This window comes from Mauremys mutica, chromosome 12, assembly GCF_020497125.1.
Source record: "Mauremys mutica isolate MM-2020 ecotype Southern chromosome 12, ASM2049712v1, whole genome shotgun sequence".
In the NCBI taxonomy this organism is placed as follows: Eukaryota; Metazoa; Chordata; order Testudines; family Geoemydidae; genus Mauremys; species Mauremys mutica.
The window spans coordinates 17,980,168-18,051,352 of NC_059083.1; the positions used below are offsets into that span (position 1 = coordinate 17,980,168).

Genomic DNA, 71,185 nt, shown 5'->3' on the forward strand with positions numbered 1-71,185 from the left:
AAATAAAAATAGGAGAAACGGTTTGATCTCCACTGCAAGTGTAAACGGGGATTGCTGTGGTGAATGAGGAGGTCACATTTCGGGGGAGGGAGTCCAGGGCTGGAGTGGCTGGGGGTGCAGGGGGGAGGGCACTGGTGTGGGGAGGAGAGCCCAGGGCTGGGGTGGGGGGCAGCCAAAACTTTTTTTGCTTGGGACGGCAAAAAACTTAGAGCCGGCCCTGCTCCTCGACCCCGCCCCTCGCAGGCTGTGTGTGATGCAGACCCGGAGGTGGGCGCGTCCCGACAGGGAGCGCTAGAGCCCACTCTGCTCCCTCGCCGGGCCAGGGGGGTCCCAGCTCACGCCCATTCCCCAGCCAGAGTCACCACTCGCCCGCCCCAGCACGGACCCCTCAGTGCCCCCTGCACCGGGCTGCGCAGCACAGGGGTGGGCACCCTGGGGAGACCGGGCCGTTGGGGTGTGTTTACATTGGGCATTATTTGCCTCAAGGGTTGGCAGTTGCCAGTGGTGATTTCTCAGCCCCAGAGAAGTTCTTAGCTTCCCTGCACAATGTCAGGTGCTTTTGTTGCTGAGCGTCAGCTGAACCCCAGCAACCGGAGCAGTTACTTCCCCCCAGAGCTGTCTTAGCAGTAACAGGAGAGGGCTGAAGTTTGCACTGCCGGGGCTTTGGCTCAGCTCCAGGGGGGAACTGCCCAGGGCGCAGGCAGCTCAAGAAATGGAGGGTTTTATACCAATTCCAGCTGCCTTCGTTTGCTCTTCCAAGACTCCCCCCTCGCCTGGCAAAGAGCTCAGGCGTTCAGTGTGGGCAACTTTTGTGTGAGATGAAAAACCAGAGCTCAGCTCCTGGGAGCAGCAGGTGTCCCTGCTCTGTCTCAGCAGCAGCTCGCAGCAGGCCGGGGCGCCCTCAGCTAGGGCCAGATTTTAGAGGTGGATGCAGCACCCACCACTGGGACCAGGTTTCTCAAAGGGCTCTGTTTTCACTTAGGCCCCTACACAGGGGGTCAGCTTTTCAAAAGGGATGAAGGGAAAGGCAGGTGAGGGGGGGGGAGGGGATTCACCATTGTCTTCAAGGGGAGCTGAGCGCTTGGTTGTGGGCGCTGGGCCCTTCAGGAAATTCCAACCTTAGTGCCGCATGGAGAAAACAGCCCTCGAGTTATGGAGCTACGTGTAGTTATGAAGTCACACCGCTCTCCCCTCTGATCTCCCCAGTTTAAGTTTCTGTACATTTCACACGTTCCCGTAGAAAGTCGGTAGGTTGCAGGTCTGGAAGGCAGCTCTGCTTTCTGTTACAGGGGGACAGGGTGTGTGAGATATTTTGAAACTACATGTGTTCCTTTCAAACTGAGTCTAACCACAGTAGATTCTGTTCTTGTAAACTCCTCAGTGTGCTTAGCACAGCCCATAAGAGGGTTTCAGCCCAGCTCAGGTGCTGAACTTGGCTGTGCTCATATTTTCCAAGTGATGAAAAAAGGGGGTGTGATTTCTCCCTGTCTCTGCACTGACCATGTTGCTTTGGGGACTTTTTACATTGGGGATCAGGGGAGACTCAGCCCAGCAGAGCAGGAGAGCAAGAAGGGCTGTGGGAGGGGAAATGGGGGTCTGGGGGAGATGAGAGACCTGCCCCCATCAACACTCAGGGAGACAAAGGTCAGGAGAGGTGAGTTGGGGGTGAAGGAGTTAAAAGGAGGACTCAGACCTATAGACACCCACAGGGCAGGAGATTTGGGGTACAGAGAGAGGAGGGGCTGAGAGGAGAGATTTAGCCCCTATAGATACCCAGGGAGAGGGACCCCCACAAGAGTTGCCTGGTCCTGGAGGGGCTTGAAGGTTTCCAGGAGCTGATGGGCTCCCTTTTCCTGGGGAGCTTAGGGGTCTGGACTGCCGTGGGCTGGGCTGGGGGACTTTCATGTTCCTTCCCAGCTACAGTGTGTTGCAAGAATCCCCTCCCTGCCACACTCAGTGGAGGAGCTTTCCTCCCTCCTCACTTCCAGATAGCTCCCTACACCCCAAGCACAAGAACCTCCCACCCAGCTTAGGTTCCCTTCTCACGCCACAGGAACAGAGAAGCAATAATAAGCCAGTGGTAAATGAGCCGCACGGGGGGTGACAACAGAGCGAGCGGCATAGGAAGGACCCACTCCCAGCAAGGCCAGGCTTGGTTCATAGCTGCTCTGCTTTGGCTTCCTGGGGTGGAGGGAAAATATTCCACCCTGTGACTCAAGCAATATGATTGGCCAAGTGCCCAGAGCAGCCGAAAAGGAGCCTCACTGCAGTCACTGAGGCTCACAGTCACTGGCGCAGAGCTGTGGAGCAGAGATCAGGTCCCGTTCCTCCTGTGGCATTGAGGACTACGCCTTTAAGGGCTGAGCTTCCCAGACAGAGTCTAGGCAGGATGCTGGGCAGCTCTTGTGGCTCCGCATGGCCAGGTCTCAGACCCAGAAGAAAGCTTTGCTTTTGCAAGTCCCTTAAGCCCCGAGGCCCAGATCCCCAAAGGTATTTAGGTGCCTCACTTCCAAAATGGGGGTGTTAGGTGCCTAGATACCTGTGGGGACCTGGGCCAGTGTGATCACTGACCACCACAGCTCCCCTCTCCCCCAGAGAGCAAACCCTGCCCCGCCTTTCAGGCACTCAACACCTGTCAGTGGCCAGCCCAGCCCAGAGCCATTCACTTGGGGCTCCATACTGGGGTTGGGGGGAGAGGGAGGATGAAGTTGGGGAGGCCCCCAAAGCAGAGTGTGTAGGATGCTTGGATCCCCCTTGAACACCCCCATCCGGATCCCCTGAACCCTCTGATGGAGGAGCTTCTCCCCTGCCTAGGTTCTCCCTGGTCCCCCAATGCAGGAGCCTACCCAGAAGAGAGAGTGAGACCCCCTGGGGGCCTGGCCACTGACAGGGTTTGTGCAAGAGACTGTTCAAAAGCTGGGGCATAGCCCAGGCCCTGTGAATTCATGACAGGGGGGGCTGAGTGAGAGATTTGGAGGAGGCAGATGGAGAAAGTGACAAGCCCTGGAGCCACCCAGGGAGGCAGAGGTGTGATGGGGGGGAACTGGAGAGAGAGGGGAGAGATTCAGGCCTCTGTGACCCACATTTGACGTGTCCAGCTTGGCCTGCCCTGGTTCCGACAGCTGCCTTTCAGCACCAGACGCGTAACGCTGACCCCAATGGAAGTGTCAGTGGGGCCCCATTGAAGCGAAAGGCCCTGTTTGTTCCTGATGCTCCATGGGCCTGATTCTCCCCCGCTGCCCTGCACCTTGTGTCGTCCCTCACACATGTACATAGCAGCAGGACAACTACCATGGCACACAGGGAGCGGGAAATCAGGCCTAGTTCTTCCAAGGTAAGAGAAATGCAAATCCAGCTCTGCCTTCAATTTGCTGTCCCTTAGCAGCGCTCCCCTGTGTTGCAAAGTCCAGGCAGTTGGGGTGGAAAATAACCACGACCCGCCCACTTCTGCTAAACCAGCAGCTCAGGAGCTGCTCAGGGCTTTGTTGTCTGATCCCAGCTGTCAGGCTCCTCCTGTTTATTACTTTAGTACAAGGCACAGTACAAAGCAGCTCTCTTCATACAACAGTTCACTCAGACTAAAGAGAACTGCCCATTACTCTGCACTCGTAGAGTTCCCAACTTTGTATTTAAAAAATAAGGTGTTTTTTTCTTAGCACCCTCACTGCACCCCTCATGCAGATATTATTAATAATAATAAGCAAAAGTCTACAAAAACTATGGTAAAGATATGGGGGTGGGGGTCAAAGTGTCCACAAAATGCCAAGTTTACAGAGCTGCTCTGCTCCCTTGTCTTCTACACTCATTAGAGACCTGCCCCCTCTATCATCATCATAGCCAAAAGCTTAACTGCCTGTGACACCACCACCTGTGCAGCAGAATGGGAACCAAATGCTCTGACAAAATCACCACCAATGAAGTACTACGGCTGGCAGCCATGCCAAGCGTGGAAGCCATGCCAGCGTGGAGGCAACTGATCTAACATAAGAACGGCCATCCTGGGTCAGACCAAAGGTCCATCTATCCCAGTATCCTGTCTTCCAACAGTGGCCAATGCCAGGTGCCCCAGAGGCCATGAACAGAACAGGGAATCATCAAGTGATCCATCCCCTGTTGCCCATTCCCAGCTTCTGGTAAACAGAGGCTAGGGGCACCATCCCTGCCCATCCTGGCTAATAGCCATTGATGGACCTACCCTCCATGAACTTATCTAGTTCTTTTTAGAACCCTGTTAAAGTCTTGGCCTTAACAACATCCTCTGGCAAGGAGTTCCACCTAGGTCGGCCACGTCATATGTATGGAAAACAATTGACTGCCTGAGAGAGTTCTGTATGGCGAATTTGAAAAAGGCAGTAGGAAGGTTGGCTGTCCCAAACTCCACTACAAGGATTCCATCAAGCGGCACATACAAGCTGCCGGGCTGGACGTAATGATCTGTGAGGATACGGCCCATGACAGGCAAGCTTGACACTCAGCTTCAAAGAATGCAGAATGAGCAACACAATATCATCGTGTCACCTTGGCTGACAATAGGAGGGAACGTAGCAATTGCTCAGGCTTCTTACACCCAGCGCTGGCTCTGCTCCCCCAGTTCCTGCACCCCCACTACCACTTCCTCAGGGCTTGTCCGCACACAAAAATCAAACGCTTTAGCTACCCGGGTATAGCTAAACCCATACAACCCCCCTAGTCTGGATGCAGTTACACCACCAGGGGCGGCTCTAGACCCCAGCGCGCCAAGCAGGCGCGTGGGGCGGCCCTTTCCGGGGGGGGCGGCATTTGGCTCCGGTGGACCTGCCGCAGGCATGCCTGCGGGAGGTCCACCGGAGCCCGGGACGAGCGGACCTGCCGCAGGCATGACTGCGGCGGGTCCCCTCTTCCCGCGGCTCCGGTTGAGCTCCCGCAGGCATGACTGCGGCAGGTCAACCTGAGCCGCGGGACCACGACACCCGCCGCAGTCATGCCTGCGGCAGGTCTGCTCGTCCCGGGCTCCAGTTGACCTGCCGCAGTCATGCCTGCGGGAGCTCAACCGGAGCCGCGGGAAGAGGGGACCCGCCGCGGGACCGGGGAAGGGCGGCACAGCACACCGCGCTGCTTGGGGCAGCCTGATTTCTAGAGCCGCCCCTGTACACCACTATAAAAGGGCCTTGTACTGGTGTAGCTAGTGCCACCGGGGGAGAGCTGTACAGTTACTGACACAAACTAAAACCTATAAGCCAGATCTAAACTGAAGGAAGAGCATCCACCACAAAGCCGCAGGAACTAAGTCAGTGTGATATGACTGGTAAAACACTGTTCAGGGGCGGCTCTAGTAATTTCGCTACCCCAAGCACGGCGGCATGCTGCGGGGGTCGCTCTGGTGGTCGCCGGTCCCGCGGCTCCGGTGGACCTCCTGCAGAGGGTCCGCTGGTCCTGCGGCTCCAGTGGAACATCTGCAGGCATGCCTGCGGGAGGTCCACTGGAGCCGCGGGACCAGTGGACCCTCCGCAGGCATGCCTGTGGGAGGTCCACCAAAGCTGCCTGCCACCCTCCCGGCGACAGACAGAGCGCCCCCCGCGGCATGCCGCCCCAAGCATGCGCTTGGCGCGCTGGGGTCTGGAGCCGGCCCTGACTGTGTTGGCCAGGCCTGGGTAAGTTTGAACAGCCTTCGAAGGGGAGTGATGGGGGCAAAAGACATATCTGGCTTTAAGACTAAGCTTGATAAGTTTATGGAGGGGATGGTATGATGGGATAGCCTAATTTTGGCAATTAATTTGGCAATTGATCTTGATTATCAGCAGGTAAGTATGCCCAGTGGTCTGTGATGGGATGTTAGATGGGTTGGGATCTGAGTTACTACAGAGAATTCTTTCCTGGGTGCTGGCTGGTGAGTCTTGCCCACATGCTCAGGGTTTAGCTGATCGCCATATTTGGGGTCGGGAAGGAATTTTCCTCAAGGGCAGATTGGCAGAGGCCCTGGAGGTTTTTCGCCTTCCGCATGGGGCACGGGTCACTTGCTGGAGGATTCTCTGCACCTTGAGGTCTTCAAACCACAATTTGAGGACTTCAATAGCTCAGACAGAGGTTAGGGGTTTGTTACAGGAGTGGGTGGATGAGATTCTGTGGCCTGCGTTGTGCAGGAGGTCAGACTAGATGATCATTCATAATGGTCCCTTCTGATAGACTGATAGACTTTAAGGTCAGAAGGGACCATTATGAATGAGCATCTAGTCTGACCTCCTGCACAACGCAGGTCACAGAATCTCATCCACCCACTCCTGTAACAAACCCCTAACCTATGTCTGAGCTATTGAAGTCCTCAAATTGTGGTTTGAAGACCTCAAGGTGCAGAGAATCCTCCAGCAAGTGACCCGTGCCCCATGCTGCTGACCTTAAAGTCTGAGTCTAAGTTGCAGGTGGAAGTTGTAGCACAGGAAACAGAGAGCAGCTGTGGGCAGATCACGGACCACAGGCAGTTTCAGATTCTTTAGAAAGAACTTGTCACTCGCAAACAAGCAGGCTGGGGCTGGCCCCATTGCTAGAAGCACTTGGTTCCCCACTCCCACAGTTACACAAGACTTGTGCTGTGATAATGCAACCTGGGCTGCGGGCGGGGCCTGGCTCCCGCCCCCCGTTTCTATTCTCCAACCCAGGCCAGGCTGCCCGGTGTCCCCGGGACCCCACCCTGCGCTGAGCAGCCCGGCGCTGAGGGGTCCGGGCTGGGGCGGCCGAGGGGCGACTCTGGGGAACAGGCGAGAGGCGAGAGGCCCCCCCGCCTCTGGGTCTGCCTCACACAGCGCGTGAGCGCAGTTGCCGCCTGTCCGGCCACGCCCCGCGCCTGGCCTGTCACCCAATCCCAGGCTGCGACTGAATATAATTTGCATATTGCGTTCACGGCCCCGCCTCCCCCTACCGAGCTCGGAGCGAGTCGCCATTTGGTTTTGCTCCCGAGCCCGCGAGGTTCTGTGTGTCCTGCTCTGCCTCCCCGGTGAGTGTCTGTTCCCCGGGCCGGGGCCGGGGCTAGAGAGGCCCAGCCCGGGGTAGGGCGTGTGTTGGGGGGTAGGAAATGAGGGGAGAAGGGAGGGAGCGGGACCCCGTCCAATAGACACCTGGGGGCGGGGGATGCTGGGGGAGGGGCAGGCAGAGACCCTGCCCGGGGTGCGGGGGAAATGGGGGTGTGGGGGGAGGGGGAGCTGGGGGAGAGAAGAGACACTTGGGGGCGGGGAATGACGTCTGAAAGCAGCTGGCTGTTTTGGCGCCACCGCGGCCTCTGGTGGGCAAAAGGCGGAGCTGCAGCACTTCGGGGCAGAAGGTATTTTCGGGGTGGGGGGGATCTGTGCCTGAGCAGTGGTGCAGAATTCCCCCACAGCAGGAGTTCATCACAGCATCCTGCCCACGGAGCCAGGGTGGGGCACAGGGGCTGCTGGGGGGTCGCAGACTGGGGTTCAGAATGGCTAGTAGCGTGGGGACAGACTGGGGCATGGGCTCAGGAGCTAATGAGGAGACAGTGTTGGGACGGGGAATGGGAGCTAGAGACACCTGTGGGGATGGGGGCTGTGGGGAGAGGGGAAGATTTGCCTGACTGAATAGGAGATGCTTGGGGTCAGCTGGGGTCTGCCTGGGGGAAGGCTCCCTAACAACCCACGCCCCTCCTGGCCCCCGAAACCCTGTTCCATACGTCTCCCACCCACACCCTCCAGGTTCACTCCAGGCTCCTTCCCTCTGCTCCTCCGTTACCCCTGACTCCCCCAAGCCTTTGCACTGCTTCTGATGGGTACAAGAAATGTAATTCTGTATTGGGAGGGATCGCTCAGTGGTTTGAGCATTGGCCTGTTAAACCCAGGGTTGTGAGATCAATCCTTGGGGGGGGGGCACTTAGGGATCTAGGACAAAAATCAGTACTTGGTCCTGCTAGTGAAGGCAGGGGGCTGGACTCGATGACCTTTCAAGGTCCCTTCCAGTTCTAGGAGATTGGTATATCTCCAATTATTATTATTATTATTTTAATTTAAATGAATTACTCAAAGTTCTGTATTAATATGCCTAGTAAGAAATCTATTTATTTGTCAAAAAAATTACCAGAATCTTCTTTTTTTTGGGGGGCGGGGTGTCTATTTTGTTACAGACATACTTGCTGGCAGATATTTTGAAATAAATTACCAAAATAATTGAAAATGGTGTGATTACATTGTGTTATTTTGACAAAATGTACAGAATTTTAAAATATTGTGAGCAGAATTTTTAATGTTTTGGCACAGTCCACTGGGCATCATTATCATAGTGCTACATGTTCACATTTAATTATGTGAAAGGTCAGCTGGTTCATTTGGAATTTATTTAATCAGATTAAATAAAGATTAATGCAGCACTGTACAGAAAGGGTACATTATGAGTGTGATCACTGGAGAAATGCATCCAACGAAGTGGGTATTCACCCACAAAAGCTCATGCTCCAAAATGTCTGTTAGTCTATAAGGTGCCACAGAATTCTTTGCTGCTTTTACTGGAGAAATGAGAGCAGCTAGATCCACTTCTGACTTAACTTCCCAGTACTCTTTTCTTATATTGAGCTTGGGTCAAAGAAATTCCTTTTTCTGTGATTGATTTAACTGGGAGTTCTGTTTTAGAAGTTTTAAAATAAGACAAAATATTGTGCTACATTATAAATCCATGGTGCACCCACGTGCTGAATACTATGTCTAGTTCTGGTCACTGTAAAAGGTTCAGAGAAGGGCAATGGAGATGATCAAGAGTATGGAAATGCTTTCATATGAGGAGAGACAAAAACTATTACAGCTGTTCAGCTTAGAAAAGAGATGACATGAGGAGGGGCTAGAATGTGGGGTAATGCTGACACCCTGGGGGGACTTGCTGTGGTTCACCAAAGTGATGCACAGCAGTGGTGATCTGGATACTTGTGGCTGCATTGCACTATTTGGTTGCACCTGAAAGAAAGCAAGGTAGGGAGTAAGCTGCTTGACTCCTGTGTGGATAGTGTAACTCTCCTGTGCACATCATGACCATAGGAGGGTGAGGAGACAGTTTCACAAGGGCTGCTGTGGTGTGTGTTTGTGTTTGTAAACAGCCCAGTAACGTTCTAGAGCCTCCAACAAGAAGGTGGAATATTTTTTAGATCAGATGCGCAGCTTGATAGGTGTCGATACAGCTGGGAATCAGTGGGTGGAAGGCAAGGGAAGTGCAACATCTAAGCAATCCCCATTAGGTCCAGTAAATCATAGTCACTTAGCATCTTTTTTGCATTTGTGCTGTGACACTGTAGTACGTCACTCTGAACATTTTGTCCCGCAGCAGCTAAAACTTCTCTCTTGTGGTTGAAAGGCCCTTCCAACTGACGTGTCTCTGGGGCATCTGTTTAAAATTGAGGCCATCGATCCAAACGGGCTGTCACCACAGAAGCTACCCTAGCGTTCTGAGAATCCACAATTCTCAAGTTATTCATGCTGCTGGCAGGGCACATCTGCCGTGACCCTTTTAGTCACAGGTAGTTTGGTACCAGAAGTTAGAAGTGTGGTGCTGTTCCTTAGAATGACAGCTCCTTGGGGCAGGGGCCACTTTTCGTTCTGTGTTTGTACAGTATGCGTCTCAGTGGGGTCCTGGTCCTTGACTAGGGCTCCTGGGGGCTACCCCAAAGGAAATAGTAGTAATAAAGAAGGATTTGTTAATCTGCATCTCCTCTGTCTTCTGTTCTCTTCCCAGGCCTGTGAAGTTAGTGTTGATGTTACCAAGTCAGTCTTTCAGGTGACTCGTTTTGGAATTCCCAGCGTTCATTTAGGACCCTCGGTGTCCTCACTGTGACATCTGCCTTGGCACCAGGACATGCTCCTGTCATCTTTATCCAGGCTGCAAATGGATGAGACACTTCTCTCTCTGCAAACTGAAAGCAAGCCCAGGGCATTACAGCTGACCTGCCAATGGAGGCTACCTCTGGGGATACACAGTCATCAACTGGGCATCTTCCCTGGCCACTACGGACCACGTTTGGACTGCACTGACCAGGTGCAAGTCCCCTGGAAGAGAAACTTGCTTGGATATTTTGCCTTGATGCAGACTTCCCATCACTAATATAGCACAGGGCTGAATATGGCCTGTAAAGTTCTCCCCCACACTTAATCCAAAGGAGTACAGCTGAGTCCAGGGGCCACACGTGGGGGTCTTTTCTGGAAACCAAGGACAGGTCTTTTCAGAGACTGAGGTGACACAAGGAGAGGTGCGGAAGCAAACTGCTCATCGGAATAACAAGGCACCAGGCCCAGATGGTCCATCCAAGAGTTGTGAAGGAGCTCAGGTATGAAGTAGCTGAACAGCTAACAAAACTTTTTAATCTTTCATTAAAACCAGCCATTGTTCCAGAGGAATGGAAGGTACCAAATGTTCTAGCTATATTTAAAAAACACTCTAGGGGTGATGCAAGGAACTGAAGAGCTGTGAACTTTACAGCTGTGCCTGGCAAACTGGTTGTATTAATAATTATGAATAAAATGACAACACATCTGGAAGATCATGATCTGATAGGGTCTAACCAGCAGAGATTTTTGCAAAGGAAACTCGTATTTCACTAATCTTCAGAATTCTTAGAACGTGTCAATAAAGTAGTGCATAAAGGAGAACCAGCTTGATGTAATTTATTTAGATTTCCAAAAGGCCTTTGGCAAGGTCCCTCACAAGAGACTACTAAAGAAGCTAAGTGGTCACAGGGTGAGGGGCAAAGTATTGTCATGGATCAAAATCTGGCCTGAAAGCAAAGAGTAGGGTTAAATGGTCAACTTTTATCATGGCAAAGGGTGAATGGTGGAGCCATCAAGGTTCCGTAGTGGGTCTTTTGTTGTCTTATATATTTATTGATCTGCAAAAGAGGTGAGGTAGCAACATTTGCAGATGACACAAAGTTATTTCAGTTAGTCAGGACCATAGAGGACTGTGAGGCACTTCAGAGAGACTTCTACAAGCTGGGTGAATGGGCAACACAATGGCAGATAAAATTCAATGTTGCTAGATGTAAAGTTACAGACATTGGAGGGAAACAGTAAAACTACTCCCACCTTACAGGATTCAAACTACAGCGTAGCAGATTTAGATTAAATCTCAAGGAAAAACTTCCTAACTGTAAGAACAGTAGGACAATGGAACAGACGCCCAGGGAGGTTGTGGAAGCTCCTTCACTAGAGGTTGTCAAAAGGAGGCTGGGTAGCCACCTGTCTTGGATGGTTTAGACACAACAAATTCTGCACCTTGGCGGGGGCTAGACTGGATGATCTTTATGGTCCCTTCTAACCCTATGGTTCTGTGATTATGGACAGCTGATTAAGCTCAGTGAGTGGCTGCGGTCATAAAAACAAAGATGATGTTGGGAAGCGTAAGGAATGGGATGGAGAAGAACACTGAAAATAGAATGTTCTATAAATCCATGGTGCAGCCTCACCTGGAGTGTCCAACTCTGGTCACCCCATCTCCAAAGGATGTTGCAGTACTCGAGGGGGGTTCAGAGAAGGGTGATAGGAATGTTCAAGGGCCTGGGAAGATTCTCCTCTGGAGAGAGATTGAAAAGTTGGGCATTGTTAGTTTAGGGCATGTCTGTCTTATGGGTGCAACATGGACAAAGCTATGGGGCCTTCCCTATGCTGCTGTAGTGCCAGTCTAGACGCTTCCTACAGCGATGGAAGGGCTTTTCCATTGATGTAGTTAATGCATCTTGCTGAGAGGTGGCAGGTAGGTGGGTGGAAGAATTCTGGGGATCAGGTTGGCATTGCTACGATGCCCAGGAGCGTGACTAGTTCACGTCCTAACAACATAGCTTTGTCGATTTCAATTTAAAGTGTAGACCAGGCCTTAGAGAGGAGATAGTTAAAAAAGGACGTGCTAAAAGTCTCTAAAATAATGATTGGCTTAGAGAAGGTGGATGGGTAGCGTGCTATCTCTGAGGCATAACGCAGGGACATTCAATGAAGTTAAAAGGCGGCAAATTCCAAACTGATGACAGGAAATACATTTTCATGTAAGGTGTAATCAGACTTTGGAGCACTTTGCCACAGGAAGTCATTAATGCCAAGAACTTAACGAGATTCCAGAAGGGATTGGATGTTTCTATGGACACCAAGAATACCCAGGCTTGCTATCATTAATGACCATAGTTTTTTTGGCAGGGATATTAAACCTCCTGCTTGAGGGATCAGATCGATCTCTAACTAGTAGAGCCCAGGATTAAACCTAAAGTGGGGGCAGATCATCCCACATCTGTTGAGGGGGTCTGACACTTTCCTCTGAAGTACCTGGTCCTGGAGACTCGGAGGCAGGAGACTGGACGGTGAGCCCTTGGGCGTGATCCAGTCTGGCAGTCCCTATGTTCCTTGCAGTGGGGCCCAAAGCCGTGTATTTTAAGTTACTGTTACTTAACGATGCAAAGGAAAAAATATAATTAATGCCTATTACCCTCCTATAACTCTTAATTGTGTCCTGTATCCACTGCTCCATTATTTTGCCTGGGAGCGATGTCAGGTTGACAGGTCTGTAATTACCTGGGTTGTCCCGTTTATGCCGCTCCACCACAATGTAAATAAAAAGCTGTACTTAAGGCATGTAACATGTTCCTCAGTGGAAGCCAGGTGGCACCATGGAACCCATAAGGACTTGCCCAGCAACACGCTACAGGATCTCAGCCAGGTAATTGCCCCTTCCCACCAAGCAGTAGTTCCACTTTTTCTTCCAAAGTCTTAAGGTGACTTTTACCTTCCAAAACTGAACTAAGCCCCCAAAGAGGCGCCAGATGCCAGGCAGGGTGTTATGGGACAGACATAGGAGGAGCTGGTGAATGAAGGCAACTGCAGCACAGACCTGAGCCGAAGACCAAGTCCCAGGCTGTGATGTTTGATCAGCACAACTAATGGTTGTGAAAGGACTGAGGTGATGGTTCTATTTTAATTCAGCCCAGGCTCTGGTTACTTGTCACATTCTTTGAAAAGATACAAATAAAGCAAATCTAAATCTCACTGGATTACAATACTAACGCTCAGCCCCCTCCTCTAGCTCTCAGCCCCAGGGGTTCATCTTATCCAAGCAAAGGGCAGCTGCAACAAGACAGCTAAAATACCCTAAGGGTACGTCTACACTATGGGATTATTCCGATTTTACAGAAACCGATTTTTGGAAACAGATTGTATAAAGTTGAGTGCACGCGGCCACACTAAGCACATTAATTCGGTGGTGTCCGTCCATGTACCGAGGCTAGCATCGATTTCCAGAGCGTTGCACTGTGGGTAGCTATCCCATAGTTCCCGCAGTCTCCCCCGCTCATTGGAATTCTGGGTTGAGATCCCAGTGCTTGATGGCTGGGATCATTGTCGCTGGTAGTTCTGGGTACAGCCTCTCCCCTCCCTCCATGAAAGCAGCGGCAGACAACCATTTCGCGCCTTTTTTCCTGGATGAACTGTGCAGACGCCATACCACGGCAAGCATGGACCCTGCTCAGCTCAAGACAGCAGTCATGAACATTGTAAACACCTCGCGCGTTCTCGTGCAGTCTATGCTGAACCAGGACCTGCAAAGCCAGGTGAGGAGGCAGCAGCTACGGCGACGAGAGTGATGAGGACATGGACACAGAATTCTCTCAAACTGCGGGCCCCTGCGCTTTGGAGGCCATGCTGGTAATGGGGCAGGTTCTAGCCATTGAACGCCAATTTTGGGCCCGGGAAACAAGCACAGACTGGTGGGATCGCATTGTGTTGCAGGTGTGGGAAGATTCCCAGTGGCTGCGAAACTTACACATGCATAAGGGCACTTTCATGGAACTTTGTGACTTGCTTTCCCCTGCCCTGAAGCGCCAGAATACCAAGATGAGAGCAGCCCTCACAGTTGAGAAGTGAGTGGCGATAGCCCTCTGGAAGCTTGCAACGCCAGACAGCTACCGGTCAGTCGGGAATCAATTTGGAGTGGGAAAATCTACTGTGGGGGCTGCTGTGATGCAAGTAGCCAAAGCAATCACTAAGCTGCTGCTACGAAAGGTTGTGACTCTGGGAAATGTGCAGGTCATAGTGGATGGCTTTGCTGCAATGGGATTCCCTAACTGTGGTGGGGCGATAGATGGAACCCATATCCGTATCTTGGCACTGGAGCACCAGGGCACCCAGTACATAAACCGCAAGGGGTACTTTTCCATGGTGCTGCAAGCACTGGTGGTGAAACATCCCTTGTGATCCAACATCCACGTGGGATGGCCGGGAAGGGTTCATGATGCTCACGTCTTCAAGAACACTACTCTGTTTAAACAGCTGCGCTCTGGGCTGGGTGAAAGGGGCCAGGCGCTCAGTTCTCCAGGCACGTCGGGAATGTATTTGGGGAAATTAGGGGACCAGGCTTAGAGCAGGTGGATATTTTGTGGGGGCTGTAACCAGGCTGGGTGGGTTTGTTTTCAGGAGGCGAATGGGGGGAGCAGGTCCGATCTTTTGGGGTGATGGGGGGCACAGCGAGCTATGTAGAAACGGAGCATGCACAGTGTGGCTCGTGTTGATTTCCCACGCCAAGCCAGTAGGTCAGGGGCTCTCAAACTGTGGGTCGGGACCCCTCAAGCGGTCGTGAGGTTATTATATGGGGGGGTCATGAGCTGTCAGCCCCCACCGCAAAGCCTGCTTTGCCTCCAGCATTTAGAATGGGGTTAAATATATAAAAGTGTTTTTAATTGATGATAAACCTCAGAGCATGAGCCCCCTTATGTGAAAGGGAGTCACCAGTACAAAAGTGTAAGAGCCGCTGCAGTAGGTGGTGCCTTGGTTCTTTGCTAGCCCTGCCCTGTGGCTGTGGCCTGGCGGGAGTGAAGGCGAGACCCCTCCCCCAGGCCCTGCTGAGCTGGGTGGGAAATGACAGGGCTCCGCACGTTCTGATCGCTACAGTTTTCATCCCCTCTTGTGTTTAAAGAACAGGAGAACTTGTTGCACCTTAGAGACTAACAAATTTATTTGAGCATAAGCTTTCATGGGCTACAGCTCACTTCATCGGATGCATGGAGTGGAAAAAACAGTAGGAAGAGATATATACAGAGAACATGAAACAATGGGTGTTACCATACACACTCTAAGGAGAACAGGAGAACTTGTGGCACCTTAGAGACTAACACATTTATTTGAGCCAGGGGGAGCTATTATCAGCAGGAGAGAAAAAGAACAGTTTATAGTAGTAATAAAAATGGCCCATTCCCAGCAATTGGTAAGGAACTCTGTGTGTGTGTGTGTGGGGGGGGGGGGGCAAGTAAGCATGGGGAGATAGTTTTACTTTGTGTAATGGCCTATCCACTCCCAGTCTTTATTCAAGCCTAGTTTGATGGTGTCCAATTTCCAAATTAATTCCAATTCAGCCGTCTCTTGTTGGAGTCTGCTTTTTGAAGGGTTTTTTTGGTTGTAATATTGCGATTTTTAGGTCTGTAATGGAGTGGCCAGGGAGATTGAAGTGTTCTACTGGTTTTTTGATGTTATAATTCTTGATGTCTGATTTGTGTCCAGGCCAGTCCTTGCTTACAGACAACCCCCAAACCTGCATCAAATACTCACCAGCAACCACACAACAAAAACACTAACCCAGGAACCAATCCCTGCAACAAACCCTGTTGCCAACTCTGTCCACATATCTATTCAGGGGATACTATCATAGGGCCTAATCACATCAGCCACACTATCAGAGGCTTGTTCACCTGCACATCTACCAATGTGATTTATGCCATCACTGCCCCTCTGCCGTGTACATTGGCCAAACCAGACAGTCTCTAATGTAAAAGAATAACTGGACACTAAGTTAGTATTAATAAGAGCAATGGAAAGGTTCAGCCTACCAATCTGTGCTTCTCCAAACTATTAGTAATTTGGGGGATAAAATTACTTCATGATCAACACCTTAAAACAGCCCTTTCATTGCATCTAAAAACACCACAGAACTCCTTCCAATGGATTATTTAATTTGATCTTCAGGACATGGGTCTATCACAGGAGTGGGTGGGTGAAGTTCTGTGGCCTGCAATGGGCAGGAGGTCAGACTAGATGATCATGATGGTCCCTACTGGCCTTAAAGTCTGAGCTTTGCTTAATAACTTTCTGTTACTTCCTTTGCAGGAACGTTCCTGGGGCCTATGGACAGAGTCTCACTGAGCACTGACTGATCAGATAAGTATTGTCCAGTCGCTCACCTCTGCTCAAACTCTGTTCCCAGTCTTGGTTCTCTGTAGGTACCATCGATTCTTTAGAGGATCTTTCTGCTCTCTCCCCTCAGGTTCAGCTCAGAGACCAGCTCATCATTCGTCCCAGGAAATGACAGTCAGTTTCACTACTGGGGAGGATTAGGCTGCCCATCGTCTGCTGGGACATCTGATAGCTTAGGAAGGGGTCAGGAATCACAGAAAAAGACGGGAATCAGGTGAGTGGCTTCCCTTCTGACTAACCCCAGGGATTCAGGCCTGGCTGCTCTGGTGAAGGTTACAAACCAGTTCACTCTGTAGCTCCCCTGTTCTCCCGAGTTTGTTGATTTCCCAGAGCTGGGAGGGAGCAAGGCCTAGGTCTTCAACGGTATTTAGGCATTTAACCCAAAACCTGGAGGGCTGTTTCAGTTTGAGCCCAGCAGTGGGTCTGTCTAGTAGATGGAGAGGGGCCCCCCAGCTGGAAGGAGGTTCTCTGGCTGTGGGCTCCTCTCTCCATGAGTAGCTGTGAGCACGATGTGAAGCTACAGCTGGTCATAGGGTTCAGGTGTTCTCAGCCTAGGAGGGTTGTGAACGGCTGTCAAACAGCTGCATTGGTACCTCCCTACTTGAGAGTGGGGTCCCAGTTAGACAGCAGATCTCAAGGGTTGGGGTCCCTGGTATGGAAAAAGGTTATAAACCTGTCATGGTTATAACCCTGCATCTGTCCAAGTAATGAGAGAGCAGGAGCAAGTCTGTTTGTGAGTGGGATTGATCAGGGCCACATTATCGACTCAGACTAGGGCCCTGGCTCCTGGAGTCATGTGATTACCTCAGACTGTTGTTGTTTTTTTCATCTCAAAGGGGTGTTAACCCGAAAACCTGCTGTTGGGGAGCCCCCCACATCAAGACCACACCAGTAAAGGACTCTGCATGTGGCAGGAGGGGAAGAGTGCACCATCTCCTTGCCCTCTTCATTCCCCTGCATCATGGGAAGAAAGTGGTGCACAGACCCTGGAGTGGGAATTATGGACTTTTGTGAATCCTGCAACCAAGGGGAGATGCTGGGAAGAGGCCTGTGGCCCAGGAAGGGCGAAGGGCTTGTGTTGTTTTGTTTGGATTCTCACTTATCCCAGAAGAGGGAGGACACTTGTTGCCATGGTGACTGTGGAGAGCTACATGGAATTTATTACCCAACTGCTGAGGGGAAACTGAGGCATGGCCAGAGTTCAACTGAGGAACAGGCTCACCGGATGCCAGGCCAGGTAAGGGCCTCTTCCAGAACCCATTCACTGAGAACTGGTGGCTGTGTGGATTATTTTGATGCAGAGTTTTATGGTGCTTTGCAAGGTGGTGGCATCAAACTGTGATTTCATATGCGGTTGTTCAGGTTATTGTACCCACCATCCCCATGGGATCTGTGTGCTGGCGAAGTGGTGTGACTAGCACCTGTCTGTGCTGCCCATCCTCCGCAGTATCTGAGCATCCTCCGTGGGAATCAGTGTTTTCCTTTGTCTCTGTTTCCCTCCCCGGAAGGAGAACTGCCTGTCTCACTTTACTGTTCTGTACTGACACTCTTCACTGTGGTGTCTATGCACCTCCCATGTAAAATCAATAGTTAGACCCTTAGTGGTCTTCATGGAGTCTCCTGCACTCTTCCCTTTTGAGGTAAAACTCTGCGTGGGGTACGTTTTGGCTTTTTTTGAACTGGTTGGCTGGCTTGTGCCAGAGTTTTTTGTTCTGTTATTGGTGTCAGTGAGTGTCGTCATTGTTACAGGGCTTCCCCTCTGTTTGTTGGGGAATCTGTGGCTGGGCACTGCTGCACCTGGACCTTCCTCAGTCTCTGCTAGTGAATTGACACCTTTAGTTTCTTTGGCTTTAGTTGAAATGTAGCAGCCTGGTGTAGGGAGACTCCGTGCTCCTTGTGCTGAGTTTGCTGATGAACGTAAGAATGGCCAAACTGGGTCAGACCAACGCTCCGCACAGCCCTGTATCCTGTCTTCAGACTGTGGCTGTTGCTAGATGCTTCAGAGGGAATGAACAGAACAGGGCAATTATTGAATGACCTGTCCAGTCCCAGCATCTGGCAGTCAGAGGCTTAGGGACACCCAGCATGGGGCTGTGCCCCTGACCATCTTGGCTGATATCCATTGATAGATACATTCATGGAGGATGGGTCCAACTCTTTTTTGAACCCAGTTATAGTGTTGGCCTTCACAATATCCCCTGGCAATGAGTTGCACAGGTTGACTATGTGTTGTGTGAAGCAGTTCCATAGGTTTGTTTTTAACCTGCTGCCTGTAGCGTCATTGCGTGACCCCTGGTTCTTGTATTATGCAAAGGGGTAAATAATATGTTTTTCTCTAACATTCAGGATTTTATAGATCTGTCATATCCCCCCCCCCCCAGTTGTCTTTTTATTTTCCCTCCCCCAAACTGAACAATCCCAGTCTTTTTAATCTCTCCTCATATGGAAGCTGTTCCACACCCCCGTCGTTTTTGTCACCCTTCTCTGTACCATTTCCAGTTCTAAAATATCACTTTTGAGATGAAGCTGCCAGAATTGCATGCAGTATGGAAGGTGTGGGGGAGCCCTGGATTTGTATAGTGGCATTATGATAAGAAGACAGAAAATATCTCTCCCGTTCTTAAGTCTGTTAGCTGTTTTTGACAGCCGCTGCACAGTGTAGCTAGTTCTTTGAAAACATCTGCTTAGTGCAGGGGTCTCAAACGCAAATGACCACGAGGGCCAGATGAGGACTAGTGCATTGAACCAAGAGCTGCATCACTAACACCCTCCCCTTGCTGCCTCTGGCCCCATCCCCACTCCACCCCTTCCATTAGGCATCGTACCTGCCCCGCGCCTTCCCATACCAACGCTGCCCCCAGGGGGTGCAGAAAGAGTGCAGGGTGCGGCAGGGGCTCAGGGCAGGGCATTGGTGGGTGGGATGCAAGAGGGTGAGGGGTGCGGCAGCTGGCTCAGGACAGGGAGTGCAGGAGGGGTGTGGGATGTCACAGGGGGCTCAGGACAGGTGGTCAGGGTGTGGGATGTGGCAGGGGGCTTAGGGTAGGGGGTTGGGGTGCAGGATGCGAGCTCCAGCCCAGCGCCGCTTACCTAGCGCAGTCTACCCTGGCCTCCCAGCTGCTCCACTCCAGGAAACAGCTGGAACCGTTTCCCTGCAGCCCCCGGAGAAGGGGGAGGGACGTTCCCTGCATGTGCTGCTCTTGCCACGCCTCCAGGTACCTCCCACAAAGCTCCCATTGGCCACGGTTCCCTTTTCCCGGCCAATGGGAGCTGTGGGGAGGCGGTGCCCCCCGCCCCTTCGCGTGCTGCCAGCTGCTTCAGAGAGCGGTGGGCGCCACGGGGAGCAATCCCGCGGGTAGGCAGAGGGGCGGGGAGCTTGGTGGGCCACACTCAAGAGACCCGTCCCGGGCCGTGTGTTTGAGACCCCTGGTTTAGTGACTCCAAGATCTTTCCTGAGCGGTAACAGCCCATTTACCCCCCAGCATTGGCTGGGATCGTTTTCCAACCTGCCTCCTTTCCCCAGCGCGCACAGACAGCGGGCGGGGGGCGGGAAGGCGGGTTCTGCACCCCGCAGCGCGGGCCCCGGCTTGTCGCCTGGGTCAGGTTCTCCCGGGTGGGAGTGAGAGCGGCACCGTCCTTCCTAGGCGCGGGGTCCCCGCTACTAGCGCCGATTGGCTCGGCTCTGACTGGAGCCAATCAGAAAGGGGACGAGAGGCTCTGCCGTCGCTTTGGGGCGGGTCACTTCCTTGGGCGCTGCGCGCGCAGGCGGTTGTTGTTCTGCGCAGGGCTCTGGGTCTGCCGGCTCGGGTCTCAGGTGAGGGCCGGGCCGGGCAGCGCGTGTCTCTGAGCCGGGCCAGGGACGCGCTGAGTCAGCGCCAGGGACGCAGCTACCCCCAGGCACCCCCACTGCCCCCCGCTGAACCTTGGGCTCCGGGTGCCGCCTGTCCCCGGGAGCCGCGCTGGGGGGACGCGGCGCAGCCGGCCGGAGAGAGCGGGGCTGGGGCCGCAGGAGCTGGTTTCCCGGGGTTGGGGGGAGCAGGGCCCAGCTGGAGGCTGAAGGGGGGCGGGGGCTGTTGCCCCCCCACATCATGGCGGCGGTGGGAGGGGCAGAGGCAGAGAAAAGCGGAATCCGGCCCCGCGCGGGGCGGCGGAACTTCGGAGCCAGAGCGGCCCTTGGTGCGGGAGGGGAAGTGCCCCGAGCTCCCCGCGGAGGAACACGGGCCCGGCCCAGCGACCCCTGCGGCGGCCGCGGGGAGCTCAGCCCGGGACTGGGGGGAGAAGCAGGTGAGCGCGGGGCAGGACATGCAGCTGTGGCCCTGGGTGTGTGTAACCGGGAGCCCAAACCCTCCCCCCACCCCGCCTGGTCCCAGAGCTCTCAGTGCGGGGAGGGGGAGTCTGCCCCTCCCCCAACCCACGCAGAGTCCCCCCCTCCCCCCCTGCATCTCGCCCCCAGAGCTCTCAGTGCGGGGAGGGGGGGTCTCCCCCCCCCGAACCCATGCAGAGCCCCCCCCCACACACCTAGCCCCCAGAGCTGTCAGTGCTTGGGGATGGGCTGACGTCCCTCCACACCCTACACCAGGATAGTCAATAGGTGAACCACAGGCCAATCCGGACCACCAGACACTTTTTGAATGGACTGTGAAATCTTTTTATTTACTTATCATTACAGTTGGGGTTTTTTTTTTGTATTATTTTCTCTGGCGTCTGGATCTTTACTACACCTTGACCAAGAACTGTGGAGCTTGACAAAAAATGACAGACCACCCCTGCCCTAGGCAGAGCTCCCCCACCCCACTTCCAGAGTTGTCAGTGCAGGGGGGAAGGGAAACCCCCCAGCCTCATGCAGATCCCCCACCCCTCAGAGCTGTCAGTGTTTGGGTGGGAGGGATGAAGGCAGATTGACTTAAATTAACCAGATTTTAAATTTCCACTGTTAATCATGATTTAAAGCAGCAAGCGGGTACCTCCACTTAAACTGACAGTTTTAATCTAATTTGCCATTTTTACTTTTTAGTTACTTTTCCTAAAGGGAGGCTGATTCTCAAACTGATAACCACTAAAACCTGTAGATCTACATCTAAATAAAGCTTTTACAGTAAATTTAGTATTTTTTCTTAACCAGGAGGATACACTATATCTAGACACATTAATTGCTTAAATAATATAGCTACATGTACAAATATTCAGATTTTCAACTTTTTTAATTTTGGGGAATTTTTTTGGTTTTGGTCAAGCTTTATTTGGATGGGACTCAGATTTCAATTAAACTTAAATTCAGCATTTTTTTTTTAAATAAAAATACCTTAAATATGCTGGATACGTTAGGGGGAAAAGGGTTATCAAAACATGTTTTGCATTTAAAACTGATTAAAGTCATGTATCCTGGCCATGAGCAGGGATCATAGCTGCTATGACGCTATAAATAAATAAATAAATAAAGGTAATAAATACCTGTAGTTAGTGAATTGAAGTGATTGCTTTTAGTCACCATGGGTGGGATCAGCAAAAGTACTTAGATGCCTAAATCCCAGTTTTGGCTCCGCTGCAATCCACGAAACTTCTGATAGGCCCCTAAACTCACTTGGCACTTAAGTTTATGAGACTAAAAGTTCTCTAGGTGTCTGTTTTAGCCTTTGAGGATGTGCATTGTTGCCTCATGTGACTCATCTGGACGTCTCATGTGATGACCTAACCACTGGACTAGAAGTTATAATGTGGCATCTCCTCTTTCTCTGGCATTTGTAGTCAATAGCTTCCCTGTGGTCTGGATTTAGGTGCCTGTCTCTAAGAGGGGCAGAGGTTAGGACACACCCCACTGGTCAGCATCTCCCATTGGTTGGCTTAAGTGGCTCCCCACCTAACGTGTTGGCTCCCCATTCATTTGATAGGAGCCTGTGTGCCTAAATCAGCTTTGTGGATCACAGTGGTGTTTCTTGGATTTTCTAGCCGCCTACAAGCTAGGAGCTGTGGTGCAATGCCTGAGTCCTTTGTGGCTCCCGCTCCATGTTCGTTAAGACTTTCGAGCAGTGGCTCTCAACCCATGTACCATTGTGGGCCGCATCCAATACTACCTGTATGGCCCTGAGGATGTCACATGGGCCGCAGCCGTGTGCTGATTGGCCTGCAGGTTGAGAACCACGGCTCTAAAGCTCACCTTCTCACACCTAGTTTTCATCCATGGATTGGAAGAGCAAAACAAGCTTTGCTGCTTTTTCAACTCCCGATCGGTTTCTTAACTTTGAATAAACTGAAATGAAGAGAATGGTCTCTCTGTACCTGCACAAGAGGCTACTGCTGTCCAAAGCTGCTTTAACAAACCGTCACCGGTGCGTAGCCAGTGACTGGCACCACTTCAGGGGCCTGACTTTCTTCAAGACTTCACCAGCAAACATGTTCTGCTGGAATATTATTTCTTTTAATTTAAATTATTTTAATGGATTATAATAAGTTTAGGCCATAACATACTGTTATTTCAAGTTTAATTTTAAATTGGTTTCTTTTAAAACCGTATTTATTTAAATAAAAAAATCAAAATTTAAACTACTGGTTTTTTTTATCCAACCAAGGGGGTGGGGAAGACTGTCCCTTAGAGTCCTTCCAAGGTGCTGTGTCTGTGCCCCTCCCAAAGCTGCTTCTCAAACTCACCCCCCTCCAACTTCCCAGAGTTTCCAGTGCAGGGGGAGGCACTACACACAGCCCCGCATTGTGTACCAGGGCACACCAGACATAAAAGGCGTGTCCACATCCCTGCCTGCACCCCACATCCAGTGTTCTCCCTCTCCTGCCCAGCTCCGAATTGAGGAGTGAGAGGAAATGGGGAATCTTCAATGAGGGGCCTGATGACAGAGGAGCGGGTTGGTTACTGCAATATTCTTAGCTCTGGGCTTTTGTTCTGATGAATGGGGGATGGGACACCACAAACAAACCCTCTGACCCTTATGCTGTCCTGACTGTGTCATTGCAGATTCTAGGTCAGCTGGGAGAGGAGCCAAAGCCAGGGACACTGCACTGGCTGGAGCTGACTCTGCCATGGCTGTGTAGAGCCATTTCTTGCAGCTGGCTCCAAGCTCATCAGAGTCCAGCACCCACCGCTGCCTCCCTGAGAAGAGAGATGGGGAACTGGGCGGAAGCAGATCCCCCTGGACAGCCTCTTAACAGCTCCATAGACTTGGAGAGTGGAGGAGAACCAGGTAACTGGAGTTTCCCTGCCTAGGAACAGGCTGGAGGGAGGAGATGCCTTCAGGGGTGGGTGTAGCTGTCTTTCCTCCTTCTCATTCCCCCACCCCTGCCCCATGCAGCAGAGCCTGTATTGCTTCAATGGACTCGGCTCGTGCAGCACATGCTCTCTTGGGTGGCAGTTGCATGTATGGTTATTAGGACTGTACGTGTTCTATCCCCTTGAAAACGTTTGGCTCACGTCTCCCTGGGTCGCTCCTGTCACTGCTCTTGCCTTCTGGTTGTTTGTCCTTCCAGTGTGTGAGCTGAGGTGTTTGCACTCATAACCCATGCAGAGCCCTGCCTCCGAGCATGGCCAGGAGCAGGTGTAGCTGCCTGTGGACACAGCACATTCATTTGTGTTTTGCCAGTGAATGTATCATGCCCTCAGATGTGGCTCTGGGCACTAGGGAAGAGGATTTGCTAAGATTGAAATCTAGCAGGGGTTCCCTGGATTTACACTCCCTGGGATACAGGCGCTCTTCCAATATACCAATCTCCTAGAACTGGAAGGGACCTCGAAAGGTCATTGAGTCCAGCCCCCTGCCTTCACTAGCAGGACCAGTTTTTGCCCCAGATCTCTAAGTGGCTCCCTCAAGGACTGAACTCACAACCCTGGGTTTAGCAGGCCAATGCTCAAACCACTGAGCTATCCCTCCCTCCATGTTTCTGCAACCTTTGGTTGTTAATTATGGCAACTCTGGATATTTCATGTTAACCATATAAATGCTCGAACCCTTTAACTTTCCTAAGTTCTTTTTATCAATTTCCTGTGACAGTGAGTTCCGCAGTCTAATTATACATTGGCTGGAAAAAATAGTTCCTTTCCCAACCCTTTAATCTAATTGAATATCCCTGTCACATGGTCTGCACAGGTTTTCACTCTATGTCTGGGCCCTGTGTTGGCTTTCTTCAGTGCTTCACCTAGCTGCAGGGCCCAGGTCGTCCACTCCAAGCCAGCCACCATAGTCACCCATTCGACAGTCCCCAGGGATGCATCTGGGTCATCTGTGGGGCCCATCTTGCAGAGCCCCACCCCGGCATCCCCCAGTGCCAGATTCACCATCTTTTGGAAGATCTGTTGGGTCGCTGACTGTTCCCTGATAAACTCCTGGAGTATCTGCTGTTGATCTGCCTGCCGTATCATCAGGGCCTGTCGTTCTGTCTGTTGGGACTGTTGCATTTTTGCACCGTGGACACCAGCCACTTTAGGGTCTCCTCCATGCTGGCAGCCACTATTAATGATGGCTTGGAGGATCCTGGACGAGTCCCCAGTGTCACAGGGTCTACACAGGTTTCCACTCTCTCATGCCTGGGCCTTGTGTTGGCAAGGCCAGCTCTAACATTTTTGCCCCCCTGTCCCCCCCCACCCCAAGCGCCGCGTCGGGCCGCCCAAGTCCCCCCCTCCCTCCCCCGAGCGCCGCCTGGCCAAACCAAAAACAACAAAAACAAACCCCGATCGCCGCCCCCTCCCAAGGTGCCGCCCCAAGCACATGCTGGTGCCTGGAGCCGGCCCTGCTGCTATGAGTTGAGTTAAGTAGCGACAGCTGGGCTGAGGAGAGCTATATAAGCCCTAAGGAAAGCTCAGTCAGGAGGCTAGCCTGGGAGGGTTACATCTCTGTCACCTCACCAAAAGAAAGGAGCCTTACGGGCCAGGAGACCCTGGGAGGGTCTGACTGGGGATAGCTGTTGGGGGGGAAGGGGAGATAACACTGTTGCACTGTAAATAAAGAGACAAGGGTGAAGCACCGAAGAAGGTGATGTGGGGACTCTATTTTAACCAGCCAACACACAGGGCCGGCTCCAGGCACCAGCCCACCAAGCATGTGCTTGGGGCGGCACCTTGGGAGGGGGCGGCGACCGGGGTTTGTTTTTGTTGTTTTTGGTTTGGCCAGGCAGGGACTTGGGTGACGCTGGGGGGGCGGGGATTTGAGCAGCCTGACGCGGCGCTCGGGGAGGCGGGGACTTGGGCGGTGCTCTTTTTATTTTATTTTATATTTTTTTTTTGCTTGGGGCGGCAAAAATGTTAGAGCCGGCCCTGCACAGCAGTGAGCCAGCCCTCATTTAGGCCTGCAGCTGGGCTCTCTGCTGACTACCTGGCCTCCCTACCAGACATTAGGGCTTTAGACAGCATTTTAGCAGGGCACTCAAGGGATTTACCCCTGCCCTGCCACAATCCCCTTGTGACGTTACTGACATAACCTGTGACCATATAGATCATGGTTGCAACCACTGTTATATATTTGCAGCCAGTATTGTACAAAGGGTGTTGTCGAAGAAAAACTAGGTTCTCGCTTTTATTGTTTGGGTGCAGCAAAATCAAATTCTTTAATTTCTCCAGTAATTACCATGGAGGGAGAGAGTGCCATAGGACACAGGGTCACCCCAGTCCTGGACAGGTCTCTCAACTGGTAAACAATCACAGCAAGCCTTTATACCTTTTACAGACAATTTCTAACAATAATACAGACAGTAAAAAGCAACAACTACATTTTGTTTATACATAGCAAAAAGGCTTATCTTATTTGTCTCAATCCTAGAAAAAGCAAGCCTGCATTTTGGTTAGTGATTGCAAGGTCGTAATAACTTTGTACACAGTTCCTGTCCTGTCGCCTCGCACTATCTTTGCTCCTACAAGTCTTACGTCATTAAGGTTACAGTATGGCCTGACTCTTGCTAACTAACATTCATTAAGATCTCTTCAAATCCTTGTTAATTATTTACTGGCTTCCACACTCCCCCCTTTTGTACTTCTAGTACAACAAACAATTTCAAATCTCAATTCGCATGAAACCATGGACTTCAGATTCTACAGCAAACCTGTCAACCGTCATGGGACGTAATGACAATGCATGATTAGCATGAACATGAAAAGGTATTATAACTATAATTATGTTGTTTTTTTTTCAAAAACAACAACAATAACATAATCCTAAACTAACTAACAACACGACAAACAATAACAGTCCCAGAGGAACAATACAACGGGGCTGTTGTACAATTCTGATCACAAAGCATAAAACAACATACCTAGTACATAAAGTAAACACTCTATAAGCTGTATGAAAGGTATCCTTTTCAGCTTAAAATATATTCTAAAGCAAGTGAATATGCCCTTGCAATTCAGAGATTCTTTGAACCTTAGGTAACAATGAAAGCAAATTTATGAAACCGATCAGGCATTATTCTAGTCCAATCAAAATATACCTAAAATCTAAGAGCTACTTGCAACATTCTATCTGCATTCTATCTGCATTCTATCTGCAGGCCAGTAAATTATATAATTGCTTGCAGCAGTGATAAGATCAATATGTATATCTTGTCAGGTGTTATTCTAGGGGTACTGTCTATAAATCAGGTAGGTATACCAGGTGGTCTAATTTCCCAGATGTCTCGGTAAATAATTCAGTTCCACATGCATCCTCCCCATGGACCCAGCAGGATTCGGTATGTGGGAGCCCACACCCCCTAACTGGTCCATATGCTTGGAAGGAGCACTGTGAATGTCCACACTTCCATCCAGAAAGTGTCCAAGTATGTCTTCATGACCACAGATCAGATGGTACTCCTGACGTGTCTGTAAGGGCAGTGGGCCAAGTCTGGTCCAGATCCCACTGCAATGCCTTCCCAGCCTCAGTGATATTCAATACCATCTCTGTCAGTAACTTCTGGGTCATAAAACTAAGGGTGGAAATGACATGTAACTCACCAACTCCAGCCTGTACTTAAGATAGCTGAGCTTCAAAAATAAGACTAGTGGCCTTTTCTAGTTGCCCCAATTTCTTATCATGTTCTTGGCCTTTAAGAATAGTCCAAATGACTACTACACTATTGGCCCCAGCCCACAGGGATCTGGTCAATTCCCTTCTTGTCCAGAGGAAATAACCCAGGCCTTTTGTTGTGCTAATCTAATGGCAGCCCCTTGTGAGCAATCTGGGTATGTAGAAAACTGGATAAGGGCAATGTCAGTTAAAATCCAATTAATACCACAGTCCCAAGCATGGGTCCCACAAATTTCTTCCTGCCAGTATGTAATTCTGTGTTTCTTCACCAGGGTCAGTTCTCAATGTCCTTTTAGTCAGGAATTCCTGGACTTTGGCAATGTCAGTGGAGTGAGTGCTTCTTCTGCCTTCCCAAAACAATCAAGGTCTAGCATCCTACAGGGGAGAGGTTTCCAGCACATATCACCCTGTAATAGCTGTGCTTTTTCTAGAAAAGTCTAAAGGCACAGTTGGTCTGTCAGTGGACAAGGGAGAGGTTGTCCAGAAGCTGTCCAGAAGCACAGTAGAACTAGAAGAAAGAATAGGCTAATCATCAATAGGAAAATTCTTCTGATGTGGAGGGGTCTTTTTGCAGCGAGAATCCTGGGTCCAAGCAGTCAGTCTGTGGCACTTCACAGCGGTGTCGGTAGTCAGCAGGACTTGGAAAGGGCCTTTCCAGCATGGAGCCAAGGCAGTCTTTCGCTGATGGATCTTTATGTAGACCCAGGCTCCTGGTTCCAACGAGTGGCAAGGTTGCACAGGATCCTTTGGTAGTGCTTCCATCACCTGTGTATAAAAAGACTTAACACATTTCATTAGTGCCTGACAATATTTAAGCATTATGTTATCCAGCAAATGAATGTCCATCTGAGCTGGGGTTAGTGGGGGTGCAGTTGGTAGTCAGCATTGGGTGTCCTGTCAAATTTCATGAGGGCTGAGTCCAGTCGTTCAATTGGGAATGGCTCTCATACACATCAGTGCCAAAGGAAGGGCATCTGGCCACTTTAAGTGTGTCTCAGCACAAATCTTGGCCAGTTCATTTTTTGTAAGTCCCGTTCCGGCGTTCCACTGTCCCAGCGTTCCCCCCCCCTTCTCTTGGTAGGCAGCCAAGCGGTGTCCTTGACTGGGGCCAGCGCATGTTAGCCATTCTCTTCTTGGCTTTTTGTTTTTTTGTTTTTTTTCATTTAACCTACAAAGAAAACTTTTACTCTTCAATTATACACCTTTTTCATACCATGAACACATAAACAGTACTGTTATACAGTACAGAAGTATTATCATTCAATGTATGCCACATATACCCTTTCACTAAAATAACCTTATTACAGAACTTTGGAAGAACAAGCCAGGACAAGCACACCCACTTTGAGAAGTTCACTTAATATAACTTCTAGTCCAATAGCTATCCCCCATCCCCAGCCCTCTGGCTAAAAGTCTGAGGTAGCCAGAAGGATCCCTTGTACAATATGGGGAGTGGGTTAACTTTTCATGTCCTCGCTTCCAAAGACTGTCAGTATGCAAATTTTAACAACAATTCTCAATTAAAAGATTTGGCCAATGTAGTTTCTTTCTCTTACTTAAGAAAATGTATTAGACTTTAGTATATCACATTTTCTGATGTAACCAAACACTTTGTATTCCAAATTGAACAAAACAAGTATCTGCATCTCAATCCAACATTTCCGCTTGATATCAAATCAGACCATCTCATGAAAATATTAAACACAACAATTCTGGCCACAAAAAAAAACACAACAAGACAGAACATAGAACACACAACATAATCGTCTACTGTGCCAGTAAATCAAGGTACGTTGAATGCTGTGCAGCTGGCATTAGTTTTCTTTGATTATCTGAAAGACAAAAACAGAGGTCCACCCCGTCTGGGCAATTAAATACTTAAAATATACAAATACTCTTGTTGATTCTAGGCAAAACAGAGGAATTACCCCATATTTTCTCGTATGTGTTTCTTAGACAGCCTTGGTTTCAGCGGCCTCCACCTTATCAGTTAGTTAATTTGCATTATCACAGATGCTTTCCGGCTTGCTTTCCTATTGTTAACTCCTGCTTTTAAACACTGAAAGAAAACATCACCACTTATAGTGCCTGTAGAGCCTAATAAAATTATCATTACGTAGTACTGTATACAGTCTTCAACTGATTTAACAAAATTGGTCACAGCCAAATTATTACAATCCAATAAATTTATTTGCCTGAATTTATTTACAAACATTTCAAAGACACCAAAAAACTGTCCTCACTTGCTTTTCCCTTCCAACAGCCACCTTACCAATTCAAATCACCATTCCAAATATACTTCTGAGTATTTGAAATTCTCATGCTTATATTCACTTACTCCTTTATTCCACTACACCCTCAAAAGTTTCCAACCTGTTGTCCAATCACTCTGTCTGTTGCCTGCTCGCCTGGGCCCGATCCTTTTTTCTTGCTGAGCCGTCCCTTCCATTTTGCACCAATTTGCTCCACTACCAGTTTAGCTAGGAGGGTGGGCTTCACAACTAGCCCTCACCCTTCTGGTCTTGTCCCCAAAACATTTCTACTCACAAGACTACCCGAGTCCTCCCTAGTAAGGCTTGCCACCTGGGCAAAAATACATGGCCATTTACTTAACACATAATCCAAACCCCTTTGGGGGTCTACCCAGAGACCCACCCATTTGTCTGCTGACACTTAAACAGAAAAGAAAATTACACAGAAAGCAGAGAAAATTACAGTCTAAGCCAAATTTTTCTACTTCTATTATATTGTCCGCTACGGGGGGGCGGGACTGTAAAAATCTCAGGACAACCTCAGAGCTTCATCGCACACATGGCTTCCACCCTGAGGAATTACGAACGAGAAGTTCAGTTCCGCTCACACACCTAACGGCCAAATGAACAGAGCAGAAAAACATCAGTAACCAGTTAAACAAAACAAAGCCAAAGCTAAATAATGCACCAAAACCAAATAGTGTTTCCGTATTCTATATCAAGTTTTAAAGCTTCATTAAAAATAATAAAACAACAATGGAGAGTATTGGGAATGCTCCCACCTCACACAGAAAAAACATGAATGCCCCAAGCCTTAAACCACTTTAATACTCACACATGTCTCACTGGGAAGTTAAGCTTTGCAAATATAATTCCAATTCCGCAATCTGTACTGCCTTCGGTTTGCCCGTCTCTATGTTCCACAAGTGCAAAGCAGTTTTCTTTGCACTTAGCATAGTCCGCACTAATTCATGACCTTGAACACAAAACAACTTCTCCTTTATCTCTGGGCTAAGCCGAATTTCAAATTAACCCGTTCCTAGACAAATTGCTCACACTGTGTCAGAGGCTTTTCTTTGGTGATTAAAAGCTCCTCTTAGATATATGATCTTATCTCGATTGAAGGTGCCTTCTAATGGACATTGTTTAAATGAATTTTTCACGCATGTACAGATTCCAATCATTTAAATACCTGCAGATTTTAGGACCATAATGTAGGTACATGTAATATGCTGGGGCACCCTTAGGGGGTAAGGTGGAATATTTAGACTGTCAGTAGCCCACACGGAAGGGAAAGGGGAGGGAAGATGGGTTCACACACCCCTAGACCCAGGCAGCTTCCTCGCCGGACTATGCCAGGCTGAGTCAGCCCACCGTGGGTCGGATCTCCTAAAGATCCACTAGTTACTGGGCTAGCCCGGTAACAGCCACTCACACTGGTGTACACACACACACACCAAGGCCTCTTTTTCTTCCTTTTTCTTTTTTCTTTTTTTCTTTTTTTAACCCTTTTTTTTTTTTTTTAACCTTTTTATCTCTTTTTTTTTTTTATTAACCATGATGCATCTTTACCTGGTCCGGACCAATACCATGAGGCGGTATGACAACCCCTCTTGAGGCGGTAAAAACCCCTCAGCACCGGTGCATTCTAATGCATTTACCTATGCATTTACCTTATGCATTACCTTATGCATTTACCTTGGCCAACTCAGCAGTTCCCAGTACTGCTATAAACTAACCTTATTGGGGCCTCTCCCCAATACCACTTTGCATCTGATCCTGCTGCACAGTCAATAAGTTCAGATGGCGTGAGCCCAACAGAGACAGACGTCCTCACGGAAAGTCCTCCTCCGATACCCCAATAGAGATTTCAAAAGGTCTCATACCTCTCATGTGGCGCCATGGGGTTCGAAGGGGAATGATCCGTAGTAGCCGTCTGTGGGTCCGTGGGCGTTGCCATCCCGGACGAGCCCCCAAATTGTCGAAGAAAAACTAAGTTCTCGCTTTTATTGTTTGGGTGCAGCAAAATCAAATTCTTTAATTTCTCCAGTAATTACCATGGAGGGAGAGAGTGCCATAGGACACAGGGTCGCCCCAGTCCCGGACAGGTCTCTCAACTGGTAAACAATCACAGCAAGCCTTTATACCTTTTACAGACAATTTCTAACAATAATACAGACAGTAAAAAGCAACAACTACATTTTGTTTATACATAGCAAAAAGGCTTATCTTATTTGTCTCAATCCTAGAAAAAGCAAGCCTGCATTTTGGTTAGTGATTGCAAGGTCGTAATAACTTTGTACACAGTTCCTGTCCTGTCGCCTCGCACTATCTTTGCTCCTACAAGTCTTACGTCATTAAGGTTACAGTATGGCCTGACTCTTGCTAACTAACATTCATTAAGATCTCTTCAAATCCTTGTTAATTATTTACTGGCTTCCACAGTGTCATGTAAGGTGTCTATAGAAAGCATGATCATAACCAGCAAATCATAACCTATCTGTGTGTGTGTGAATTTTTGTAGTTGAAGTTATAAATATTGGCTACATACTTATATATCAAGGTGTTTTGATTCTAAGAAGCCTCAGTAAAACATTTGGTCAGCTAACTCTTGAGAAGGGACTATTCTCAGTAAGTGCCCAATCAAGAAACACTTAAGAGACAGTGAACCTTGGGCAATGCCAATCCACATCTGAGCTTTCCTGAAACAGTTCAAACTAGCACGTAAACCAGGGGTAGGCAACCTATGGCCCGTGTGCCGAAGGCGGCACGCGAGCTGATGTTGGGTATGGCTACACTTACGGTTTGCAGCGCTGGTAGTTTGCAGCGCTGGTCATCCAGCTGTGCAGGGCCAGCGCTGGTGTGTGGCCACACCAGGGCCGCCCAGAGGGGGGGGCAAAGGGGGCAATTTGCCCCGGGCTCCGCAGGGGCCTCCAAGAGAAGAGCGGAGGCTCCCGCCTCCGCCCCTCTCCCGGAGCCTCAGCGTCTCCGGCGGGGCCCCTGAGCCCCGCCCCGCTCAGAGCCGCGTGGTGAGCGGGGCGGGGCTGGGAGCTCCAACGGGCCCTGAGCCCCGCCCCGCTCAGAGCGGCGTGGGGAGGGGGCGGGGCAGCTGCCTCCGCTCGGCGTGGAGCTCCCAGCCCCGCCCCCTCCCCACGCGGCTCTGAGCGGGACGGAGCTCAGGCCCCGCCGGAGACGCGCTCGGTAAGAGGCCGGGGCGGGACCGGTGGCGGGGGGGGGGAGGAGCGGGACCCGCCGCCGCCGCTGAAGCGCAGCCCGGTCTTCGGCGGCGGGGGGCCCCTTCTGTTCCGGGACCCGCCGCCTAAGGGCCCGGAAGGCCCGCGGCGGGGAACCCCCCCCCGCCACCGAATTACCGCCGAAGACCGGGCTGTGCTTCAGCGGCGGGTCCCGCTTCGGCGGTAATTCGGCGGCGGGGGGCTCCCGCCGTGGGTCTTCGGGGCACTTTGGCGGCGGGTCCCGGAACGGAAGGGCCCCCCGCCGAAGACCCCGGGCCCCCGGAATCCTCTGGGCGGCCCTGGGCCACACTCACAGCTACCAGCGCTGGTGTGTGGCCACATTTGCAGTATTTGCAGCGCTGTTGGGAGTGATGCATTATGGGCAGCTATCCCAGCATTCAAGTGGCCACAACGTGCTTTTCAAAAGAGGGGGGTGGAGTGGGGTCTAGTGTGACAGGGAGCGGGGGGAGAGAGAGAGGGGATTTTTGGAGCCAACACTGTGTGTTTAGCTTCCTGATTGAAAAATCAGAACATGTTTCTGACCCCTTAGTCTTAACTCTTAATTGCAAACAGCCCCGCTGTTTCACTCCCTCCCTGCTTGCCTCTCATTTGATTGTTTACAGCCAGGTACAGATGATCACAGCAAACAGGAGCTCTGTTTGTTTTTTTATGCAGCCTCTCTTTGTTTTGTTATGAAGGAGCTCCTATCGGAGCTCCGTTGCTTATCTAAAAAACAAACAGAGCTCCTGTTTGCTGTGATCATCTGTACCTGGCTGTAAACAATCAAATGAGAGGCAAGCAGGGAGGGAGTGAAACAGAGGGGATTTTTGGATCGGAGCTCGTTCATAACAAAACAAAGAGAGGCTGCATAACAAAACAAAGAGAGTAATTTATAAAAGCATTCTGGGATACACCTTATACCCTGGAGGCCAATCACAGCGCTGGTGTGTGGCCACACTTGATGACCAGTGCTGCAGCACCAGTGCTGGAATCCTTATTCCCCATGCTGAGTGAGGTGTACGGCCAGCGCTGCAGCCAGGGAGTTGCAGCGCTGGAAGTGCCCTGCAGGTGTGGCCACTTACTAATTGCAGCGCTGGTGGAGGCTTTCCAGCGCTGCAAATCGCCAGTGTAGCCATACCCTTTCAGTGGCACTCACACTGCCTGAGTCAGGATAGCTCAGTGGTTTGAGCATTGGCCTGCTAAACCCAGGGTTGTGAGTTCAGTCCTTGAGGGGGCCACTTAAGGAACTGGAGTTTCAAAAAAAAAAAAAATTAGCAAGGGGTTGGACTAGATGACCTCCTGAGATCCCTTCCAACCCTGATATTCTATGATTAACAGGTTTTGGTCATCCAGCTAATTCCAGCTCCAGGAAACCTGCAGTATGGGATCGTCCAGCTGCCCTCAGAGCCATAATCGTGGTTACAATGGTCGTCATCATCGCTCTAGTAGCAGCTTTGATAGGTAAGTTCCCCACCCCCGATGATTCAGTCTCTGGGTGTGGAGCTTTCTTCCTTCGTGGCTCACAGCTCCACCTCATCTCTCCCCGGCCGCTCTGCTTTAGCAGTCAGGTCAGACAGGAGCCTCTCTAGGCTCTTTCATGGCCCCCCACCCCTCATCACTGTCGTACCTGAGAGTATCACAGACACTAACGGATTTCTCCGCACACCCCTGTGAGGCAGGGACGTGTCCTTGTCCTTGTTTTGTGGCGAGGGAGCCAAGGCACCGGGGCTGGTTCCACAAAGGGCACTAAAGGGTTGAAGTCTCCGTTTCAGGCACCCTGTGATCTGCCAACCCCCTGCCCGGCTGCCACTGCACCGGGGCGGGCCCTGAGCTCACCTGGGGACGACACTTTTGCTGTGGAAGTTCCCTCAGCGCTTCATGTTCTGCCTCTGGGCATGTGCTGCTGCTTGGCCCTTGGCACCCAGAGGCCTGTCGTACCCATGGGGCGGGATCTGGCAGGAGTGCTTAGGCTGCCGGCCTCTGTGAAACAGGTGGGGGACAAGGAGACCCCCCCACCCTTAACCCTGCCCCAGTGGTAGGGCCCTTCCCTGGGATGTGAGACCCCAGTTCCAGTCCCCTCTGTCTGAGGGGAGACAGGATCTGAATAGGGGTTGCCCACCCCCACGGGAGTGCCCAGCCACTGAGCTGTGGGACAGTCTGATTTGGGGGGGGTCTCAGTATTTCCTGCTGATGTTGTTCCACTTTGATTTAATTGAATAATTAAATATTAATTGGGCCAGAGAGTTAGAATCCCTCTGATCTAGTGAGTAGGACGCCCACCTGAGCCGTGGGACCCCCCGTTCTCCAATCCCTGCTCACCAGGGAGAGGGGACTGAAGCAGGATCTCACGTCGGGGTGAGAGCCCTGCCAGTGGGTTAAAGGTGATCAGGGAGATCGTCTTCTCTCCCCCTGACCCCCCAGCCAGTTTCACTGGATTTAGGTGCCTGCTGCACTCGCTCTCACAAGAAGTGACGTGGGTACCTGACTCCAGGGTGGGGGGTCCCTGCTGCAGGTTGTTAGCAGGGCCGGGCCCCTCCCTGCAGCTGGGGCTGAGCTCTGAGAGGGGCGGGGCAGAGGGCACAGGCCTTGTCACTGTCTCCTATTGGCTGGCTTGGGCGGCCCCTGTCTAGCGCACTGGCTGTTGTGGAGCCCGTTCTTAGGCCCCGTCCCTCCCTCCCCCCCCCCCCTTCACTGCGTGGGGCACCCGGGCACCCAGCTCAGGCCCTGTGGGTCCCGTTGTTGTTCCAGGGGTTTCCTAGGCCAGTAAAAGTTCAGTGTTGTGATGCTGAACCTTAAACGCCTCCGTCCCTTTGTGGATCTGGCTTCAGGGACTTGCCCTGGGTCAGGCAGGGAGTTTGGCAGAGCTTGGAATTGAATCCAGATCTCCTCAGCCTTGTAGTTCGTCCAGGGTAGTGAACACAAGACAGTCGCTCTTTTCCTGATTCCAGCCCCCTCTGTTGCTCCCTTTTACACTCGGGGACTCTCTCTTCACACCCGTTTGGATGGATGGACTGACACGGATCCAGTGTCCGATCTTCACTGAGCAGCGTAACTTGTCTGCAACTCAGGGCTCTGAGGTTCCGTGCCTGGCCTCATCTTCCAGCCTCCCGTCCCCCCAGTTGTTCCCACAGCAGGGCTGGCAGGGACTACAGAATCGCTGGGACGAGCTTTATTCAGCTGTGGGGAGGTGCTGTGGGGGGGGAGCCCTCATCACTGCAGTGGTGTTGCTGAGCATTTAACCCCTGGCGTCAGGGATCTCCAAAGGGAAGGCTCCCCAGGGATGTTAAACTTGGCCAGTTGGTGCACACGTGATGTGCGATTACAGGCTATTTCCATTCAGTGTGAGTCTCATTCTAATGTGGAGCAAGGGGTGGGGCTGTGGGGTTATCAATGGGGCGCCGGAGGATTTAGCAGCTGGATGAGGGGTCTGGGTGCTGCTTTCTGGGGTTATGATGTTGTACTTAAAGTCCTGCACTGGATCTTTTCAGGGGGAATAAGGCAAAACGCCACATTTATTAGTAATACATGTATTAATTAACACTGTCCAATATGCATATGATATATTAGACTCATATACCCAAGCCCACTCCGTCTTAATGTTGTTACCAGCTAGCTGCTCCCCTTAACTGCCCCCACGTTCCCCTCCAGTGTAGTGTCAGGCTGCAGGCTGCGTTCCAGGGGATCTGACGCTTTGGCCTGGTCTACACTAGGCTTTTAAACTGATTTTAGTAGCGATAAACCGATTTAACGCCTCACCCATCCACAGGGCCGCCCAGAGGGGGGGGCAAAGGGGGCAATTTGCCCCGGGCCCCGGGCTCCGCAGGGGCCCCCAAGAGAAGAGCGGAGGCTCCCGCCTCCGCCCCTCTCCTGGAGCCTCGGCGCATCAAGCGCCGAGACTCCGGCCGAGCCCCTGAGCCCCGCCCCGCTCAGAGCCGCGTGGTGAGGGGGCGGGGCTGGGAGCTCCAACGGCTCCGCTCGGCGTGGAGCTCACAACCCCGCCCCCTCACCACGCGGCTCTGAGCGGGACGGAGCTCAGGCCCGGCCGGCGACCCGCCCGGTACGAGCCCGCGGCTGGGGCCGGGGGGAGAAGCCGGGGCGGGGGCGGGGGGGAGAAGCGGCGGCCGGGGCCAGGCAGGCAGGCGGGCGGGCGGGGGGGGAGAGAAGCGGCGGCCGGGGCCAGGCGGGCGGGCGGGGGGGGGGAGAAGCGGCGGCCGGGGCCAGGCGGGAGGGGGGGAGAAGCGGCGGCCGGGGCCGGGCGGGCGGGGGGGGGGGGAAGCGGCGGCCGGGGCCGGGCGGGCGGGGGGGGGGGAAGCGGCGGCCGGGGCCAGGGGGGGGGGGGGGGGGGAGACGCGGCGGCCGGGGCCAGGCGGGCGGGGGGGGGGCGAAGCGGCAGGCGGGGCCAGGCAGGCGGGCGGGCGGGAGAAGCCGGGGCCGGGCGGCCGCGGCGGCGGCGGCGGGGGGGAGAAGCGGGACCCGGGGCCGGGCGGGGGGGGGAGAGAAGCGGGACCCGCCGCCGTCGAAGCGCAGCCCGGTCTTCGGCGGCAGGGGGCCCCTTCTGTTCCGGGACCCGCCGCCGAAGTGCCCCGAAGGCCCGCTGCGTGGACACCCCCCCGCCACCGGATTACCACCGAAGACCGGGCGGCGGGTCCCGCTTCGGCGGTAATTCGGCGGCGGGGGGCTCCCGCCGCGAGTCTTCGGGGCACTTTGGCGGCGGGTCCCGGAACGGAAGGGCCCCCCGCCGCCGAAGACCCCGGGCCCCCGGAATCCTCTGGGCGGCCCTGCCCATCCACACTACGAGGCCCTTTATATTGATATAAAGGGCTCTTTAAATCGGTTTCTGTACTCCTCCCCAACGAGAGGAGTAGCGCTAATATCGGTATTACCATATCGGATTAGGGTTAGTGTGGCCGCAAATCGACGGTATTGGCCTCCGGGCGGTATCCCACAGTGCACCACTGTGACCGCTCTGGACAGCAATCTGAACTGGGATGCACTGGCCAGGTACACAGGAAAAGCCCAGCGAACTTTTGAAATTCATTTCCTGCTTCCCCAGCGTGGAGAGCTCATCAGCACAGGTGACCACGCACAGCTCATCTGCACAGGTAACAATGCAGTCTCCTGAGAATCGAAAAAGAGCTCCAGCATGGACTGCACGGGAGGTACTGGATCTGATCACTAAATGGGGAAAGGATTCAGTGCTAACAGAACTGCGTTCCAAAAGACGAAATGAAAAAGTATTTGAAAGAATTTCCAAGGCTATGATGGAAAAAGGCCGTAGCAGGGACTCAGTGCAGTGCAGAGTGAAAGTTAAGGAGCTCAGAGAAGCCTACCAGAAAACCAAAGAAGCAAATGGAAGGTCCGGTGCAGGGCTACGCTGAGCTGCATGCAATTTTAGGGGGCTGCGCCACAAGTACCCCACCCCTGTCTGTGGATTCCGAGGTGGGGGTTGTAATCTCTGCCATGGCTGAGGATTATGCGGACGGGGAAGATGACGATGAAGAAGGGGACGACGAGCTTGCAGAGAGCACACAGCACTCCGTTAGCCCCAACAGCCAGGAGCTGTTTCTGACCCAGACGGAATTACCCTCCCAAGCCACTATCCCAGACAATGAAGCCATGGAAGGGAGCTCTGGTGAGTGTACCTTTTGTAAATATCAAACATTGTTTTTTAAGCAAGCGTTTTTTTTAATGATTGATTTGCCCTGAGGACTTGGGATGCATTCGCAGCCAGTAAAGTTACTTAGAAAAGTTTAACATGTCTGGGGATTGAGCAGAAATCCTCCAGGGACATCTCCATGAAGCGCTCCTGGAGGTACTCCAAAAGCCTTTGCAGAAGGTTTCTGGGCAAGGCAGCCTTGTTCCATCCACCATGGTAGGACACTTTACCACGCCATGCATGTAGCAAGTAATCAGGTATCATTGCATGGCAAAGCATAGCTGCGTATGGTCCCGGTGATTGCTGGCATTCAAGAAACATCCGTTCTTTATCTCGCTGTGTAATCCTCAGCAGAGTGATATCGTTCAGGGTCACCTGGTTGAAAATCAGGAATTTAATTAAGGGGACAGAGATGGCCATTTTCCTACTGGGTTCGTGGAATGCAGCTTAAAAAAAAAACCTTTCTTGCACGTAGCCAAGTGGGGGGAGGGGAGGAGTGAAATACTGATGAGCTTTTTCGCGTTTGTTTCGCAGGGATCTTCCCATCTAACAGCCACGCGGTTGGGGGGGGAAGGGGAGTGATTAGCAGCTTTCATGGAACCAGCCATGCAGTGCGGGGAGGGATAAAGCACTGCAGAAGCCGAAAGACAGTGGCTTACCATGGCTGCATGGAAGCTGGATTCTGATGCCCGGACCTGTGTCTGTGAGATCTGTAACACCAGAGCCGCAGGCACTCAATATTAAGATGCAAAATGCGACCTTGTAGTGAAATCACATGTGCCATGTAAGGTGAATAGTACTGTTCACTGTGAAAGAGTATAACCATTGTTCTGTAAAATGTATCTTTTTTTTAAATACTTCTCTCCCTTTTTTCCCTCCCTCTTGCAGCTGCAAATTTTTCAAGCCTCCCTACTCCATCCCAAAGGCTAGCTCAGATAAGGCGGAGGAAAAAAGATGTGAGAGGAAATGTTCTCGGATATAATGGAAGTAACCCGCAATGAAAGAGCTCATCTGAATGAGTGGAAGGAGGTGGTAGCAAAGTACAGGAAAGATGCCAGTGACCGTGAGGACAGGAGGGATCAACGTGAGGACAGGAGGGATGCTCGAGATGAGAGGTGGCAGCAATCAGATCAGCGGTGGCGGGATGCAACTCTGGGGCTGCTGTGTGATCAAACTGACATGCTCCGGCATCTGGTGGAGCTTCAGGAATGGCAGCAGGATCACAGAGTGCCGCTGCAGCCCCTGTATAACCACCCTCACCATGTTCCACATCCTCCTCACCCAGACATGGAAGAACGCATGGGGGGAGGCTCCGTGCACCCGCCCACTCCACCCCCGTGGACAGCCCAACCAGAAGGCTGTCATTATTGTGAAATTTTTTTAGTGGGCTTTTCCATCTCTCCTATCCTCCTCCCAAACCACACCCGGGCTACCTTCTCAGTTCTCTTCCTCTTTTTATAATGAATTAATAAAGAATACATGATTTTTAAACTATATAGTGACTTTATTTCCGTAAGCAAGCTGTAATCGAAGTGGGAGGGTGGGTTGCTTACAGGGAATGAGTCAATCAAGGGGGGTGGGGGTTCATCAAGGGGAAACAAACACAGCAGTCACACCCTACCCTGGCCAGTGATGAAGCTCGTTTTCAAAGCTTCTCTGATGCGCACCGCTTCCTGGTGTGCTCTTCTAATCTCCCTGGTGTCTGGCTGCGCATAATCAGCGGCCAGGTGATTTGCCTCAGCCTCCCACCCCGCCATAAAGGTCTCCCCCTTACTCTCACAGAGATTGTGGAGAACACAGCAAGCAGCAATAACAAAGGGGACATTGGTTTGGCTGAGGTCTGAGCGAGTCAGTAACGTGCGCCAGCGCGCCTTTTAACGGCCAAATGCACATTCCACCACCATTCTGCACTTGCTCAGCCTGTAGTTGAACAGCTCCTGACCACTGTCCAGCTTCATGAGCCATGGCTTCATGAGCCATGGCATCAAGGGGTAGGCTGGGTCCCCCAGGATAACTACAGGCATTTCAACATCCCCAACTGTTATTTTCTGGTCTGGGAAGTAATTCCCTTGCTGCAGCCGTTTAAGCAGAGTAGTGTTCCTGAAGACGCGAGCATCATGAACCCTCCCTGGCCATCCCACGTGGATGTTGGTGAAACATCCCTTGTGATCCACCAGTGCTTGCAGCTCCATGGAAAAGTACCCCTTGCGGTTTACGTACTGGGTGCCCTGGTGCTCCGGTGCCAAGATAGGGTTATGGGTTCCATCTATCCCCCCCCCCCCCACAGTTAGGGAATCCCATTGCAGCAAAGCCATCCACTATGGCCTGCACGTTTCCCAGAGTCACAACCTTTTGTTGCAGCAGCTTAATGATTGCTTTGGCTACTTTCATCACAGCAGCCCCCACAGTAGATTTTCCAACTCCAAATTGATTCCTGACTGACCGGTAGCTGTCTGGCGTTGCAAGCTTCCAGAGGACTATTGGCACTCGCTTTTCCACTGTGAGGGCTGCTCTCATCTTGGTATTATGGCATTTCAGGGCAGGGGAAAGCAAGTCACAAAGTTCCATGAAAGTGCCCTTACGCATGTGTGACGGAGCGATTCTGGCGGGACCCAACTGAGAGTGCCAAATCAGGACCAATTGCTCAAACAGGGCAGTCACAGCCCTAGGCTGGGGTTTTTCCACCTCTAAGGCCAACCAAACCAGCCAGACAAAAAGGACTTTGGTCTCACCCCACTGGCTAACCACAAGTCACACAAGCAATTTCCTTAGACACTCCAGTCTCCCAGCATCACCACCAGTGCACTCGTCCTGGGGATGACTGGTTATGAAAACCAACACCCCAATAAAAGAAAACGGTTCCCTCGATCCCAAAGGACCAAGCCCCAGACCCAGGTCAATATACACATCAGATCTTACCCACAAATCACGCTGTTGCCAATCCTTTAGAATCTAAAATCTAAAGGTTTATTTACAAAGGGAAAAAGGTGGAAATGAGAGGTAGAATTGGTTAAATGGAATCAATTACATACAGTAATGGCAAAGTTCTTAGTTCAGGCTTGCAGCAGTGCTGGAGTAAACTGCAGGTTCAAATTGAGTCTCTGGAATGCATCCCCCACTGGGATGGGTCGTTCAGTCCCTTGTGTAAAGCTTCAGTTTGTCGCAAAGTCCTTCCAGAGGTCAGAAGCAGGATTGAAGACCAGATGGAGATGAAGCATCAGCCTTATATAGACTTTTCCAGGTGTAAGAATCTCTTTGTCTTCACTGTGGAAATTTACAGCAAAATGGAGCCTGGAGTCACATGGGCCAGTCCCTGCATACTTTGCTGAGTCACAAGGCGTGTCTGCCTTCTCTCCATGGGTCCATTGTGTAGCTGACGGTCCTTAATGGGCCATCAAACAGGCTAGGCAGAGCTAACACCAGCTTGTCTGGGAGGCTTCCCCCAGAAGCACAGCACAAACTTGAAATACAGACAGCATAGAGCCAACATTCATAACTTCAACTAAAAATGATACAGACATATAGACAGCATAATTATAATCAGCAACCCAGAACCTGGTCTTAGACACCTTATATGACCCCCTTTACTTAGGATTTGGAGCCACTACAGGACCTTGGTTGCAACCCATGTTCTATATGGTCCCCATTTATATCAATAACGTCACACCCCCAACGCAAAATTGATGCAGGAAGGGATGACAAAACATCGCTGACTGCATCCCAAGAGCCCCCTTTCCTTGGGTCTGTCTCACTACAGCTAGTGTTGGGCTAGAGGCCGTACCAGTGTATAACCGAAATGGTTTATCAAAGTCATGTTCAATAACATGAATGGATCTCTTTACAAACTCAAGGTATAACTTGGTTAGCTTTTGCAGCATGGTTCCTGTATGTTTCATGTGATCTTGCCAAGAGCTAAAGAAAATAGCTACTTTATCCATACCAGTTCTGGCCAATGTTTTGAACCCCAATAACATTAAACCAATGTAGATATTGAGGTTGTTCATAGTACAGGAATCTTGGCATTTAGCCATGAAAGCAATATGGTAGTGTGCCTCAGTTTCCCCTTTCATACAGCACATCAGGTCTGGAATGTATTTTCCCCTGTGAAAAGTTCCAACACTGTTTACATGCATTAACGGTGAAACATCAGTATAGCAAGGCCCTTTAACATAAAGTGTGTTTTCATGTATTCCTTTCAACATGTTTAAGGGATTTTCCAAAAGATTAGGCACATTGTACATTGTTACAGTTCTTGGCCATAGCAACACATTAGTTACAAAAATTAGCATTAGCAATAACAACAAATTCATTGCAAGTGTCCATTTACAATCATGTTTGTCATGCCACACCCTTGGCTCAATACCATTGGAGTTTGGGCATTTTAGGGTTAACCTGTGGCTTCCCTTTGCAAAATTCAGTCTTCTCTTTCCTTCTGGATTAAACCCTGATTTCTCTTGCTTAACAGAATTCACTGGCTGATGGGGTGGGCCCTCTGTGCTAACAGCTATTAGCAATTCTGTCTTCTCCCTGCCAGCCAAGTAATTCGCATCAACACAGACACTAGCTTTTAACTCTTCAGCTGCTATGGATTCCAAGGCTGGACTTTGTCTCACAGAGATACCACACAAATCCAAAGAGTCTGAGGGTGAGAGCTGGCTTGCTCTCCCCTGCCTCCTCAAGCATTTAGCCATACAACTGTTCTGCTCTGAAACATCAGTAACTGAATCTGTCCTCAGATCCTGAAGCACAGACTGCTCACTTACAGATTCAGCATGGAGACATTCCTGTCCCAACAGCATTGTCTCCCCACCAACAAGCTGGCCACACACAGCCAGGTGGTTATAGGGCTGCTCAACTTCCTTAACAGCTTCTACTCCACCTGAGACCTTTTCAAAGCTGCCCACACTGGATCTCTCAAAAGGAAAGTCAGTGGATCCATTCACAACAGAAAATTTCTGGCTGTTAGGAACTGAAACTTTCTTGATTAAATCACTTTTACACCCTTCAGTTGCAGTAAACTGCTTGCACAGGCTACCATGAGGATTCCTTTCCCTAGGAGCTTCTGTAAGCAGCAATTCACCCCTCACAGAAATTCTGCCCTTCCCCTCTTCACCTAGGGCTTGCTCTACAGGAACACTTCCCTGAGCAACCACAGATGCTACAGACTTTCTAGATAACAGGTTAGAAACAATCTCCTTCCCTTGGCCATGAACAAGTTCAGGAATCTTTTCCTTCTTGCTACAAGTTGTCAAACTGTCAGTCGGTAACACAATTAAATCACCTTTATGCTCTCCTTGTGCCCTGGCTGGGGTATCACCCTGATCAGACAGAGTTGCTGCACCCTTTTCCAACCACACATTAGCAACTGGCAAACCACAAGCACCAGAATTGTCTGTTCTCTGGGATTTTGCTAAGACACTAACTGGATGCAACCTAGTCACAGTGCCATTCTCCCCAGCAGACCCAAACTCAGGACCATTCCCTTCCTGGGCTTTAGCTGTATTTACAACCAACTTCGAGACAACTGAATCACCCTCAACCCTCACAGGCTGACAGGCACCTTCTGTCTGCTCCACAGACACAGAAGAGCCGGAGACACATTTTCCTTTACCAGACACACAGCTTGGGATTTTACTTCCCTTGTCCCAGCACACAGGGCTGTTCACAGACAACTGCTTGGAGACTGGGGTAGCTTCCTTTATAGGCAAGTCAATACTCCTGACAGACACAGGCACATTCCCTCCACTGTCACATTTCTCCACACAGGAAACAGGTAAGGGATATGGACACTCATCTTCCACTATCCCTCCCTTCCCAAACTGCTGATTAGACAAAGCCATCAGCTCACAAGGCTGCCTAGGCTCCTCCAAACTTTCCCTACCAGGCACATTGCCTCTCCCAACAGATAAGCTGCTGCTCTTTTCACTACACTGAGCTACTTTTAGCAAATCACAGTTACCCATTTCAGGTTTACTTCTACAAGCTGCACTAGCCACCAATCCATTACCCATTACAAATTTACCCTTTCCTTCCTCAGTTAGGGATTTAACCTGACCATCTACTTTAATCTGCTCCTGAGAAACATTTTCCTCACCAATGAGATCTTTCTGCTCTTGATCTAACTCCAGATTTCCTTCTGAGACATCAGACAGACATTCAGAAACTTCATTCCCAGACACACAGCTTATTTGCACAGACAAACAGCTATTTCCCACCAGGTTAGAATCCCCCTCTCCATAGCCATAGCAAAACGGGTTAAACACAGAGAACTGCCCAGAGTAATACCACATATCAACACAGTTATAAACTGGATTTTCCAGAGGATACAGTCTCTGCCGTTCTTCCACTGCTTTTTTGACTTGGAGCTGGAGTCTAGCAGTTTCTTGTTGCATCTTGTGAGTCTCCTGCTGCACCTTGCGAGTCTCCTCCTCAGCAGCCAGCACCTCCAGACGTCCCTTACGAGCTTTTTCTTCTCTCTCGGCCGCCTCTTTCTTTCTCTCGGCCGCCTCTTTCTTTCTCTCGGCCGCCTCTTTCTCCAGCCGGGCCAAGACTTGCTTCTCTTTCATTCGAATTTCTGCCAGTTTTAGCTCATATTCAAACCGCAGGCTGGCTCTCATGGTCACTGATCTTTAACCAGCCAAACTCTCAATCCCAAATTTCAAATTTGGATAGCGTGGGGTTCTGACCCAAAGCTTAATTGACCTGGTTCTGTGGATCCAAGCACGACTACGCCACTGTGACGGAGCGATTCTGGCGGGACCCAACTGAGAGTGCCAAATCAGGACCAATTGCTCAAACAGGGCAGTCACAGCCCTAGGCTGGGGTTTTTCCACCTCTAAGGCCAACCAAACCAGCCAGACAAAAAGGACTTTGGTCTCACCCCACTGGCTAACCACAAGTCACACAAGCAATTTCCTTAGACACTCCAGTCTCCCAGCATCACCACCAGTGCACTCGTCCTGGGGATGACTGGTTATGAAAACCAACACCCCAATAAAAGAAAACGGTTCCCTCGATCCCAAAGGACCAAGCCCCAGACCCAGGTCAATATACACATCAGATCTTACCCACAAATCACGCTGTTGCCAATCCTTTAGAATCTAAAATCTAAAGGTTTATTTACAAAGGGAAAAAGGTGGAAATGAGAGGTAGAATTGGTTAAATGGAATCAATTACATACAGTAATGGCAAAGTTCTTAGTTCAGGCTTGCAGCAGTGCTGGAGTAAACTGCAGGTTCAAATTGAGTCTCTGGAATGCATCCCCCACTGGGATGGGTCGTTCAGTCCCTTGTGTAAAGCTTCAGTTTGTCGCAAAGTCCTTCCAGAGGTCAGAAGCAGGATTGAAGACCAGATGGAGATGAAGCATCAGCCTTATATAGACTTTTCCAGGTGTAAGAATCTCTTTGTCTTCACTGTGGAAATTTACAGCAAAATGGAGCCTGGAGTCACATGGGCCAGTCCCTGCATACTTTGCTGAGTCACAAGGCGTGTCTGCCTTCTCTCCATGGGTCCATTGTGTAGCTGACGGTCCTTAATGGGCCATCAAACAGGCTAGGCAGAGCTAACACCAGCTTGTCTGGGAGGCTTCCCCCAGAAGCACAGCACAAACTTGAAATACAGACAGCATAGAGCCAACATTCATAACTTCAACTAAAAATGATACAGACATATAGACAGCATAATTATAATCAGCAACCCAGAACCTGGTCTTAGACACCTTATATGACCCCCTTTACTTAGGATTTGGAGCCACTACAGGACCTTGGTTGCAACCCATGTTCTATATGGTCCCCATTTATATCAATAACGTCACAGCATGTGAAAGTTTCGCAGCCACTGCAAATCGTCCCACATCTGCAACACAATGCGGTCCCACCAGTCTCTGCTTGTTTCCCGGGCCCAAAATCGGCGTTCAATGGCTAGAACCTGCCCCATTACCATCAGGATCTCGAAAGCGTAGGGGCCCACGGTTTGAGAGACTTCTGTGTCCATGTCCTCATCACTCTCATCGCCGCGCTGCCGTAGCTGCCGCCTCCTCTCCTGGCTTTGCAGGTCCTGGTTCAGCATAGACTCCATGAGAATGCGCGAGGTGTTTAAAACATCCACGATTGCGGTATTGAGCTGAGCAGGGTCCATGCTTGCTGTGCTATGGCGTCTGCACAGTTCACCCAGGAAAAAAGGTGCGAAAAGGTTGTCTGCTGCTTTCACGGAGGGAGGGGTGAGGCTGTACCCAGAACCACCCGCGACAATGATTTTTGCCCCATCAGGCACTGGGATCTCAACCCAGAATTCCAAGGGGCAGGGGAGACTGCAGGAACTATGGGATAGCTACCCACAGTACAACGCTCCGGAAATCGACGCTAGCCTCGGACCATGGACGCATACCACCGAATAAATGTGCGTTGTGTGGCCGCGTGCAATCGACTTTATACAATCTGTTTTACTAAACCGGTTTATGTAAAATCGGAATAATCCCGTAGTGTAGACATACCCATAGATACACAAGATGGGTGAGGAGGGAAACCCGCTCAGAGAGGCTGTTGGATCTGAGGGCCCCTCGTCTTCAAGGTGTCCTTGTCTGGGGCCCAGCAGGTCTGGCAGCTTCTGTGCTGCCGCCTGCTGGTGTTTGGGGGGCTCTGAACCTCTAAAATTGTGTCTCTGCCTATTGTGCCTGCTCCCATGAGATCAGTCACAGAAATGACCCGCTCGGTGTTCACCCTGCGCTGCCTCCTGGACTGAGCTGCCCAGCTCTGTAGATGTGGCTGTGGAAGGTGTGAGCACATGACACTGTACGAGAATCCATGTGCTGGGCAGCAGGAGCGTGGGACCTGCTGCGGGGGCGGGGGGAGGGAGAGTATCCATGCAGGAACTGTGGCCCCTCCCCCACTCCTTTTCCCCCCCCAGGGCCGGTGGAGTGTCTGGGGCTCCCCACAGCAGCCCAGGTTCCCTGGGTGGCTCTTACCACACCCCGGCTCTGGCTTCTGGCCTGGCCAGGTGGCAGGGCCTGGGAAGGGAAGAGGAGCAGGGGGGGGGAGGGCATGGTCCGGGGAGGGGAGCTAAGGCCCAGCTCAGCCCCTGCCAGGAAGAGCCTGGTGCCGCTAACAGGGGCTGCGCTTCATGGCAGGGGAGCTGATCCCCTCTCAGCTCTCCAGCCGTGAAGCGCAGCCCCTGCCACCGCCAGCACCGTGCCTGCCCGAGGCTCTACGCCCAGGTTAACAAGTGGGCAGGCCTGGGCCACCCACGTTAAAACATGGGGGGGTGCATGGCCCCCCCTTACCACCCCAGTTCCAGCCCCCCTGCCAGACACACTCCTCCCTTGCTCTCACCTTCCCCATTCCCTTGGCTGCACACTCTGTACATCCCCAGCCCGATGGGGGCTGTGGCCTGGTTGGCCTCTGGCGCTGCCGCAGTGTGTGTGTCATAACAAACTCCAGCCACGCTGCGTGTCAGGTTGCTGGGCCGTGGCCTCTGGTGCAGCTGCTGCTGGCCACTCTCAGACTGGCCCGTCTCTCCCATCAGTCTGATCCCATCGGGCAGTTCTTGTTTCTGTCCCTGCTCGTTCTCCACAGAGATGAGAGATGGACGAGCTCTCCCCTTGTGCTTTGTGTTTTCTAGTGGTAACATCTAAGCAGCCTCCTCCATTGCCCCCTGCTGCCCGGACGGCTGGATCCGGATCCAAGGGAAATGTTACTATTTTTCTAAGGCCGAAGGGAACTGGACCTACAGCCAGAACTTCTGCTCTTCACACGGTGCCTCCCTGGCTGGGATTGAGAGTCCGCAGGAGCTGGTGAGAAGCCGGTTAGATGCTTTGTGCCAAGCCCAGCGATCGCTGGCACCACAGACAGGGCTGGAGTCAGGCTGGGCTCAGCCCCTGTAGGGCAGAGAGCAGCCCGGGTGCCTCCCAGGCTGGGCAGCCAGAGTCAGTGCGGTTCTGGCAGCTGAATCCTGGCTGGACCTGGGGCTCCAGCTTCCCCGACCCTGCATCTGCCAGAGACTCCTGCTGTGCAGGGCTGGGCCGGCTCAGTCAGCTCCAGGCCAATGGGCTGCCTGGGGCTGCAGCGGGTGAGAACCTGCCCCCCAGCTCAGCCCAGCCCCAGGGTTCCCTCATGGGTGGGGCAGGGGGAATCCAGCTGCAGGTGAGGTCTGCTTTAGGCCTCTTCCCATCAGCTTCCCTGCCCTGGTGGCAGGGGTCTGTCTGCCCTCCCCCTGCAGCTCCCTCTCCCTCCTGGCCCTGCTGTGCTCTGAGAAGGGGCTGCTGGGCAGACAGTGACCTTGCAGCTCAATCCCTGCTACACCCAGTAGGTGCCACAGCCCCAAAAAAGAGGCCGGGGAGGGTGAAGGGTTAATACTTATCTGCCCCCTTCACCCAGTAACCATGGAAGAGGCCTCTAGAAATCCCCTGCTGCCCAAGCTGGGGAGCAGCACGGAGTCAGGGCCTAACACAGCTGATGCTTTTATTGGGTTTCTAAGGGTTCCCTGCTGCCATACGAAGGCAAACTGGACCACTGGATCGGCCTCCGGAAGGATGCGGGCCAGGTCTGGAAATGGGCCGACGGGACCGAGTTTGACCATTGGTGAGTTTTGTTCCCACCCCCCATTGATCAGAGGCTCTGGAAATGCCCCACTGGCTGCTTTAACTTCCCCTCCTGCCCAAGTGGGGCCTGGTGCTGATGCAGGGAGGGGGGATCTGGAGGGGCTGTGAGTGCAGCTCCCCTCCCTGACTTGGGGTGTCTCCCCTGGTCTGTGCCTGGCACACACTGACTCTAGCTCCGATTGCTTCTGGGTTTCAGGTTTGAAATACATGGAGGAGCAGATTGTGCTCAGCTGGATGAAGATTTCACTGTTGTCACCACGTCAAGCTGCAGCACACCAAGAAAATGGATCTGCAGTAAATCTGATACCCCTGGGAAGGGAGAGGAGGGAGCGGTGGGAGGGGATTCGTGAACTCAAGGGGAATTAGAGACCAGCTGTGACAAAGCCTTGTTCTGGTCCCCTCCATGCTGCAGCCTGGTTCCTTGTTTCTTAGGCAGTCTGTCTCCAGGATTTTATCCAGTCCTAGTCATCAGTTACCCTAATGCTGCCATTTGTGACCCTTCTCTCGGGGAGTCTGGCGCAGTTTCAGGGTAACTGGATCTCTATCCCACCTCCATTAGGTCAGGTCTCGAGTCTCCAGCCCAAACCCCGGTGCCCTTTACCTTGGGGTTCTGCCCCCAGCAGTATCCCCACACTCTGATCTCCCTTCCCAGGGGAACCCCCAACCCTTTGACCCACCTTGCCTCAGTGGCTACTGCCAGTCATCATCTAGCCCCCCCCCCCCCCGTCACTGGGGCAGACGCAGTCTGTAATGGCCACTCATCATTGGCAAGGGGGTAGGTCCAGCTGCCTCTGCCTATTCCCAGGCTGCACCTCTGCGGCCCCAGTATCTCTCTTCAGCCTTTAACAAGGCCTCAGGCTGGCGCTCCCCAGCTCCTGTCGCCTCTGCTCTGCTCACTCCAGTACTAGAGTGAGACTGACTTAGCTCCTGGCTCACAGTCCTTGTATAGGGCAAGCTGTGGCCTGATGGGGCCTGGCCCCAGCTGTGGCTGCTTCCCCAGTCAGTGTAGCTTTTTCCACCGGAGCGGGGTAACAGCCCTGCTACAGGCAGTGGTTCCCAAACATTAACAACCCGTGAACCCTTTTCATGAAAATTATCAAATCTCGCGAACCCCTTCTAAAAATAAATATTTCCAGGGATTTTCTCCCTTACCTGAGCACAAATTATAGAAGTAGTGATCTTGGAAATAATTTGGATTTTTTATGACATGCTTATTACACACTATTTATTATTGCATTACTATTTATCATTACATTATTTATTTTATTACATTATGAAAATGGCAACACTCTTCCAAGATTTCACTTTTGTAGCTCATATCACTTTGATTAAACCTCCTACATGTTTCATCAAGGAGCACCAGATGTGAAACAGCAGGAAAGTATTTAAGAAGCCAGGTCAAATACAGAATTCCTCCCACAAGCATTTGGGTCTTGAGCAGTCCCGGCAAACAATGCAGACTACAACAAAGCTTAATCTTGTTCTTCATGCTAATTTTAAAAACAACACTAGGTGTGCAGTTATATTGGTTTTAGTGCACTGATCTAGTAGCAAGTGACACTTCCAGGCCCTCCCTGTGGGGTTGGGGTTCCCCCCCCCTCACCCTGCATGGAGAGGAAGTCCTGTTTGAATCAAAATAAAGGTCATGACTCTGTTTAACTCAGCCTTTGTGTGTCCTAAGTTCTTTCTCAATCTCTGGAAAACCCCCTGTGAGCCAGTGTGTGGGAACCAAACGTTCCAGGGTGCGATCCCAGCCAGGGAGCAGCTGGGTCACCGCTTGCCCTGCAGCCTGGGGTGCCTCACAGTCCTGGTGCAGAAGCTCCCAACCTGGGCCAAACAACCTGCAGATCACACCCTGAGTCTCTGTGCCTGGCCACAGCCCTGGTACAAGCAGCCTGTCACCCGTGCCATAGTGGGTCCACCCGCCTTGGTCACTACTTGCAGGGTGACCCCAACACACTCCCAGTCCCGGACTTCCCCCTAAAACATGTTCTGCCCTGTCCAGCCTTCTCCTGGACAGTCCAGATCTACTTGGCCCATTGTCCCTCTCAGGGAAGCAACATACACAGTCTGCTACCTTAAATGGAGTTACCCAAACAAGTCACAGCACTGGATTAGCTAAATTAAAGACTAAAACACATTTCTTTAACTACAAAGAGAGATTTTTAAGTGAGTACAAGTAATGAGGCATAAAGTCAGGAACGGCTGCAAGAGCAATAAAGATAAAACACTTTCTACGCTAAACAACTTAGACTCGGCACAAGGTGCCGTCCCTCACTACAGGTTCACAGTAACGTTGCTGACCAAACTCTCAAGCCAGGATCTGCTCCCAAAGTCCAACAGCTTTTTCTTTTGTCATCTTAGGTGAAAAGAGAGAGCTGGGTAGGGAGAGGGAACATGGGGTGTTTTGCCCCTCACATTTATAGTCCAGTCACTGTTTGAGCTGCTGTTTCCTGAAGGACACCCCCTCAAAGCCAAGTTTATTCACAGTAAAGATGGCGACATGATGTCTGGTGGTGAAAAGTTCTGTGCTGTTTCTTCTCACCTCTGTTTCCTGAAATGCAGATTTCTCCTTGTCTCCTGTCTTCTCTCTCTCACTGGCTGAGGACTGTTTACAACTTGTATGTAAACTCAGTGGTGGATTTAGAGTTAGTGGGGCCCTGTGCTCAGCTTCATTTTTGGCACCCCCCCCCCCACCCCAGACCTAGCCAAGAAAAAACATTCTCTCTTATCTCCCATCCCTGTTTTTCATTCTGTTTTCCTTCATCCTCCTCCTATATAATAAGTAATAAGAACTAAATGAAAATAAAGTGAAGTACTTTGTTTTTATAGTCTAACTTTTTTTTCCCCACAGACCAGTTGAAAATTGCTATGGGTCTTGGCTGACCACTTAATGATCTTTCCAAATATTATTTGTACCGTTAGTGAACTATTGTAAAGCATTTTGGATGAGAGCTCGGGGTTGGGGAAGTCCCACTCGCAGCCACCGGGTTACCTTACCTGGTTGGCTGGTGGACGCGTCCCTGCCCCGCCGCTGCTCCTGTTCGCTGCCAAAGGGAGCTGTGGCAGCAGCAGCATGTGAGAGCTGAGACCTCCCTGGCCTGCCGCTCCCTTCCCCATGCCTTTTTCCAGGGGCCGCCAGCAGCAGTGTATGCCCGGTACTGCACCTGCGCTGCCAGGCATCCAGAGGAGCAGGGCAGCAGGACAGGCCCAGGCAGACACCCCAACAGGGGAGCGCACCCCTCTCCCCTACAGTGCTCCCCCAGCCAGCCCCTCACCTCACCTGGCCGCCAGCGCCGGCCTGCAGCAGGAGTCCTGGGAGAGCGCACTGCACACCGCACCTCCTGCACGGCTCTTAAACGGCTCCCTCCCTGCTCTCCCCCACAGCTCCTGCACCCCCACACCCTGCAATGCAGGGGGTGCTGGATGGTGCTGGGCTGCCCGGCCCTGGGGCCCCCTGTCTGTTTCATTGTAAATCCGCCTCTGACATTAGAAATGAACTCTAGGGTAAGAATGGGGAGGTGAACAAAAGTGCTGAAATTCAGTGACAAGAAACGGCCACACGGTGGTACCAGAGCTTTGGAGGTGGCCATGCTGGCAACTGACCGATAGAATTCTGTCTACTTTATTTACAAGAGCCAGTTGTCTCTCCAAATGCAGCAGCATTGCAAGGGTTAAATGGGAGACATGCCCCAAAGCACCCCCGGAAATGTAATGGTGTCATTGCCCCGAGGGAGCACCCGTCGGGGAGTTACCCAGAAATTATTTATTATTCATATTCAGGGGTGGCTCTATGTATTTCGCTGCCCCAAGCGCGTGCCTGGGGCGGTAAGCCGTGGGAGGTCTGGCTGGTAACACGGATTCGGCGGCATGCCTGCAGGAGGTCTGGCTGGTAACACGGATTCGGCGGCATGCCCGCGGGAGGTTTGGCTGGTAACGCTGATTCGGTGGCATACCTGCGGGACGTCCGCCGGTCCCATGGCTTTGGCATACCCACTGCCGAATTGCTGCCAAATCTGCGTTACCAACCAGAGCTCCTGCAGGCATGCGGCTGAAGGCAGCCTGACTGCCAACCTCACAGCGACTGGCAGGCTGTCCCCCCCCCACCCCACCCCATGGCTTGCCGCCCCAGGCATGTGCTTGGATCACTGGTGCCTGGAGCAGCCCCTGTCCATATTACAATAGCACCTAGACCGACTTCCCTCCCTGCCCCCATCAACCAAGATCCCCTCCCCTTTCCTATTATGGCAGACAGCACACAGACCCACACCCTTCCCTGCAGTTAAGATGAAGGACCTGCTGGGCCGGGCGCTGCACAGACACACAGGGAGAGACAGTCCCTGCCCCGGCTGAGATCAGGGCCCCATTGTGCCGGGCGCTGCACAGACACACAGGGAGAGACAGTCCCTGCCCCAGCTGAGATCAGGGCCCTGTTAGGTAAAAAGCAAGTCCTTACTCACCTCTCCAGCACCCGAGTTCGTGCGGAGTTGGTATGGGGCTCACAATCTGTCAGAGACCAGACACCACTTCGTTGATCAACGGGCTCACACTATCCTTAGCTTAAAAGGCTTCGGAGTAAGTGTGGCAAGTTTATTAGGGGTGAGCATCAATATTTATACACAGAAGTAAACAAAGTGATTAACAGATCATAATGGTCATGCATAATCAATCAAGATTCTACAGGATAAAACAGGTTAAAATGTAAATTTAAAAAGACAAAAGGGGAGATGGCTACTTAAGGGGAGGGGGGGTGTCATGAGTAGTTCGCAGGTCAGAGCTTTGATTAAAAGTTTCAGACAGAGACATCAAGTCTGGGTTAAGTTTAAGCTCATCTAAAGTTCAGACTCAACATTCCTCCATTTGTAGCTTTGGGATAACTATCTACCAAAAGCTACACCCCATTTTAAGGAGCCAAGGGCCGCTTGGCAATTTCAGCCTGGGCCAACTCGAAGAGAGTAAGGCCTTTGGCTGAAGTAGGAAAAGAATAAACTGACCCACATGAGTCTATGAGGGAGGGGACACACTGAATACAGCAACACAGTATTATAAGGATTACTATGGCCCCAACAATAGCCACCAAGAGTTTTTTAACCCACCCAAATCCAGGCAGCCAATTCCATAAGGCTCCCCACCAATCATAAGGTGTCTGGCCAGAGGAGTAGTTCTTAGCTATTTCCCTTAGATGTTTGGTACGTTGAAAAGTGTCAGGGTAGGTGTCATTTACAAAAACACAGCATTCTTCATTTATGAGGGCGCAAGTTCCTCCTTGGGCTGCTAACATTATGTCTAAAGCCATTCGGTTTTGCAAAGCTAACTGGCGCAGCTGGGACATTTCCCCAGCCTGATTCTCAAATAGAGTCGCAGTTTCATTGGTTAAAGATTCTAGTAGTCCCTGTAGACGGATGACACCACCCCTCAAGCTAATGAGACCAGCCCACCGCTGCCACGACAAACCATCACGGATATTAATATCTCTGAAAGTTTCACGGATGTTACGAACGTGGGGAAAATGAGGGGGAGTGAGGGAGATGCGAGAAGGCGGTGTTAGCCACGCTAAATAACATGACCCTGCCCAATCAGGGAAGAGAAAGTAATAAGCTTTGGGCCCGCACACCCAGTATGTTTCATACAGTGCGTTTCGGGTATTTCATTTCTTAAAGTAGGAGGTAACCCACCACCCGTTGGACCACTGTTCCCCTGGTAACGCAGAGGGGTCGTTGTGCGAACTGCAGAGGCACAATTTGGTAGTGGTGTTTTCAAAGTGCAGTGTAGTACTGCTTGAGCAGTTGTAGAAGGCAATCGTATATCCCTTAACAATTAGTTGGACACCCTCGTGATTTGAGCAGGGCTTCTTAAAAGCTGACTCTGAAGGCTTGTGGGGGATCCACATATGGGATAAGTGGGATGCGCAAGGCTTGAAGCCAAGATTTTTACTAAAGGTGGTGCCATTAAAATACATGTTGCATTTACTTGTTCCCACAAAAGTTGACCCCTTTTTTTTAACAAAACACAGTGATCCTGTCTGATTGGTTACCCTGAGATATCTGTTAATTGGCACTCCTGTTTTGTCCCATGTAAGATTGTGTTGGACTGGATCTTTTACTCTAGCCGGTGGCATCCAAGTCATATTAGCAGTGGTCAGGGGAATGGGTGTGAAGGGGAGTCCCTGTTCTGCATTTACTGGAAATTGAGTACATACCCAGCAATTACTTCTATTTCCTAAAATACGAGTTTTAACCTCGTGGGAATATCTAATAAAAGCATTATCTTCATAAGCAGAAAATAAACTAAAAAGGCATAATAAAAAACATACAGTTGTCAGAATAAAAGGTCCTCTCATTTTTTTCGAGTTAATTTAAGTCTGATGTCTGAAAGAGGTAAGCTGGTCCACTGGTTAGAGGCAGTGTCTTCAGTGGTGGCAAGAGCTGTTGGTCCGTCACTGTGGTCCACTACGGCTGGCTTGACGTGGGAGTGGTGGATCCAGGATTTGCGTCCTTCCAGGAACACTGCAGTCTGGGTTGTTAAAAGAACCTGGTGAGGTCCAGTAAACCTCGGCTGGAGGGTGTTGCCACGAACGAACTGTTTGGCCCAGACGAAGTCCCCTGGTTGGAACGGGTGGATCTGTTCTTCTAGTGGCACGGTCTGGGAAAACTGCGAGGCTTTTCAAAGGGTACGGAGGCGAGCCTGTAGGGAGAGAAACTGGCACGCGGTCATATGATCCCCTCCCAATAGTGAAACATCAGCACGTGGTAGCGCCCCGCCTTTGAAAGGGGGGTGTCCATAGAGCAGTTCAAAGGGGGATAATCCCAATACACGGGTTGGGCGAGTACGAAGGTGAAACAGGACCAAGGGAAGTACCTGAGGCCACTTTAACCCTGTTTCCTGACAGTATTTAGCCAATGTGAGCTTAAGCTTCCTATTCATACGCTCAACTTTCCCGCTAGACTGGGGGTGGTAGGGTGTATGAAAGGAGTGTGAAATGCCCAGTCCTTGTTCTAAACGGCCAAGGACATTACCAGTAAAGTGGGGTCCGCGATTTGAGTTAAGCACGAGAGGGATGCCAAAACGGGGTACAATGTCTCTAAGGAGGATCTTTGCCACTGTGGCAGCAGTACAATTAGCAGTAGGAAAAGCTTCGACCCATGAAGTCAGAGGGCAAACCAAAACAAGGAGGTGCTTTTTCCCAAAAGCCTTTGGCATATCTGCAAAGTCAATTTGAAGATGTTGAAATGGAGCAGCAGGCGGAGGTCTTTTACCCTTAATTTTGTTAAGAGGCGGAGCAGGTCCATTACGCTGACATGTGCTGCATGCTTTTACTATTGACAGGCAGTAGGGTTGAATGCCTGGAGCATACCAAAAGCGAGCGATGGTGTTCACAAGGGCGTGCGTGCCGTAGTGACCCCCCTTATCATGGTGCCAGCGAACTGCCACGGGGTATGTGGAGCGAGGGAGGCAGGCTCGGCCATCCGGCATAAGCCAGGTCCCTTTGACCAGAGTGGCTCCGAGGCTCTCCCACGACTGTAGTTTAGCAGCGGGTACCGGTACGGGGTGCGGTGGAGTAAAGGAGGAGGTTACAATAGCCAACGTGGGCATGGCTAAGGGTAAGACGGCAGCCGTCTTGGCGGAGGCGTCAGCCAGGGCATTCCCACGGGTGACGGGGCTATCATCTTTAGTATGGGCCCGGCAGTGAACTACAGCCAGGACCGAGGGTTCTTGGAGGGCGTCCAAAAGCTTGTGGATGAGGGGGAGGTGCTGAATGGGTTTACCGGCAGCTGTCTGGAAACCTTGAAACTTCCAGAGGTGGATGTGACAATGCACAACTCCAAAAGCATACTTGCTATCAGTAAAAATGGTAACGGTCTTACCAGCGGCCAACTGGCAAGCTCGGGCAGGGCATAGAGTTCGGCAGCTTGGGCTCCCCAGTTGCCTGGCAGTGAGGCGGCCTTTTGAATGTTTCATTCAGAGGTGACTGCATAACCGGTGAAACGCTTGCCATCAACATAGAAAGAGCTTCCGTCCAAGAAGAGGATGCAATCAGGGTTGTCCAGTGGCACGTCAAACAGGTTGTTCCTTATCTGTAAGATGCTATGAACTACTTCCACACAATCGTGCTGATCCTGGAGGACTGGCAGGTCAGGAAGCAAGGTAGCTGGATTAAGGGGCCCACACCTTTTAAAAATTAGGTTAGTGTTTTCTAAGAGTTCGGCCTCTAGCTGTTGCTGACGATGGGCCGAAAAGACTTGGGTCGTGCCCCTACGCAGAAGGGCTGACAAGGCATGAGAGGTCCAGACCGTGGTAAAATGACCCAGGGTCAGGCTCTTTGCCTTTGTGATCAGCAGGGCAGCTGCTGCCAGAGTCCGGGTGCAGGATGGGGTTCCCTGAGCGACAGGGTCGATCTGCTGAGAGTAAAAAGCAAGCGGGAAATGGTGGGGCCCGCTCAGCTGGGTAAGGACGCCACTAGCAATTTCACCCCTCTCGTGGACAAAAAGGTGAAAGGGTTTGCTGTAATTGGGGGGGGGGGGGGGCGGAGAGACATGGAGGAGGCCACACTGTCCTTGAGTAACTGAAAGGCTTGGATCGTGTCTGGGGACCACTGCAAAGGGTCAGGAGCAAGGTTAGCAGTGAGTCGGTGGAGCGGTTTGCTTAACTCCCCGCAGGACGGCAACCAGGGGCGACAGAAGCCAATTAATCCTAAGAAACCTCGAAGTTGTTTCTTGGTGTTTGGCAGAGGGCAGTTTTGGATAGTTTTTATGCGGACTGGGTTCATTTGTTTCCCCTCTGGGGTTAACAGGAAGCCCAGATATCAGACCTTTTGTGAGACCCACTGAATCTTGTTAGGGTCTACCTTGTGGCCTCTGGTGTGTAGGTATAATAAAAGTGCCTTACCATCGATGCGGAGGGCGGCTTCTTCGCGGTTACCTAGTAGGATGTCATCTACGTATAGGACTAACGTGGATCCCTGCGGACTGGTGAAGCCTTCCAAGTCGTGGCGGAGGCATTGGCTGAAAATCGTGGGGCTGTCTCTGTAGCCTTGAGGAAGTCGTTGCCAGACATAACTTTGTCCCTCCCAGGTGAAACCAAAGAGATATTGAGAGTCTGGGTGCACAGGAATGCTGAAAAAGGCTGATTTTAAGTCAATAACAGTGAACCACTCAGCATCCCAGGGGATTTGGCTGATGATAGTAGCTGGATCAGGAACTACTGCATGAAGAGGGACCACATACTGATTAACAACCCGTAGATCCTGTACAAAGCGCCAACGAATAGGGTCTCCAGGACTGACGGGGGGGCTAAGGAGGGCTTCACTTGAATCCTTACTGGCTCTGCCGAAAGGAGCAGGCCAACATCAGTGTCAGAAATTCCCCAGAGGGTTGAAGGCAAGTCAGTGAGGTCAGGGGAGAGAGAGGGGGGGGGGTTTCCCAATTACCTTGAGCTGGGGCCGAATCTCCTAACACTGTCATCAATAATCCTACCCCTTCAGGAGTGCAGGTTAAAGTAGCCTCAAGCTTACAGAGTAAATCCCGGCCCAAAGGGATCGGACAAGCTGGGGAAAAAAGAAAACGGTGAGAAAAACATTTATCAGCATAAATGACATTTAGAGGCAAAGTGAGTCCCAGAGACTGTGGGTTGCCTTCCACCCCAGTTGCAATTTTAACCTCAGAGGATAGCCAGGGAGAGGGGGCATGATTTAAAAGAGAGAAAGTAGCTCCAGTATCAATGAGGAAACAGACAGGCAGTCCCTGGACTGAAAGGGTTAGACGAGGCTCTTTGCTGGGAGGGGAGAAAGTGAGGAAGGAGCCGGCTAAAGACATTAAGGAAATAAGACCATCACATTGTTTGCCTTCACCCCCGGGGTACCGTCATTGAGAAGGCTGAGTTTGCTGCAGCTGCTGCTGTTGCCCGTAGTTGATCCAGGCCTGAGGAACGGGCTGGGCTGGTGGTGCAGGGGTGTATTCGTCCCTGGTGTAAGTATCTGCGGATGCGACCGGACCCTCTGGGCGTCCCCAGGGGCATTCACGTTTAAAGTGACCGGGCTGTCCGCACTGAAAACAATTTCCTGATGGCTGGGGTTGCCAGGACCCTCTTCCCCGAGCACCCTGAAATCCCCTGCCACGGCCACGGCTTCTGCCTCGAATACCACCGCGAAAAGCTAAAGCCATCAACTTATATTCTTCCTTTTTCTCTTTCTTTCTGCTACTTTCCCTTTCTTTCTCCCATGCAAAACTCCTTCCGAGGTGTGCCCCTCCAATTCCTCCTTATCCCTCTGCAGAGATTCCAATCTGGAGTCCTGCAGATTCCCCTCTGCGCTCTGGAGAGAGTCCCCTTGCGGAGGAATAGGGGCAGGTGCAGTGGGGACCAACTGACGAGTTAAAACACGCCGTGGTTTACACCCTTCATCGAAATAACATGGAGGGGGTTCACTCTCGGGAGAATACCTGACTGCCATAATTTTTAAAGATTTCCACAGCTCTGCTGCTGTGTCCCAACAAAACCAGTAACATAACTGTTCCGGATGGTCTTTTTCGATCTGGCTCCTTACTCCTCTTAAGGCAGCCTGTTCGAAAGAGCCATACGAAGGCCACCTCATCTCCGGGTCGGCCAATACCGCGGTATACCCAGTCCAATTCCTTACACACAGTGTGTACAACTTCCTCCTAGACATTCCTGTCTGTACTGGGAGTTTCCCTTCATTCCATAACTTATTTACAATCCCCAGCGGACTCTCAAGAGGCACGCTAGTCCCTTGACCCATGGTGTCTGACAGGAGCCCTCCAACTGGCGTTTATCCTGCTGTCCAGTACACGACCCCTCAATATTGAATTGGCTGGGAGAAATCTCCCGTGGCGCCTGCCAATTCATATGTGAGTGGTCTGACCACTGGACAGAGGCACCGCACCAGAAGGAATCCCGGACGAGCCCCCAAATTGTTAGGTAAAAAGCAAGTCCTACTCACCTCTCCAGCACCCGAGTTTGTGCGGAGTTGGTATAGGGCTCAGAGATCTGTCAGAGACCAGACAACAATTCGTTGATCAACGGGCTCACACCATCCTTAGCTTAAAAGCAGAGCTTCGGAGTAAGTGTGGCAAGTTTATTAGGGGTGAGCATCAATGTTTATACACAGAAGTAAACAAAGTGATTAACAGATCATAATGGTCATGCATAATCAATCAAGATTCTACAGGATAAAACAGGTTAAAATGTAAATTAGAAAAGACAAAGGAGGAGATGGCTACTTATTGGGAGGGGGAGGTGTCATGAGTAGTTCGCAGGTCAGAGCTTTGATTAAAAGTTTCAGATAGAGACATCAAGTCTGGATTAAGTTTAAACTCATAAAAAGTTCAGACTCAACAGAAGCAGCAGAGTGTGTGTAAGAGCATAAAACCATAATCGGAGAGAGAGTCTCTCACTTCAGAGGAATTATACTCCTCTCTTTCCATGATCTGACTGGAGCTGGACAGCACATCTCTTTCAAGGGCTTGACTGGAGTCAAGTATCAGCCACTGTCACCTTTCATTGGCTCAACACCTTCATGGGCTGATTTTGGTCGTGTCTTCCATTCTAGGTATGCATGTGCAGCAGGGCTGTAACTCTTTTATTCGTTCCATTTTCTGAGCTAGCCCATTAGTTCCATCAGGTTTTAATAGGAGTTGAAATTCTGTTTCAAATGAATACAAACATTGCTATTTCCGCCTATATTTCAGCCCTTAACATCATTTTTAAATACAAATTATTCTTAAAGAGAGTCTTTAAACTTAAAGGGTGATCAAATAAAACACTGTCTTTTCTTCTTAACTATCCGTGGAGAAGTTCTTCTTGTCTTCCTGAATTTGATAAGGAGTTGCTCAAGCCCTGGCAGATAACTAATTCATTTCCCAATGAATATAAATAATTTTATACCCAAGTGGCTTCTTATATTAGTTCTCAGTTCTAGCAAGGTCATTTGATTCCATATTTGTACAGAAAACATCTCACTATTCATATAACAATGGTATCGGGCAGTTATTGTATGGAGTGATTGAATTTAAATACAAAACATTTGCAAATAAACATCTCAAACAAAGCTTATTTCATCTTAAGTGTTTGAAAGACAACTCAAAGGTTCACCTTCGAGAGAAAACCATGAGTTAGAAGTAATCAGTCTTCTGTAAAACATTTTCCAATCATAAATGTTCCTAAAGTTTGAAGAATGAAGGCTTTAGAAAACATATCAATCAGTTTCAGTGAGGATATTCCTAGAATTCTTTGTGTGGGTTTAAAACTAAAGGTTTTTCTCTTTGCAAAGAGGAAGGGTGAATAGGGTGCTTGTATGGCTTTGTTTATGACTCTGGTTGCACATCTTAAGCATCACTCATCTTTGTAATATCCTGAATAAACCAAACCTCTTTACAACTTGTTTGGGTTTTTTTAAGATAAAGTACAAGTGTATGCCAGCCTTGTGTTTTTCACAAGGAGAGGTGTCTTATTCTCAGAGAAGACTCTCTTTGTTAGTTGTTTGTCTTTTGACCAATTGTTCCTAGATTTGTAGCCTGCAATTTATAGGTAGAGCCTTGCGCGGATACAGAAATGTGTATCTACAGCCAATCTGCTAACCGCAAAAATTATCTGTGGATATTCACATCCAGAGATTTGCAGAGTTCTACACTGAGGACCAGGCTGAGGCTCCGAGGCATCCCCTCTGCCGGAGCTCAGTCAGGGAGAGCCACGGTGGCAGCTTTGGGGATCCTCCACCTGTTCTGGGTGGGGCGCCCAAGCAGCCCCTCACCAAGTGTCCCAAGCTCAGAGCCCGAGCAGCCTCCAGCCCGTGTTCCTGCCCCCCCGGTCCACCGCCCAGGGCAGATGGAGGATCCGTGTCAGAACCCTACTGTGTATTCGCATCCGCGTTGCTATCTGTGGTAATGGTCAGTGGATATCCACAGATATAAAGTGGATACCTGCAGATTTACAGGGCTCTATTTATAGAACATTTACAATTTGCAATTAGAGATTCCTATGAAAGGCACAAATCCAATAACGATCATGTAAGTAACTCTTTCCAGCCTGGCTAGGATCTTGCCTCTTTGTGTTTGCCTGTCTGGTCTATTCAGATTATAATCTCTTTGGGGCAGGGTCAGTTTGCTTCCCTGTGTGTCCTGTGCACAGCACAAAGGAGTCCTGACCTCACGCCATGTGCTCCCAGAACATAAACAGTGACTCATTTCTAAGAGCACAGCAACACAGCACTGCAGGTTTGTCTCTCCCAACACCCCTCCCTCACTCCTACGGCCTTACACAGTCCCAGTTGAGGTGCCACTTTGAGCTCCGTGGCGGCTCATACCATCAGCCTGACAGGGTAATGGCAGAGCTCTAATAGCCCTGCAGCTGCCTGCCTGATATTCAGTCTCCCAGGAACCCTCCAGTGAGTCACAGCCCAGGGGAACAGCCATTAGCAGTAGAAATGGCTGTTTCCACAAACACCTTCTGGAGCAATCATCCAGCATCTGGTGGAGCCAGGAGCAGATAATGAGAGCTATGTACATGGATCCCTCCCTCACTTGGGGCAGGATCAGTGTCCTCTATCCCCATTTCTCAGGCTCTGTGCAACAGGCAGCTGCTGACATCCGTCCCTTAGGGAGACATTCAGATTTGGGCATGGACCCAAGCTAAATGCTCTGAAAAGGAGGATCTAGGATGCATGAGCCCCTGAAAACTGAGGGTGCAGAAGTCCTTTGCACTCATTATTTGTTGTGAGGACTGGTTTCTGCTTTATGCTTAGGGGTCGGCTTTTCAAGGAGCAGATGCAGTATCCAGCCCCAAGCAGCCACAAGTCAGGCTTGAGAAAATCAAGGGACGGGCTTTCAAATCATGCAGTTTTAAAATATAATCAGCGTTGGATTGTTGTCCTTTGCCTCTGGTTTTCAGGGTGCTGGTTTGTGGAACAGAAGGGGAACTAGTATCTGCCACATGGGGGGGACGAAGTAGGCTGTTAGGAATTGATTCAAGTTCTAGGGCGTCTCCGTAGACCCTTTCTACAGCCGTCTAACTCTGCTGACTTCAGCCTGCCCCGGAGCAGTGAGAGGAGGCCTGGGCCCAGAGGCGAGCCACACTACTAGGTTCTGGGTTGGCATTGCCCCGTCCAATTCTATCGAGTCAGGCCCATGCCTGTTTAGAGGTCTGTTCAGTTCAGGCACTTCTGGGGTAAGACGGCACGTAGGGAAGGGAAGTATCCTGTTACAGGGTTCTGTGAGTTTACCTTTATGATAAATAAAGTGACCAAGAACCATTGAAAGTCTGTATTTAAGAATTTGCTGCCTAGAGCAGACCTTCTAACCTCCTCTGTGTGTTCCTTACAGCGAATGGATATCACACCCCCGTGACGCCCATGCATCAAATGGAGCCTGGTCATATGAGTCTCCGAAAACCCAGCGGGGACCCCCAGGTAGGTTTTGGGGAACATTCTGAGCAGGAGTGTAAAGGACTAGGGTAGTTTGTGAGCCCTCCAGTGACCCTCGCAGTGAGCATGCTTTAGAAGCCGCCAGAACCCAGTCAGAGCCGCAGTGTGTATGGAGCTGGGCCAGGCATGTTTGTGTATAGGCAGCAAACAGTGGAACCCCACTGTACCGTGTACTGTGAAAAAACTCAAACAGATACAGACAGACAGACATCTTCCTTTCCAAATGCAAACAGATGGACATCCTACCAAAAGGACTAAAGGTAAACGGCTGCTACTCTGAAAACTGTATCCTGTGGTTTCCTCATGGTGCTTTGTTGTGAAAAGAGTGATAGACACAAGGAGGCCTTTTGATGCTGAATGATAGGATAATGATGTGCTAGCAGCAATCCACTAAGTCTCTCCTATAGGGACTGTGGTACAAAAGCTAAGCTTGAAAAGGCATTTAAATGGCTTTACCACCCAGTAGCCATATGTCGAATGAGGGCATCATTGCTATGGTTACAGTTACACCCCCCCTTTTAAACTTCAGTGAGTTACTGATAACCCCCCAAAACGTTTAGTATCATCTTCAAATGCAGGCCTCAATCCTGCAAGCATACATATGCTTAACTTTACTCCCTGAGTAATCTGACTGAAGCCAATGGCACTACTCATCTGCATAAAATTAAGTATGTGAATAAATATTTGCAGCACTGGGGTCTGTATCACTGTGAGTACTTTAACTAGAACTTCATCTAAACCATTATTTAAACTAGTTTTAAAATGCTGGTCCCAATACAGAACCCTGGAGGACTCCACTTTCCCCAATCTCCACAAAGAAGAGACACCTTTATCTCCAACCTTCTGCTATCTCCCTACTGACCTGTTCTAAATCATCCGTTTAAAGCAGTTTTACAATAATCCATTATAAAACTTCGTCAAAAATGTCTGAAAATCCATCTGTACAAAATCATATGGTTCTGCTCTTAGAATAATTATTTCATTCTAAGACCGTAATAAAATGTCTGAAATGATTGACTTTTCATAAGCCCACAGCAATTCACATTTCACCTACCTTACTTTCCAATATAGCCTTAAGCCATCTATAAATACTTGCACATAAAACACCTCACAAATCTACCTCTCTATTCCTGACCTCTTGCTCTTCTGTGGCAGACACCTTCTCTTGGATGCCCTGTAGTCCACTCAGTCTGGCAAAAACGCCACTCCTCAGTTCCCCTTAAAGTCCCCTCCTTCATGTCCCGTCAGTGTCATCCTGGACTCTTCCCCCCTCCATAATCACTCACAGACAGGCTACCGAAGGAAAACCCTGGCCTCACTCCCACTTTGAACCCAGTCTACAGCCTGCTGGCTTGGTTGGCTCTAACTGTGTCTTGTGTCCATAGGATTTGGGAACTGGTTTTTAACAGGAGATGTGGGTGATTCTAAAACCCGCCATGGTGAGTACTTTCTGAGGCAGCTGACCATGTGTCACTGTGGCCCAAGGCCTGGGCTGACCCAGCAGGATGCCCTTAAGCTGGTTCAGCACCCTGACATTCTGCAGTTTGGCTGGTCCTCCTTCCTCCAAACTCTGTGCCATAAGCATCCCCGAGTTCTTTGCCCCATGTACTTTTGATGCCATGTATGTTCTTGGAGCATGAGGGAAGGATACTGCCCAGTGTTCCCAGAATGCACCTTGACAGACATGATTAAACAGCAAGAAAGAGTCCTGTGGCACCTTAAAGACTAACAGATATATTGGAGCATAAGCTTTCGTGGGTGAATACCCCCACTTCGTCAGACACATGTCATGGAAATTGCCAGAGGCAGGTATAAATATGAAGGCAAGAATCAGTCTGGAGATAATGAGGTTAGTTCTATCAGGGAGGGTGAGGCTCTCTTCTAGCAGTTGAGGTGTGAACACCCAGGGAGGAGAAACTGCTTTTGTAGTTGGCTAGCCATTCACAGTCTTTGTTTAATCCTGAGCTGATGGTGTCAAATTTGTAAATGAACTGCATCCAATGAAGTGGGTATTCACCCACGAAAGCTCATGCTCCAAAACGTCTGTTAGTCTATAAGGTGCCACAAGACTCTTTGCTGCTTAAATGAACTGAAGCTCAGCAGTTTCTCTTTGAAGTCTGGTCCTGAAGTTCTTTTGCTGTAAGATGGCCACCTTTACATCTGCTATTGTGTGGCCAGGGAGGTTGAAGTGTTCTCCTACAGGTTTTTGTATATTGCCATTCCTAATATCTGACTTGTGTCCATTTATCCTTTATGAGTAAACCGGATGACTAGTGCAAACTAGGGCTGTCGATTTAATCACAGTTAACTCACATGATTAACTAAAAAAAATTGTGATTAATTGCACTGTTAAACAATACCAATTGACATTTATTAAATATTTTTGGATGTTTTTCTACATTTTCAAATATATTGATTGCAATTACAACACAGAATACAAAAGCAGCAAAGAGTCCTGTGGCACCTTATAGACTAACAGATGTATTGGATCATGAGCTTTTGTGGGTGAATACCCACTTCGTCGGATGCATACATGTATTCACCCACAAAAGTTCATGCTCCAATACATTTGTTAGTCTATAAGGACTCTTTGCTGCTTTTACAGATCCAGACTAACACGGCTACCCCTCTGATACTTGACAGTATACAAAGTATACAGTGCTCAATTTATATAATTTTTATTAGAAATATTTGAACTGTAAAAATGATAAACAAAATAGTATTTTTCAATTCACCTTATACAAGTACTGTAGTGCAATCTCTTATAATGAAAGTGCAACTTACAAATGTAGATTTTTTTTGTTACATAACTACACTCAAAAACAAAACAGTGTAAAACTTTAGAGCCTACAGGTCCACTCAGTCCTACTTGTTGTTCAGTCAATCGCTAAGAGAAACAAGTTTGTTTACATTTACAGGGGATATTGCTCCGGGCTGGCTTTATGAAGGATGGGGCCCAATTTGAATACCTGGTGGTGGTCCGGGGCTTCAGCAGCAGGGGGTCTGCTCTGGGTCTTCTGCAGCACCAAAGGACCCCCCGCCACCAAAGAGCCCCGGAGCAGACCCCTCCACCACTGAAATGCTGCCGAAGCCCCGGACTGCTGCCGGGTATTCAAATCATGCCCCGCCCTTCATAAAGCTGGACTGCGGCTGGGTAAATAAACAAAAAAAAATTAAAAGGTGCCTAAGGCACGGGGCCCTAGCGTGGGGCCCTCTTAGGCGCGGGGCCCAATTCAGGGAAATTGGGCTAATCGGCCTAAAGCCAGCCCTGGATAATGCTACCCACTTCTTAATTACACTGTCACCTGAAAGTGAGAACAGGTGTTCGCATGGAACTGTTGTAGCCGGCATCGCAAGATATTTATATGCCAGATGCGCTAAAGATTTATATGCCTCTTCATGCTTCGGCCATTGTTCCAGAGGACATGCTTCTATGCTGATGACTCGTTAAATTTAATTAACGCATTATTTTTTGTGACTGAACTCTTTGAGGGAGAATTATATGTCTCCTGCGCTATTTTACCCACATTCTGACATATATTTCATGTTATAGCAGTCTCGGATGATGATCCAGTACATGTTGTTCATTTTAAGAACACTTTCACTGCAAATTTGACGAAATGCAAAGAAGATAGCTACAGCACACAATCCAAGGTTTAAGAATATGATGTGCCTTCCAAAATCTGAGCAGGACAAGGTGTGGAACATGCTTTCAGAAGTCTTAAAAGAGCAACATTCTGATGCAGAAACTACAGAACCTGAACCACCAGAGAAGAAAATCATCTTTTTGCAGGTGGCATCTGACTCAGATGATGAAAATGAACATTTGTCGGTCCGCTCTGCTTTGGATCGTTATCGAGCAGAACCCATCATCAGTATGGATGCATGTCCCCTGGAATGGTGGTTGAAGCATGAAGAGATATATAAATCTTTAGTGCAACTAAGATGTAAATACCTTGTGACACCAGCTACAACAGTGCCATGCAAACCCCTGTTCTCACTTTCAGGTGAGATAAACAAGAAACAAGGAGCATTATCTTCTGCAAATATAAACAAACTTCTTTGAGCGATTGGCTGAATAAAAAGTAGGACTGATTGGACTTGTAGGCTCTCAAGTTTTACATTGTTTAATTTTTGAATGCAGGTTTTGCGGGTTTTTTTTACATAATTCTACATATTTATGTTCAACCTTCACGATAAAGGGATTGCACTACAGTACTTGTAGGATGTGAATTGAAAAATACTATTTCTTTTGTTTTTTACAGTGCAAATATTTGTAATAAAAATAAATATAAAGAGAGCACTGTACACCTGGTATTCTGTGTTGTAATTGAAATCAGTATATTTGAAAATGTAGAAACCATCCAAAATATTTAAATAAATGGTATTCTATTATTAACAGCACAATTAATCACAATTAATGTTTTTAATCGCTTGAGAGGCCTAGTGCAACCACACAATCCTCTCACTTGACCTAGTTACAAACTGATCACAAAACACTTTTCACTGGACTGCTTGCATGGATGAGCGCTGGTTACCATTTCTTCTAGGACAGCACAAAACTCCCTCTCTTTCTGCTAGTTACTACTGCCAAAAAAGGGCAGCAGCTGTAGCAAAGCTGAGATATTCTAGGCCAGCACTTAGCTAAAGTTTCAGATTTTGCTCTATTTAACCCCTTTTTTTGTTTGTTTGTTTGTTTTTTTAAACATTTTTCATAGTTTCATAGTGTTTAAGTCCAGAAGGGACCACTAGATCAGTGGTTCTCAATCCGGGGTACATAGAGGTCTTCCAGGGGGTATGTCAACTTCTCTAGAAATTTGCCTAGTTTTACAACAGTCTACATAAAAAGCAGTAGCGAGGTCACTATAATCTAAAATTTCATACAGACAATGACTTGTTTATACTGGTCTATATACCATACACTGAAATGTAAGTACAATATTTATATTCCAATGGTTTTATTTTATAATTATATGGTCAAATTGAGAAAGGAAGCAATTTTTCAGTAGTAGTGTGCCGTGACAGTTTTGTATTTTTAGCTTTGATTTTGTAAGCAGATAGTTTAAGTGAGGTGGAACTTGGGGTACACAAGACAAGTCAGACTCTCGAAAGGGGTACTGTAGTCTGTAAAGATCGAGAGTCACTGCACTAGCTCAGATAGTCTGACCTCCTGCATAGCACAGGCCATTACATTTCTCACAGATACTGCTATATTGAGCCCAATAACTAAAGCATTTCAGTCCTCAGGAAACTAAACTGAGGTGAGTCACAGTCAGAGAAGTCTAAGTCTAAGTTGGTACAGCACACAGCACAAGGCCCTGCTCGGGATCAGGGCCTGTGGGCATTACTAGAATAGAGAATTAGTTGAATTCTCCAAAGTGACACATCCCCTCATGATCAGTTCAGTACTGCAGGAGTTCAGAGCTTGGCCTTGTGGGCAGTACCATGGGGCGCAGCAGGTTCAGTGGCTCTGGGGGGCTGCACAGGGACAGTGCTTCAGTGGATGGGCACAGTGCTCAGTGGCTGGATGTAGAGGGTACAGTGGCAGTGGTGGCACAGTGGAGGGGCCCAGCCAGGAAGGGGCCCAGGGCTCAGTGGTGGGGGCTTAGTGGAGGGGTGCAGGGGCTTAGTGGAGGGGCACAGTGGGGAGTGGGCACCAGGGCTCAGTGGAGGGGTACAGGGGCTTAGTGGAGGGGGCTGGGGGCACAGTGGAGGGGTGCAGCAGGGAAGGGGCACTGGGGCTCAGTGGAGGAGGGTGGTGGCTCGGGGTCCTTGTGCCCAAGGCTGCTCCTGCCCGGCCTCCCCCGCGTCCCCGCATTGCTCCCCTGCCCACTGCCCTGTCTTTCTCGGCCAGACACTGACACCTTTCACTGATTCACTGCGGAGCTCGGACCAAGCACACTCACACACCCTCCCACCATGGGGCGCATGCTGATGATGCCTCTTTCCTCTCTCCGCAGAGTCCGGGGTCCCCGCGCGTGCCCAGGAGGCTGGCCAGGGAGAGCTCGCGGACAGTAAGTACAGCCAGAACAGCCAGCAGCGCTGCAGGCAGGGGGTGAGGCTGGACAGTGATCCCTGCCGCTGTGCCGAGGGCCAGCAGTATGTGGGCCAGCTTCTGGGGCAGGGCACAGCAGCCTGGGATGGCAAAGAAAGCCCCCGGCGGGTGGGGTGGTCCTGGGGCAGCCAGTCAAACCAGAGGGCACATTTCTAAAGCTCGGTCTGGGGGCTCCCTGCTCTGTTTTTAAGGGGCACTGAAGAAAAAACAACTTTAACAAAACAGCCTGGGTCAAACATGTCAGGCCAGTTCTTAGCAAATTGGCCACATCACAAAAATGGAATTGACACTAATTGCAATCCTGTGCGTACTGCCAACAGAGGCCCTGAGTCTCAATGAGCAATAGACGTTGAACTGCTTGGAGCCCTAGCAGGGCTCCAGGCAGAGGTGAGGAACATTGGTAGTGAAGCCTGTTCTGCCTGTGTAGAACCTGTTCTGTGAATGAATGGAAATCTTCATTCTTCCGGGCTACCAGGCCAGCATCTTTCACTGGCACTGAAGGTCACACCCCAAAAAACCATACAAATCAAAGTGATACAATTTCACAAGAGATATCTGTGCCCTGAAATATCATCCATACCTATTGTGTGAGGACTTCTGCCAAGAGTGGCCCACGTGGCCTTCATTCTCTACCCTTTTTCTGCCATTATATATGCTTTTAAGCATGTACATGCACTGAATTCCCCAGACTTAGAAGAAAAAGAGTAATTCTGTTCTAGCACTGATAGAGCTGAAACGGACCCTTTCCTTTGCTTCCAAGTTTGTTGGTTTTGTCAGATAAAGTTAAGGCTCACAATAATTGGATGCATCTTCTGCTGCTCTGAGATTTGGAAACTGATTAGTTAATCTGTATGTTACATAGTGGCAGAAAACTGACTGAGATCCAAAACTCTTTCTAAATTTGTCTTCAATACAAAATCTAGAAAAGAAGTCCAAGCAATTAGTAAGGAATGCTGACTCTGCAAAATAACTATTGCTGATAAACAGCTGGTAAGGAAGTACTTGGGAAATGTGAATGCCTACTGTACAAATCAGCTGTTCTGGGTGATGTGTCTAACAAGCTTACTGATCCACTACCATTCCTTTTTTTTTAAACTCAGGGACAATTCAGGAGGTAATGAAATACTGGAGAAATGGAAATTTAGCACCTTATTTTCAATGAAGAATGATTCTGGCAAATACCACCCTAGAAGTGGAACTTCTCTCTCTAGCTGAAAGAGAGTAATGCAAGGGCATTAATATCTGGTAATGCATCCAGTTTGGTGGAGATTTCTGGTAGAAAGTAGAGATTGCTGGTAGGGTCCGTGTTCATTAACATCTTCATTACTGAACCACATTGAATAGTTTCCAACTTTGCGTTACAGAAAAGGATGTTATTAATCTCCCTAGACTCACCTCCACGGCACCAGGCAGCCAGGCCCTTCTCCCTCGACCGACAGAGAGAGACTGATCCTTCCGGCTTCCCTGGCTTTCTTATAAGGCCCTGTCGCTCAGTTTGAGGCATGGCCCCAGCTGCAGCTACTTCCCCCAGTCAGCCAGGATTTTACCTTGCCCAGCCCCAGCCCTCTGCAGGGCTTTTCCAACAACTTCCAGGCTGGAGCGGGGGGGGGGGGTCACCCCCTTACACAGCACAAAGATAAAAGATTTTCTTTCTATTAAAAAAACCCAAAGGAAATTAACAAACAAAAACCCTTCATTTAATGTTACTCACGTTTGCTTTCATCAATAAAATCATTAGGAAATACAAAGTCAAGGCTTTTAAACAGGATGAAAAGGTTACAAAGTGAAGCATTCT

The 71,185-nt window shown here is 50.3% G+C and overlaps 1 protein-coding gene and 1 long non-coding RNA gene across 2 annotated transcripts; one reads left to right on the forward strand and one right to left on the reverse strand.

The window, feature by feature from the left end:
* Window positions 1-16,921: 16,921 nt before the first annotated feature.
* Window positions 16,922-49,254, forward strand: LOC123346607. Its single transcript, XM_044984083.1, has 6 exons — window positions 16,922-17,412; window positions 23,137-23,362; window positions 33,999-34,115; window positions 47,926-47,996; window positions 48,781-48,884; window positions 49,101-49,254. Exons 1-6 carry the CDS (start codon window positions 17,137-17,139, stop codon window positions 49,252-49,254), a joined length of 948 nt encoding a protein of 315 aa, XP_044840018.1. The 5' UTR covers window positions 16,922-17,136.
* Window positions 28,951-30,467, reverse strand: LOC123346327. Its single transcript, XR_006572969.1, has 3 exons — window positions 30,257-30,467; window positions 29,098-29,228; window positions 28,951-29,001 (listed from the first exon to the last, which is right to left on the reverse strand). It is a non-coding gene; the product is annotated as an uncharacterized LOC123346327 (long non-coding RNA).
* Window positions 49,255-71,185: the final 21,931 nt, after the last annotated feature.

Excerpts from the sequence above, each read along its gene's own strand:
- LOC123346607 (XM_044984083.1), top strand. The coding sequence starts at position 17,137 with ATGGGAAGAAAGTGGTGCACAGACCCTGGAGTGGGAATTATGGACTTT. Across the intron at positions 17,413-23,136 it reads CTCACCGGATGCCAGGCCAG|ATTCTAGGTCAGCTGGGAGA; the intron begins GTAAGGGCCTCT and ends GTGTCATTGCAG. Across the intron at positions 34,116-47,925 it reads TCTAGTAGCAGCTTTGATAG|TGGTAACATCTAAGCAGCCT; the intron begins GTAAGTTCCCCA and ends TGTGTTTTCTAG.